The 72,089-nt window shown below is 42.0% G+C and overlaps 1 protein-coding gene across 1 annotated transcript; it reads right to left on the reverse strand.

Annotated features, from left to right (window-relative positions):
• Window positions 1-18,824: 18,824 nt before the first annotated feature.
• LOC127332132 (chromatin-remodeling ATPase INO80) lies at window positions 18,825-30,417 on the reverse strand. The gene is made up of 22 exons (XM_051358385.2): window positions 30,125-30,417; window positions 29,125-29,209; window positions 28,281-29,047; window positions 28,007-28,204; window positions 27,778-27,888; window positions 27,214-27,593; window positions 27,000-27,108; window positions 26,832-26,912; window positions 26,538-26,704; window positions 26,318-26,443; window positions 26,018-26,179; window positions 25,881-25,938; window positions 25,367-25,597; window positions 25,099-25,245; window positions 24,435-24,986; window positions 23,978-24,235; window positions 23,651-23,758; window positions 22,984-23,078; window positions 22,738-22,894; window positions 21,358-21,558; window positions 20,251-20,415; window positions 18,825-19,589 (listed from the first exon to the last, which is right to left on the reverse strand). The coding sequence occupies exons 1-22, from the start codon at window positions 30,200-30,202 to the stop codon at window positions 19,311-19,313; spliced, it is 4,515 nt and encodes a 1,504-aa protein (XP_051214345.1). The 5' UTR covers window positions 30,203-30,417; the 3' UTR covers window positions 18,825-19,310.
• Between the last annotated feature and the right edge of the window lie 41,672 nt (window positions 30,418-72,089).

The raw sequence follows: 72,089 nt of genomic DNA on the forward strand, positions 1-72,089 counted from the left end.
TGTGACACACAGCTTGTGTCCTCTAAGTATAGACCCGTGAAGCTTAAGTGCAGAGCGGAAGGCTATCAGCGATGCAAATCTTACATAAGCTTTCCTGCGCAATTTTGTTTTTTAAAAGAACAATGACTACTAAGCCAGAGGATAACCAACCGGATCCAAGCAATTATTAGTTTACATGTAAGCACAGCCTTGACATACCCTGTGCTTGTGTTGTCTGAATTCACGGGAGTGTTAAGTGTTTTTAGCCGTCCATGGCATTCAAAATGCTCTTTTAGTATGGATCGAATCTGCAAGGACAATTACTCAAATGGCAATATGGATGGACGAGAGGGAAATAGTAAGACACACAAGACTTACCGTTTCAACATCGAGGGATGAATCAAAGGCCTTGACGCAAATGGTCATCCTTAGATGAACAGGCAGATTCTTCCCGGGAGAAGGCAAATCTCTATCCAATTAGTGAAATTAGCCAATGTACATATAAAAAATTAAAAATGACACATTAATTGATGAATATCATGGTGAGCAAAACAATTGACTGACAGAAACCTGCCAAGAGCTTGGATGTTCAAGCTAAGCCATTGAAGTTTCAGGGGCCGCCCCATCAGATCAAGTCCAGTAAGACGGTAAATTGCCTACGAAGTCAATGTAAATAGCAATGCTGTAACCAAATGTCAAAACAAGTATCAGGAACCAGCTACAAGTTACTCGATGCACAGTCGTAAAAATCGTGTGATTAAGATAGTGTATGAGTGTGTCTGTAATAACTAGGGCTTCATGGTCCCAGCAAACATACTTCTTGATTTCAAAATGCACAAAGTCATGGCAATTTTGAGTATAACTCTTACAGATTCGTGTTTAGGGTCGAAAGGCTACTCAAAATATTATTGATGCCTATGCTAGCTGCACCGCGATAGAAGTTCACTACCACAAGTCGCAGCGCATTCCTCAGGAAATAAAGACTACTCAAACAAAATGCATGCCTTTGAGTAAAAGGCACTCAGACTAAAAAAATGGGAGTGTATTAGGATCGCATACCCTGAAATAATTTAGGTGATGTAAATATAATTTGGTAGAATTTTTAAGATGTTTATTTCCTTTGAATGGTCATAAGTGCAATTCATTAGTTAGAGTGGTTGTAATCGAACATATAGCCCAAAACTGAAATTTTCCAAAAACTTACCCAATTAGTACGTGAATTCATGTATTTATTGACTCAATTCAGACATATGTGCAAATATGCATGTATAAACCTATGTACAGTATCAACATGAAAATAAGTAATACCAGAGAAACAAGTTTGTTACGTTCAGAGCTTCTTCTTCTGTAGAATACTCTACAACTGCAAGATGTCTCGTACTGTAGAAATCAAAACTAATAACCTCGCCAGCCTCCGTGAAAACTTTCTTCCTACAAACAAAGATTCAAAATTTAGAATTTGGAAAGCTACGAGTTTCCGTGAGGAGTACTAGGTATAATTCTGAAAACATACACTTGATCGTGCTCAACATCGTGGGCCATGTCAAAACTTGCGACTCTGGTTCTTTTTGGTAATTTCTCTTGGACTTGTATTTCAGGAGAAACTTTGCGCTGCACAGAATATAATGAGGATTACATGATAGTATATTTCTCTTGGATTTGTTTTTCTGAAGATTTAGGCTGCACAGAATATCATGAGGATTACATGATAGTATACTCGCACCTGTATATATATATATATATATATAGCGAGAGAGAACCAAAATAACAAGCATGGGGAATTCTTTGAAAAAAGAACATGGTCAGCAGGGATGAACAACAACATATTTAACTGTGAGATAGAATCAATTGACATGTTTCACCGGATACCCTATGTTGTGGCCTCTGGGCTAGCTGGAGTACCAAGCAAGTTTAGAATAGTACAAAATTTACATGATACTGATTAATTGGTTTCGTTCACTTCTTGTCTTGCCCCGATGCATTGCTGTATACTACCACTGATGCCAAAGGTTTCATATAGTTAAGCGGCGACTCGCGATTAGAGCCCCACTGAGCACTTACGGTTTTAATTCTTGTCAACAAACTCTGGTCAAAAAAATCCAAACATAGAGTAAGTTTGTATAGTTTTGCTGTCACCTTTTTTCGCCGAGATTCGACAAATGTACGACCGTTCATGGTAGAGACGAGACGAGGGTTAAGAAAGGATCCCTGGCGATGGTTCGCCAGTTGGATGAATCCCTTATGGTTCTTCCACCATGGCATCTCCAAGTCCTTCCTCGTCAGCATTTGTCGCGCTCGAAGGGACATTGCCAACGATCCGCCGGGAGCCATAAAGAATGAAATCCAGTCCGCGCCTCCCAAATCCCGGTGTGTGTCTCGATCCCCGCTTTCCTATATGAAACCCTAGACTCCGTTGGGTTTTTTGGGGGACCTCGCGAATTTGCGATCTACTGATGTGTTGAACATGGACACATCAACCTTGGATGTCAGAGTTGAACCTCCGATCGTATCATGTCAAACCCCTCCTGGGCAGCTGCCACTTTGACACGGCAAAACCTATACACCGACCAGGTCGGTGGCTACCGGCCACCGCACACCCCCTGATCGGGTATGGGGCAGGCCCATTTGTGTCTGTTTAGCCTGTAGCAGTTCGTTTTTCTTTTTTCTTTTTTCTTTTCTGTTTTCTTTTTCTTTTTTCTATTTTTGGTTTTGTTTATATTTTTTGAGATTCGAAAATTTCAATTTTAAAAAATTGTTCAAATTGAAAAATGTTTAAATTCAAAAATGTTCAAAATTGAAAACCGTTCAAATCCGAAAACCGTTCAAATTTGAAATTTGTTCAAATTAGAAAATTGTTCTAATATGAAAATCGTTCAGATTTGAAAATTGTTCAAATATAAATTTTGTTCAAATTCCGAAATGTTCAAATTCGGAAATTGTTCATAGAGTAAAATACATTTTGTTCAAATTTAAAAATGTTCAAATCTGAAAAATGTTCAGATTGTTAAAAAGTTATTTCTTTTTAATTTGAATTTTTTAATTTTGACAAATGTTCAGATTTTAAAAAATTCTTTTAAAAAAGAAAACAAACAACAGAAAACAAAAAGAAACGAAAAGGAAAAAACGCATTACCTGATGTTGGGCCGCAGCCCAGCTAGCTACCCGGGACGCACAAGGGTGTGCGGCATCCTCCCAGCGCCGACCAGGTCGGTGTCGAGGAGCTCCCCTTTGACACGCGGACCAGAAGATAAGCTCCTGCCGAACCTGAGATTAATTGAGCCAATTCCGCGTACAGGCCCAGTGCGGGCCCAATTCTGACCAGAAGTTTTTCTTCTCTTGGAATGGGATAGTTTGATTCTCTGATGGAGCAGAAGTGGAAGTCCAATGTTTGCTCTTCCATGAAGGGCCTCTTGGGCTCGCTCTCTACTTGGGGACGGGAGACATTTGGCCACGTCCGCAAGGAACTACGCTCTCTGAAGTCAGAACTCGCTACCCTTCGAAGCCTACCGAATAGGGTTGGGCCTGGACACCGCGAGCTGAAGATAGTCGAGCGGATAACTGAACTTGGTCATAGGGAGGAAACTATGTGGAGGCAGAGATCCCGCATCCAGTGGCACTCAGAGGGTGACCGCAATACAAAAAAATTCCACTTGCGTGCTAGTAAGAGGAAGAAGAAGAATCGGATTGCTAGGCTTCGGCGTGCTGATGGCATTATTACCGAGGATCAGAGTGAGCTTAATCGCATGGCAAGGGATTTCTACAAGGATCTCTATACCTCGGAAGCAACCTCTGGTTTGGAGGAAGTGTTGGCTCCAGTTCCAGTGACGGTGACACCAGCCATGAACGTCTTGCTGGCTACTCCCTTTGCGGACGCTGAGGTAAAGGAGGCATTGTTTCAGATGTTTCCACTAAAGGCTCCAGGGCCGGACGGCTACCCAGCACATTTCTTCCAGAAACACTGGGATTTGTGTGGGGGAGAAGTTACCAACGCGGTGCTTCGAATCATGAGAGGGGAGGATAGCCCTGAGGGGATAAATAAGTGTAAGGGTATATTGCCCCTATGTGTGGTTTTGGTAATTAATGACAACCCCTATGGACTAATGTTTTCATTGAGTTTATATGAAGGAATATTCCATAGGTACTACTTGCTCTCCATGTGTTGGATTCAAGAATGGATGCCATGAAGATAAAGATGTACCTTGTGTATTGGCATCAAGATCATCGATTTGAAGATACATATGTGATATGATCAAGAAGAAGAAATGAAGATGGAGTTCTTATGTGGAACTCAATATTAGCCATGCTCTATCTTAAGTGAGTATGAGAAGATACAAGTTTGAGTTGGGCAAGTTCAAGATGAGCATCTTGAGTGGATCACATGTTTGAAGCTTGTCATCCATTCGGTGATAATGGACATGTGAAGATGTGCATCAATGGAGCTTTCCCATCATAGTCTATGGGGGAGCATTTGTGAGTCTTCACAAAACAACATTGATCAAGTGAGGCATTCCGGCTTGAGTGAAGCTTGAAGAGTTGTCATAAAGATCAAGAGGGATGCGCAAGGCAAAGGTATGGCCTTGCTAGGTTTTCCTTTTACCGGTCTCAAGGTGGATGTTGGGAGACCGGATTATAGGATAGATAGCCGCACTATTAAGAGGGGCTTTCGGTTCGGAAACTTGATCACATCGTCTTAGGGAGCTCAACCCTTTGCATACTTTGCATATCCGTATTGCTTCTTGGTGTTTCTATGTGTGAGGCTCTTGAGCTTGTTGCTAGCTTTACAACAAGCCCAAGTTCATCGAAAACGGAGTTCGCATGCATCTTCTATTGCGTTTTCGAGGTTGGGTGATTTTACCGATTCATGATATAAGGTTCTACATTTTATATTCATGATAAAATCCCCTCCTACAGTTTCTTGAGTTTTTCACTTTCTATTAGATAGCATTTGTTGTTATCTTCCAAACAAAATTGGTTTCATTCGAATCGGAGTTCGGGAGAATTAGTTATTAAAGAAAAAGGGAAAAGAGTAAAAGAAGAAAAAGAAAAGAAAAAGAAAAAAGGGGGGAGGCTGCCGGCCGGGCGCCCGGCCTGCCGGGCCAAGCGCCGGCCCACCCGGTCGAAACCGGCCCAGGCGCTTAACGCAGATCGGGCGGCATTCTGGGCCTCTCCCGTCCTCATCCGGCCCAGGGTCCGGTCGCCTATCGGGCCGCCCGGCCGGCCCCGGCCAGGCCGGCCTCCCCGCCGCCGTGGGCTTCCTTCGCCCGCGCGGCCCACCCAGCCTAGCCCCGCGCGCCGGGCCTTATCCGCCGCACAAGACGTCTGCCGTCGGCTGCTGGGCCGGCTCGACTGGGCTGCCGACCGGGCTCCCCAGTGCCTGGTCCGGTCAGCCGGCTGGGCCGCCGGCTGGGCATTTTTTTCTGCCTGTTTTTCTTGCCTTTCTCTTGTCTTTTTCCTCCCAACGGTTTTATTTGCTCCTAGCTATAAATAGACCTTTCTTCCACCTTGAGCTAGTCACTTCTTCCCTTTCTCTCACCTCCATTGTTGCATTTGAAGAAGTTGCTCTCTCTCTTGTTCCCCCCCATGATTCTTGCTCATTCTTGAGGGATCTAAGAGAGGAGATCTAGATCTACACTTCCACCAAACTATTTCTTGTCTAAGTGAGGGGAACTCTTGGGATCTAGATCATGGAGTCTTTTGTTGACTTTCCCCATTGTTCTCCCTCTCCAATCTCATCCTAGCATTTGTTGTTTGGGTGGGATTTGAGTGTGAAGGATTTGAACACCTCTAGTGTTCTTGCTTTGCATCATTGCATAGTGTTGAGCTCTCCACCACGATTAGTTCGAGTGAGAGACCGTGAGCTTGTTACTCTTGGAGGGAGACCTCCTAGTTTGTTTGGTGATTGGTGCTCCGGTGATCTCTTCAAGAAGATTGTGAAGAGGCCCGGGCTTCTCCTTCGTGGAGCTTGTGAAGTGGTTGTGGAGCTTGCCATCTCCGGAGCGGAGGAAAAGCTAACCATAAGGAAAGGGCCATTATCCTTCGTGGGTGTGGTTCGGAGAATAGGGTGAGCCTTCGTGGCGCGGGGAATCCTTCGTGGACCTCCACTCCTCCAAACGTGACGTACCTTCTTGCAAAGGAAGGGAACACGGGAATACATCCTCGTCTCCGCGTGCCTCGGTTATTTCTATACCCGAGCTCTCTTTCCTTGTGATAGCCATCGTGCTTGAAGTACATATATCTTGCTATCACTTGTGCTACATATATCTTGTGCCTATCTTGCTTAGCTCCAGTTGCCATTTTTACACTTAGTTGAGCTTAGCATATTTAGGGTTTGTGCTTGTAAACTAAACGTTAGTTTAATTCCGCATTCTTACAAGACAAATCCGCAAGAGTTTGTAATTGCCTATTCACCCCCCCCCCCCCTCTAGGCGACATCTCGATCTTTCAATAAGACCTTCGTAGTTCTGATTCCAAAAGTGGCTTCACCGAAGGAGCTGGGCCAATTTCGCCCCATTAGCCTTTGCAATGTAATCTACAAAATTGCTTCTAAGGTGTTGGCGAACAGACTTAAGGTAATTCTTCCTGAGATCATCTCTGAGGAACAGTCTGCCTTTGTTCCTGGTAGACAAATTACGGATAATACCATCACGGCATATGAATGCCTTCACTTCATGAAGCCTAATGGAGCCAAGAAACATCAGCATTGTGCTCTGAAACTCGACATGGGAAAGGCCTATGATCGGGTTGAGTGGTCGTACTTGAGAGCAATCATGCTCAAGATGGGTTTCCACCGCCGTTGGGTGGAGTTGATTATGAGGATGGTCTCTTCGGTATCCTTTTCGGTGTTGTTTAATGGTACACCATTGGAGGATTTTCGCCCTACTCGTGGTCTCCGTCAAGGGGATCCAATATCACCTTATATCTTTTTGCTTACAGCAGAGGGCCTCTCCGGCCTCCTAAAACAAAGTCACCGATCGTCACACCTGGAAGGGATCAAGGTGGCCTCCTCGGCTCCAGCCATGAACCACCTCCTTTTTGCTGATGATAGCCTGCTGTTTATGAAAGCCACGGCTGAGGGAGCAACGGAAGTGAATGTTATCTTGGAGAAATATTGCAATGCTTCGGGACAATGTGTTAACTTCGATAAATCTTCTGTTTTCTTCAGTAAGGGTTGCACTGAGGTTCGAAGACAAGCCGTGAAGAACATTCTGAATGTTCCGAATGAAACTCTGAATGAAAAGTACCTTGGAATGCCTTCTGATGTTGGGAGATCCAAGCATGGTGCATTTAAATACTTGAAGGATCGAATTTGGAAAAGAATACAGGGGTGGCTGGAACAACTTTTGGCTTCAGGTGGGAAAGAGGTGTTGATCAAGTCAGTGGCTATGGTGGAAAAGAATACAGGGGTTGCAAAGGAAGGGAACACGGGAATACATCCTCGTCTCCGCGTGCCTCGGTTATTTCTATACCCGAGCTCTCTTTCCTTGTGATAGCCATCGTGCTTGAAGTACATATATCTTGCTATCACTTGTGCTACATATATCTTGTGCCTATCTTGCTTAGCTCCAGTTGCCATTTTTACACTTAGTTGAGCTTAGCATATTTAGGGTTTGTGCTTGTAAACTAAACGTTAGTTTAATTCCGCATTCTTACAAGACAAATCCGCAAGAGTTGTAATTGCCTATTCACCCCCCCCCCCCCCTTCTAGGCGACATCTCGATCTTTCAATTTGTATCAGAGCAAGGTCTCTCCTTATTTAAGGCTTCACCGCCTTGAGAGTAAAGATGTCGGCTAGTAATTTAGTGCACAATGACACAATTATCTTTGTTGGCACAAATTATCTTTTCTGGCGAAATTGCTTGCTTTGCAATCTTCGGACCTTGTGTCCAAACATTGAGCAATTTCTAGATGTAGGTTTTTCTCCTCCGATGGATCCTCAAAATCTATCTTTAGAGGATGAGAAAAACTTACATCTTGAAGCTCTAGTATCTAATGAGCTTTTATTCTCCTTGAGACCCGATTTTCGTAGGTTCTTGATATATATAAAGCGAAAGTCGTCTCATGACATGTGGATCAAGCTTAAAGAAATGTTTGGTGGATCCATTTCTCATTTGGTCGGTGGTGTCTCCGAGGAGCTCTCTTCCCCTTCACATCATGAAGAGCTCCAAGTTGCTTCCACCTCCGGCCGTGATGATATATCATCTACTTCCACTTCACCAACGTGTTGCAAGACACAAGGTAATTATATGGTGAGTGGTGAGGGAAATTGCAATGTTGATATTGTGCTCAATAGTGATGATCCTTCATCTCTATCCCATTGCAATGCTTCCTCTTTGGACTTAGACACATCTAGCATTGAAAATATTCTACATGCTTGTGTTGATAGTCCTTGCATATCATGTGTAAATTGCTTACATAAATCCCATGATGATATGCTTTCCTTGTCTTGCTCCCATAATCAAAATGCTTCTATTTCCTCTAGTTGTTTGTTGACTAACAATGTAGAGGAAACCGAACACTCTATGGATCAAGACATGTTTTCAAATGAGGATTCAAGAATTTCTTCATCTTCATCCTCCGGTATGTACATGTGCCTTATGGCAAATGGATCAAAGGTATCTCCTACTTTGACTCCTAACACTTCCTCTAATGATGAGAGTGATGATGATGATAATGATGAAGAATATAATATCTTGGTGCATAATATGGCAATGGTATATGCTTCTCTTCATGGTAATAAAGAAGCTCGTGCTAATCTCGAACACTCTATGGATACCTTGAGTAAATATAGGGAAACCATAGTGGAGTTGGAGTCCCATGTTGAAAATGGGGAAATGAGATTCACTCTCCTCAAGCATGAGCTAAAAGATGAGAAGCATACTAATTTTATGCTTACACAAAAAATTGAATCATATATGCATGAAAATGAGAAAAATGTTGTTGATGCTTGTGCTACTAACTCTACTTCTTGTGAAGCATCTATCTTAAAGGAGAATGTTGAGTTAAGGGCTCAACTTGAGTTGCTAACTAGCAATTATAGGGAATTGGAAGAAAGTCATAAAAAGCTCTCGGGCTCTCATGATGACCTTCTGATTTCCTATGCTGGGTTAAAGTTAGCTCATGAGGCTAGTATCACTAAGGTAACATCTTGTGAGCCTCATGTGGACATTAGCACAATCTCTACTACAAATGCTATATTGACATGTGCTAGTCCTAGTAGTCCATCTAGTCAAACTAGTGATACACCTTGTGTTGGATTACTTGCTTTGCCTTGTTGCTCTAACAATGAAGCTTCTACTTCCTCTAGTACTTGTATTTCTACTAACCATGTAGAGGAAATCAAAGAGCTCGAGGCCCAAGTCCTTTTTTTAAAGAAAGACTTGGAAAAGCATCATGAAGGGAAATCCGCACTTGACAAGATGTTGAGTATGCAACAATCTCCCAATGACAAGAGTGGACTTGGATTCAATTCCAATAACAAGAACAAGTCCAAGAGGAAGAGCAACAAGAAGAAGGGCCAAGACAAAGTCAAGGATCCGGCCAAGTTGGTTTGCTTCAAGTGCAAGGTTGAAGGGCATCATGTTAAATCATGCCCATTGAATAAGAAGAAGCACTCGAGTGAGAAACGACAAGGGAAACGGCCACAAGGTCAAGGTCAAGCTCATGCTCGACCTCAAGTTGAAGATAGGCCACTTCCCAAGAAGAATCAAGATTTTGTTCCCCAAGAGATGAAATCAATAAAGAAGAGAAAGGGGAACACTTGCTACTTATGTCGTGAGAAGGGGCACTTTGCTTCTTCTTGCTTAGGTGGTACCTTGTCTAACCCTATAATTGTTGATGATGATTATTCTCTAGGGAAGGATAAGGATGGCAATGTGTTTGCCAAGTTTGTTGGAACTCAAAGTGGTTTCAAGAAAAGAACCATTTGGGTTGCCAAGCCTATTGTGACTAACCTCTTAGGACCCAACTTGGTTGGGGACCAACAAGCTCAAACTTGATCAATAGTTACATGTGGAGGTCATTGGAGACTTGGCTAATTCATGAAGAATTAAGGGATCTTCATATGTTATATTTTGACCAAGCCAAGTCGTATGGATCATCATCTATATCTTATATCCAATGTTCCTCCTTACGGTAACTTATACTTCAACTCTTCATATTTATTGTAAGTTACTTGCCCCTTTGCATGTTTGGTTTTGTATCAAATATGTGTTTGTATGTGTTGAGTCTTACTTGCCTATCTTGTGTATTCAAGTATGTTTGTTTGACTCATCATATACTTGTGTATTGTTTTGAGCCTAATGCATCTTGATGATATCTTATTTGGCTCTCTTTGAGTGATTAATGAAACATCCCATTTTGGGGGAGTGATATGCATTGTGCATCTCTCTTTCTCTAAAATATGTGTACATGGGTATCACCACTTAGTATTGATATTGCAAGATTATCTAGTCACTATGTGATATGCCATACTCATGAGAAATTCAAATTCTAAATGTCCATTAATCATCTCTAGTTGAATTTTAGTTGCCTCTTGATTAGAAGAAATGCTTTATCACATTATGGGGGAGTAATATGTTTTGTACATATCACAAGCCTAGAAAATGTGAACATATGAGGTTATGCCACTTAGAGTTGATGCTCTTAATTATCTTGTTCCTAGGTGGCATGTTTGCTCAAACAAGCTTCACTTCTATTGAAAAATTTCTATTGGCTCATCTTATGGATTCTTGTTTGAATAAGAAATTCTTGGTACGGTTTTTCCTCAAATACATATCTCTATATCTTATTTGGGACACCGTTTGCTTCAAGTTATTCTAATCATTGTCGTGCGTGATTGATTGACTAGTTGAAGCTATCAAGAATCTTCATCCGTGCATAGTGCTTAATTCTATATACTTATCCTATGCCTTTTATTGTGAAGTTGATCCTTACTATCATTGTCAATTCACCACCGGAAATTATTTCCAATATACTCATTGTCATTGACAATTCATAACCTTGTATGTGGTTGAATTCATGGATCATCTTCACCTTGGATTGCTTCTTATTTACTTATTTTATTTCCAAGAAATCTTTGTTGCTCCCATGTGTCTTCTTTGTCCCTTTGAAAAATCTTTTGATTCATATCAAGTGTTTGTTTTGGAAGACAAACCTTTTCCTCACCGTACATTGTGCCATTGTGAAAAGTGTAGAGGGTTTGGTTTATTTGTTCGAACCTTGCTCTTTTGGGAGTTTTGCTATCTCATTCCTTCTTACATGTTTTATTTGCTTGGATGAGATAAATCTTTGAGCATGTTTGCTTTATTTTATCCTTTATGCTCAATGGTTTCTTCTTAGTTCATTTGTTGAACTTTGTTGAACAAATCTTTTGTGATTTGCGTCTTTGATATAATTTGGACAACAAATTTGTTTGGTCACACCTTTATACCTTTTTCAATTCATTTGGTGTTTTGTCCAAAGTATATCTTTCTTGGATCTTTAAAAGTCTTTGTGCGTGCTTATATGTAATTTAGTTATATGTATAGCATGCTTTCTCTCTTCGATCCATTATATAGGGTATACTCCATCAAATCCTAAACGGCTAAGATGTGCATGAAATTCAAATTTCATCTATAAATATGCACATATTTATATGGAGTGTGTCCTATGTATTGTGGTTAGTCTAACCATTTTGGACCCAATAAGTTTGGGGACCAAGATGTACTTGAATGTTGCTTTAGGTACATTGGAGATGCAATGGAGGCTTATATCATCTATAAGGAAGGTGTTATCACCATATGATAATTGGAGTCAAGCTAGGATGATGAATGAACTCTTATCTACTACATCATGTCATTGCTATCTCGGTAACAAGTATCTTATTCATGCATTCTCCTATAGCATCCAACCTCTTGTAGGTTGCATCTTGGCATGAAATTATTTATTTCAAAAATATTGTGATTCTTGAAAAATCCTTTTAAAGAAAACTTCTTATTGTACATTTGAGTAATTTGAGAAGATGCATATGATAGGAATATATATATATATATATCATGTTTATGATTCACCTATCTCAAATATGCCCTCTAGCAATTTATTGCATATCAATTCCTCAAAGAGCTCTTATGTGCAATATTGATGAAATTGCGAAATAAATCCATATTTATGATACTTGTTGCCTTTCTCAAAACATTCCAACTAGTTTTACTTCCCTTATTGTTGGTTGTGATGTTTTTGAGATTTTCTTAGTTGAAGCTCATTCATATACCACTAGTGAAAATTGGAGCCATAGGCTATATATGTTTTTTTAAGCAAATATCCTTTGGTATATTTTATGACTTCATCTTGGATATCTTGTCTTATCTATTTTGTTAACCTCTTGTGTGTGCATGTTTCTTTATGGATCACTTTGTCCACTATAGAAACTCATATACATAAGAGCGTTAATCCATCACCTTGATACCCTTGTTCTTTGCCAACCATCTTCTTATCCTTTTGATTTTAGTGGTGTTGGTAAAGAAGATTTATGAGTGCTTGGTTTATTTGTTTTTCTTCATACACTCATATCTTGTAATTGTTGGACTCAAGTTGGTCTTGATAAGCTATTCTCTTTATCCTAGTTGTGTTCTAAATGATATATAAGGAGTGAGGATTCCATGTTTGTGCATATTTTATTCAAATGCAAACATTATAAATTGTGCACGAACCTTGGGGAGCTTTCTTACTTTATTTAGAGCACTATATCTCTCTTATCTTGATATATTTGTTTGTCCAATTGGATCTTTGATTGCTTGCTTTATTTGTTGAAGCTCACTTCACCATGTTATCTTTATGCAATCTTTTGATCCTCAATATAGTTTGACTTCCTTCAAGTATTCGTCATTGGATATGTGCACTTGATTCCACTCAAATTATGAAAAGTGCACACTTTGGGGAGGAACTCACATTATATTGGCCTTCTAAATTTTTCACCCATTTTGACAATCGATGCCAATGGGGGAGAAGTTTAGAGGGTTTAAGGGAATGGTTTTATACTTAAGTTTGGTTTGTGCTTAAGTGTTTTGCCTCTCATGCATTCCATATTTATATGTCTTGCATGGTTGTATATATATAGTGGAAACTATCCCAAAGGTTAATCTTGACAATGTATGCAATGAATTCATGTTCATCACACGTGCATATATTGTGGGGGAGTTTTCTCTATATATATTGGTTCTACTCACATCCCTTGCATTTGTTGTAGTTGTGTGAGTAGAGCCGGTTTTGATATGGCCTAGTAGCTTTGTGTTACTTGACCATATCAAATACAACCTCCTGTATACAACTTATTCTCGGATAAGTTGCGTACTTGTTTCTAATATTCATTACATAAACCCTCTTATTGTGGTTGTCATCAATTACCAAAATGGGGGAGATTGTAAGGGTATATTGCCCCTATGTGTGGTTTTGGTAATTAATGACAACCCCTATGGACTAATGTTTTCACTGAGTTTATATGAAGGAATATTCCATAGGTACTACTTGCTCTCCATGTGTTGGATTCAAGAATGGATGCCATGAAGATAAAGATATACCTTGTGTATTGGCATCAAGATCATCGATTTGAAGATACATATGTGATATGATCAAGAAGAAGAAATGAAGATGGAGTTCTTATGTGGAACTCAATATTAGCCATGCTCTATCTTAAGTGAGTATGAGAAGATACAAGGTTGAGTTGGGCAAGTTCAAGATGAGCATCTTGAGTGGATCACATGCTTGAAGCTTGTCGTCCATTCGGTGATAATGGACATGTGAAGATGTGCATCAATGGAGCTTTCCCATCATAGTCTATGGGGGAGCATTTGTGAGTCTTCACAAAACAACATTGATCAAGTGAGGCATTCCGGCTTGAGTGAAGCTTGAAGAGTTGTCATCAAGATCAAGCGGGATGCGCAAGGCAAAGGTATGGCCTTGCTAGGTTTTCCTTTTACCGGTCTCAAGGTGGATGTTGGGAGACCGGATTATAGGATAGATAGCCGCACTATTAAGAGGGGCTTTCGGTTCGGAAACTTGATCACATCGTCTTAGGGAGCTCAACCCTTTGCATACTTTGCATATCCGTATTGCTTCTTGGTTTTTCTATGTGTGAGGCTCTTGAGCTTGTTGCTAGCTTTACAACAAGCCCAAGTTCATCGAAAACGGAGTTCGCATGCATCTTCTATTGCGTTTTCGAGGTTGGGTGATTTTACCGATTCATGATATAAGGTTCTACATTTTATATTCATGATAAAATCACCTCCTACAGTTTCTTGAGTTTTTCACTTTCTATTAGATAGCATTTGTTGTTATCTTCCAAACAAAATTGGTTTCATTCGAATCGGAGTTCGGGAGAATTAGTTATTAAAGAAAAAGGGAAAAGAGTAAAAGAAGAAAAAGAAAAGAAAAAGAAAAAAGGGGGGAGGCTGCCGGCCGGGCGCCCGGCCTGCCGGGCGCCCGGCTGCGGGCTAAGCGCCGGCCCACCCGGTCGAAACCGGCCCAGCGCTTAACGCCGATCGGGCGGCATTCTGGGCCTCTCCGTCCTCATCCGGCCCAGGGTCCGGTCGCCTACCGGCCGCCCGGCGCTGGCCCGGCCAGGCCGGCCTCCCCGCCGGCTAGGGCTTCCTTCGCTCGCGCGCCCACCCAGCTCACCCCGCGCGCCCGGGCCTTATCCGCCGCACGCCGCGCGTCAGTTGCCGCCGGCTGCTGGGCCGGCTCGACCGGGCTGCCGACCGGGCTCCCCAGTGCCTGGTCCGGTCAGCCGACTGGGCCGCCGGCTGGGCATTTTTTTTGCCCGGTTTTCTTGCCTTTCTCTTGTCTTTTTCCTCCCAATGGTTTTATTTGCTCCTAGCTATAAATAGACCTTTCTTCCACCTTGAGCTAGTCACTTCTTCCCTTTCTCTCACCTCCATTGTTGCATTTGAAGAAGTTGATCTCTCTCTTGTCCCCCCCCCCCCCATGATTCTTGCTCATTCTTGAGGGATCTAAGAGAGGAGATCTAGATCTACACTTCCACCAAACCATTTCTTCTCTAAGTGAGGGGAACTCTTGGGATCTAGATCTTGGAGTCTTTTGTTGACTTTCCCCATTGTTCTTCCTCTCCAATCTCATCCTAGCATTTGTTGTTTGGGTGGGATTTGAGTGTGGAGGATTTGAACACCTCTAGTGTTCTTGCTTTGCATCATTGCATAGTGTTGAGCTCTCCACCACGATTAGTTCGCGTGAGAGACCGTGAGCTTGTTACTCTTGGAGGGAGACCTCCTAGTTGGTTTGGTGATTGGTGCTCCGGTGATCTCTTCAAGAAGATTGTGAAGAGGCCCGGGCTTCTCCTTCGTGGAGCTTGTGAAGTGGTTGTGGAGCTTGCCATCTCCGGAGCGGAGGAAAAGCTAACCATAAGGAAAGGGCCATTATCCTTCGTGGGTGTGGTTCGGAGAATAGGGTGAGCCTTCGTGGCGCGGGGAATCCTTCGTGGACCTCCACTCCTCCAAACGTGACGTACCTTCTTGCAAAGGAAGGGAACACGAGAATACATCCTCGTCTCCACGTGCCTCGGTTATTTCTATACCCGAGCTCTCTTTCCTTGTGATAGCCATCGTGCTTGAAGTACATATATCTTGCTATCACTTGTGCTACATATATCTTGTGCCTATCTTGCTTAGCTCCAGTTGCCATTTTTACACTTAGTTGAGCTTAGCATATTTAGGGTTTGTGCTTGTAAACTAAACGTTAGTTTAATTCCGCATTCTTACAAGACAAATCCGCAAGAGTTTGTAATTGCCTATTCACCCCCCCCCCCCCTCTAGGCAACATCTCGATCTTTCAATAAGACCTTCGTAGTTCTGATTCCAAAAGTGGCTTCACCGAAGGAGCTGGGCCAATTTCGCCCCATTAGCCTTTGCAATGTAATCTACAAAATTGCTTCTAAGGTGTTGGCGAACAGACTTAAGGTAATTCTTCCTGAGATCATCTCTGAGGAACAGTCTGCCTTTGTTCCTGGTAGACAAATTACGGATAATACCATCACGGCATATGAATGCCTTCACTTCATGAAGCCTAATGGAGCCAAGAAACATCAGCATTGTGCTCTGAAACTCGACATGGGAAAGGCCTATGATCGGGTAGAGTGGTCATACTTGAGAGCAATCATGCTCAAGATGGGTTTCCACCGCCGTTGGGTGGAGTTGATTATGAGGATGGTCTCTTCGGTATCCTTTTCGGTGTTGTTTAATGGTACACCATTGGAGGATTTTCGCCCTACTCGTGGTCTCCGTCAACGGGATCCAATATCACCTTATATCTTTTTGCTTGCAGCAGAGGGCCTCTCCGGCCTCCTAAAACAAAGTCACCGATCATCACACCTGGAAGGGATCAAGGTGGCCTCCTCGGCTCCAGCCATGAACCACCTCCTTTTTGCTGATGATAGCCTGCTGTTTATGAAAGCCACGGCTGAGGGAGCAACGGAAGTGAATGTTATCTTGGAGAAATATTGCAATGCTTCGGGACAACGTGTTAACTTCGATAAATCTTCTGTTTTCTTCAGTAAGGGTTGCACTGAGGTTCGAAGACAAGCCGTGAAGAACATTCTGAATGTTCCGAATGAAACTCTGAATGAAAAGTACCTTGGAATGCCTTCTGATGTTGGGAGATCCAAGCATGGTGCATTTAAATACTTGAAGGATCGAATTTGGAAAAGAATACAGGGGTGGCTGGAACAACTTTTGGCTTCAGGTGGGAAAGAGGTGTTGATCAAGTCAGTGGCTATGGCGATTCCAACCTTTTCCATGTCATGTTTCAAGTTACCGCGAGGTCTTTGTGTAGCGATCAATGCCATGCTACGAAGCTTCTGGTGGGGAAGTAAGGAAGGAAAGCGCAAGACGTGTTAGGTTTTTTGGGAATCTATGTGCTCCCCAAAATTTGCCGGGGGCATGGGTTTCAGAGATATAGAGTTATTCAACATTGCCATGCTCGCCAAACAAGCATGGCGCATACTCCAGAACCCTGAAGCTCTAAGCTCCCGAATTCTGAAGGCAGTATATTTCCCTAACTCGGAGTTCCTTGATGCCTCTCTAGGTAGTGCTCCATCTAAGGTTTGGAGGGCTACCTTCGAAGGAAAAGAGGCTCTGAAGCTGGGTCTTATCAGAAGGATCGGGTCAGGAGAGGATACACACGCCTGGAACCAGAATTGGCTACCTCGCAACCATATGCTTCGACCGATTGTTTGTCTGAAGGAGAATCCGCTGATGGTAGTTTCGGAGTTCATCGAGACCACGTCTGCCTCCTGGAAGACGGAATTGCTGGAGGAATTTTTCCTCCCGATGGACTGTGAGTTTATTAAGTCTATACCGCTGAGCACTAGACGCCTGGACGCTTGCTGGGCTTGGCATTATGAGAAGACCGGGGTCATGATCGTAAGGTCTGCGTACCGACTGCTGGTCGAAACAAAGAGAAGAAGGGAAGGCTGGCTCGAGGGCCGAGCCGAGGGCTCAAATCCAGCAAGCAAATGCAAGGCATGGCAACGACTGTGGAAAACCGATGTGCCCTCCAAGCTTCGTGTGTTCTTATGGCGATTGGCTAGACACTCGCTACCGACCGCCGATGTGAGGTACCATGGCTGTTAACAGTCTTTGCTCCATTTGTGGCACCGTCAGATGGTTGTTAACAGTCTTTGCTCCATTTGTGGCACACGAGATTCGTGGCGTCATTCCCTGCTAGACTGCTCAGTAGCGAGGTGTAGCAAGGTGTGTCTGGGCCTTGGCAGATGAAGAAATCATGGAACACCTCTGCATGAATGAGGATCACAATGATAAACAATGGTTGTTTGCAATGATGGAGTCGTTATCTCCTGATGATTTCGCAAGAGTGGCAGTTACTTTGTGGGCGATCTGGTTTGCTCGTCGCAAGATCATCCATGAAGAGGAGTTCCAAAGCCCCCTATCGACGCATATGTTCATAGAGAGCTACCTCCGCTACCTGGCCATTTCCGCTAAGGCAAGCGCTGGCTCTATATCGGATGCGCCTAAGTGGATTCCTCCGAGCGCCGGCTGTGCAAAGTTAAACATCGACGCGGCCATGTCCAAGACCAGTCGAGCGGCGCTGTAGGCGTTGTGTGTAGAAGCGGCAATGGTGATTTCATGTGCGCTTCTACCCTTACTTGAAGGGCATCAATGATCCAGCAACCATTGAAGCTATTGCTTGCAGGGAAGCAATGGCCCCGACGAAGGACTTGCAGCTCCAACGAGTTACAATCCCCTCTGACTGCTTATCGGTGATCAATCAATTCCGAGGGCTTCAAGGGAAGCTACAGCATGATTCTTGACGAGGTGAAATCCGATGCGAGCCTTCTTCAAGAATCCTCTTTTAGGCATGAAAGTAGACTTTCAAATTTTGAATCTTATAGTCTGGCAGCCTCCCGACGGTCTTTGTATCTTAAACAATGCTTTAGTTCAATAAAGTGCCATGATTTTTCAAAAAAAAAAAAAGCTCAGCGGACCGGGTGGAAGCGTGGAAGGGACAAGTGGGCAGGGAAACCCCATGCCAGGGACAAGTGGGCAGGGAAACCCCATGCCAGATATTCATGCGTCTGTTTCCAAAAGAAATATTTAAAAACACAATTCTCAAGGGACTGTCCACAAAATCTTGGAATTATTTTAGTAGTATCGTGTATAGTTGGCGTCTTGGCGACCGTCTCCATTGATTTGAGACCTTGGCTTACAAGATTTTGCTGGTACAGGTAGACAAGCAAAGTTGACCGTAGTGTCGATGATCTGGACGATCCTGTTCATTTGCACAAGTTCAGCAAAGGTTTCAGATAGACATACCATCTATTGGACTTTGGACTGAAGAAGCACAGTCATAAAAGATACGTTTCCAGCTCGAAGCCACGCCCGGTGTTAAAGTTAATTTTTAGCCTAAATCATTACAAAACTTATGACTAATATATCAGCTACCCTCTTTACACTGCAAAAAAATATTTCTATATGTGATGGAACATTGCTAATACTTATTTACACAATGGCTACCATGAGCAGGCTAACATCCAAGGCAACAGTAACATCTGGAGGAGTGGCAGCCATAATTGGCTTATTACAACTACTCTGAAGCCTTGTCCTCCAAATAATCAAGGATACGCGTTTTAGTCGCGCAGTTCCCAGGCTTCTGAAAAGAAGCTGTATGATACATACTTATTGAACTGGGCAAACACCTTCAGCAGATCCAGAGAAGCCTCCTCTGGTGAATATAACTGTGCCATTTCTGATGCTCATACTCCCACAATAAATTAACGAGTCTTGCCATTTTGAATATTCTATTCTCATCTGGTCAGTTCAGTCAATCAACTAGGCTGTAGGAATCTGATCTTGCGACTCTTGTGCATCATGGTAGTCATGAAACATGCTGGTCTCAGCTGCATCTACAGCTTTCTCAACATCAGATGCAGCGACGGGTTCGTTATCTTCACCCGTGCTTCTTGCCAGCCTCTTTGATCTTTTAGGCCTCTGAGAAGCAATATCTTCATCTTCGGCAGGACCACTCTCAGGGATATCGTTCTCCGTGAGAGCCTTGACATCACTATCATTGTCCTGTGACTTCAGAGGTTTCTTGTGCGAACTCTTTTTCTGCAAATATATTAGCAGTTAAATGAGTGAAGTTTACAAATACCAAGGCTGAGAACAAACAGAAGAAAAACATGACTAGTTTATCATAATTGATTTGTACACATTTAACTATCCATGAATTCTCAGTTACCTACTACAATTGCTGTAATGACACATGAGTAAATCTCAAATGCAGCAGTCATCTCACATTTCAAGGCTCTTTGAACATGACTCATAAAACCATCAAGTGGGATAAAAACCCATGCAGGCAAGATGCTAAAACTGACGACCAGGATAACTCCTTTGAATTATCTCCTTATGTATACCGTGCACTATTAGTTCACATGTGGACTAAAATGCAAGTCAAACACAGTCAGTTGAGCATAAAATTAAATCATCAAGCTTATATTACAAGAGCTAACGAAGTTCTATATGGATGTTAATCTATTCTGCGAAACTATATAAAGTATAAACACTTGCTCTTTCCACACCCGCTTAAATCGGAATTCAAGCTTGCATACTAAGTAATTTCTCAACTATTTTGTATAGATATGAGTGCTTAAGAAATCACAGACTAATATATAGCAAAAGAACACTTAAGGTCGCTATCCCGAGGGGGTGATTTTCTCCAATCACAGAGAAAGAACAAACTCAGTTATTCAGGTGCATTTTCCATACATACCTTTTTGCTGGTTGTGTTATCTTGTTCTACAGAATCAGCAGTCGGATCATCCAAATCTTCAAGCATCAAAGAAGCAGTCGGATCATCCAAATCTTCAAGCATCAAATCTCCTTCTTTGTCAACCTTGATGGCCTTTGCTCGCCTCTTCTTTAGCCGATCCTTCGCCTAAAAGGGTAAATGCAAATAAGTAGGAATATTCTTGCCAAACTTCGCCACAAGTCAAACAAAATTAGCTGTAAACACTCCACATGAACTCAAACAATTCAGAAAAAATGTTTCAGTCTAAATTGTAAAAACGCAGGGTCTGGCCGATCTGTACCAGTTACCAAATGCTTGCAAGTTAAGATAAGAGTCCCTAAACAAAATTCAGTGTCAAACTAATAAGCCAGAAATCGTCAGTTTTAACTTTTAAGAGCAGGATAAAACCTTGGACTTGTTATGACACTCTTCCTAAGTCCCCCGAATTCGACAATGACAATGGCATATGGTATAATTTCTCAACATAACTCATTTGTAATAAGCAGAATCAGCAATGCAAGACATAAATCAGTAACTCAGACCAAAACAACATGGCAAGCATCATGTTCATGGTGGAACTGTCTTTCCCTGTGAGCTAAAGAAAACGAAAACCAGCCAAAATTTCCAATTTACAACTTGCTTGGGAAAAAGGCTTTGATGTTGTTGTTGTTGTTGTTTTAGCCGATGAAAATGATATAATGTCCCTCTGTTTGTATTTACATGAAATATTAGCTGTGGGCCGTAGGATTAGGGATCTGGTCAAAACAATCAACCATATTAGTTACTTCAAAATTTGCTTGTGTTGAGTAAAATGTGCATCTTTAATGCAATTATTATACCATCAACAAACATCTTTGATGGAAGTAATATACCATCAACTATATAGCATATGCCCATGTAGGTCAAATGATGCATGCATGCACAGCAAACACAACCCACACTATCAATAACTTTTGATAAAGAGAAGAGCAAATTATCAAATGCAACAGAAAAAATACCTGAAGTTGTAAAACGTCGTCTATTTTTTAATAAGAACTAATGTAGCAAAGCCTAAAACGTCCTCTACTTATGAATTGGGGGAGTACTTACCTGCATCGATATTTCTTTCAATTTGTGTGCGATCTGTGTATCGTCAAGAAGTAATGAAACTACATCCTCTTGTCTCATCAGATGATCATCCTGGACTTGTTTCCCTTTCATAACCAACTCTTGCACTGCATTTTTCTGCTTCGCTCTTTGCAATATTTTCTCCTCAATAGTGTCTTTGCATATAAGTCTATACACAGTTACCTACAATTCCAAGTTTGAAATAATATATAAGAAACTGAGCTGCTACAAAATAATTTCACGTGTTGGTGCAATTTGGAAATTAAGACAGTGTGCTAAGAGATGGTGCAAATCAAGCAGTGTGAAAATCGAACAGTTAACTCTTTTTTCTGTTAAAAGAACAGTTAACAGATATGAGCTGAAGGACTGTGCTTTTGAACAAAAACTTAAACTGGTTATCATACAAGGTTTAGCAAAGAAAATAAACACAAGAAAAATATAATGGGCAATACAAGTTAATACTAGTTGGCAAGAAACCATGAAAGAATGGCTTAGTCTCCAGTTTTATCCAGCATAACCGTAAAGTTATATCTATAGTATTAAAAACAGGATTGTGAACCAGTTTGAGTTTGTAACTTCTAGGGAGTTTTCAGTCAACCAAAAAATCCTAGACATCAATGACGGTGAGAATAGCAGCATAACCAATATAACTAGAAACATAGTCACCCCTATGCCAATTCTCAATTAAGCCGTAATGCTTCTTACTATAAAAGCCCATGCAAGATATGAGAACGCTTCTTACTGAAAGAATCCATGCAAGAAATGAAAAGGCTTCGTACTACAAAAGTCCATGCAAGAAATGAAAAGGCTTCGTACTACAAAAGTCCATGCAAGAAATGAAAACGCTCCTGCCTGGCTGTAGAACCTAGTGATGCCCTAATAAAGAATCAGCAGCTACACAGTGATAGCAGATCATCTTCTCTCGCAAATGTTCAGATTCGTTTACAAACAAGTATTCACTTGTCATAGTGCTGAACAGTCACGGACTAAATAAATACAATGAATCTAGACTTGGAAATTGAAGCAAAAATATGGGGATTAAATAATTTATTTCATGTATCTTCATATTTCAGAATGTAGTACCAACATTGGTACCAAAGGAATACCATGGAAACAATCAAAATCATAGGCAGCTTTAGTGTGAACCATGAACAAGATTGGCAGCTCTATCCTGAGAATCTTGTATTTGTATAACAACAAATTCACATATTTACAAATATTATAGTGCTAAAAGTGCAATAGGTCAACCAAGGAAATGGCAAATGAAAACTTACAAAATTCACTAAGTGATACTAAAAACGATGAAATAGTGGTCAAGGAAACCATGGCTAGACAATAGCGTATAACTGAGGTTTCACTTACCTCCTTCGTCTGACCAAGCCTGTGCGTTCTATCCATTGCCTGCTGGTCTTGAGTCGGATTCCAGTCAATTTCATAAAATATAACCGTATCAGCAGCGGTCAAATTAATTCCCAGTCCCCCTGCTCTTGTGCTTAGCAAGAAAACAAATATATCATTCCTGCAGACAACAAAACTCAGCTTAAGTCATGTTCAAAGAGCCTTATCGTCTTATTGTAATTTGTTACATCCTACCAACTAAATGCCTACCTGTTCTGAAAGTTTCGGACCATGTCACGACGATCAGAAATTGCAGAAGAACCATCAAGTCTGGAATACTTGAATTTTCTGAAATTCATGTAGTCCTGAAAAAATGCAGAATTAGAAAACGATTCACACTTCTGTGCACAAACTTAACCCGTTTTAAATGAGCAGTTCACAGATACAACTCATTGAAGTATGGTAGGCCCTTCCGGAATTCATTTCAATCAATACTATTTAGTTCCTTCATAAAGTTCACAGGGCCAGTGAAAAAATAACGGAACCTACAATGCTCCTAAGGTTTCTGAAACCCAACACTGTATACTTTGCATCATGGTATGCAATTACCGCATATTAATGTTTTTAAAAAGGCATCCATAACTGGAAAATATCATCATTTTAGTGGGATCCAAGTATCCAACATAGCATAAACTGAAACTACATTAAAGATAAACAATTGTAGAAAATCAGCACAGATCTATAGAATAAACTAAACTGTGATGGTACAAACACGTTTCAGCAAAATAAATTTCAACAACATTTCCCTGCACATCTATGATCTACATCACAAGACTAAAAATCAATTTTTGGAAAATATTTTTTATTTTCAGTTCTCCTCACAAAGACGTAGGTTTTAACTATCCGAAGCAAAATATGAACTTTTTTCCTAAAGTACCTCAAGGATGTCCAACATTTTAGTCATCTGAGCAAATAGGAGCACACGGTGATTTTCAGCTCGGAGTTGCCGTAGTAGTTTATCTAAGGTGTGGAGCTTTCCAGAATCCTGTCATCAAGCATTTCATGTCAGTAACAAGGAGTCAGCCAAATATGTGAAACAAAACAAAAATAAACAAAATAATCACGGTATAAGTTTCAAAAAAAAAACCCTGCAAGTAGTTAAACAGCTCACAAAGCTAACAATATCCACATTGATTTAAATCATACGTACAAAAAGATGATGAAATTGTGCAGCTGAAGGTACAAGAAAAAGGGGTGGACTTACTGTAAGCATTTTAGCTGGATCAAAATTACTCATAGGTGGAGATGACCCAAATATCCTGTATGGTAGCTGCAGTATCGGCTCAGGGATGGGCGAAACAGAACATACTTCTTGGATCATAGGATTGGGAGCATTCGGTTCTCTAGGACCATTGAACTCAGAAGTGCGAGCAAATCCCAAGAACAGCTTCTTGATCCAGGGATCATGCATCTCATCGGTTAACTTGTAGGCAAAATTTCTATCTGAACACCTGACATTTATCTGGAAGAAGAGGAAAACAGGTTAATCAACATGACAGTAGTTGTGAGTCAACAAATGCATAGACCAAATATACATCTCCGGCACTAAATGAAAGTTCTAGAATTTAAGACCAAAGCAAAGATTGCTGAACACTAAAAGATGCCGTGATGCAGCACACGTGCCAAATCAACATCAACGCGGGCAAAACAAATAAGCTTACCGGCGGTGCTCTAGCTGGTGGAATAAAACCATATGTTGAACGAAGAAGCCGTATGTTCGAGACAAGCCTATCATGATGAGAAAGAACTAGTGCTTCACATGGGTTATCACTCAGGCCTATCTCAACCTTTGTTCTGAGCAAACTGGAGTCTGCCCTTTTAGGTGAAAGCAACAATCTAGTAACAGCACGGACTTTTGTGGCATCATTCTGACTGAGCTGGAGATCAGGACCTTCTGAATCAAGGAACAGATCCACGATTTCATCGACATCCCTCTTGCAATGTGTTGCTGAGAATGCTAGTCTCTCAAATAATGAACACATGGCCAAAAAGGAAGCTTCAACTGGGGACAGATTCGTTAAGCGTGTAAATCCAAATGCACCAGATAGCAGAACAGGCTTGTCTGATGAAGTTGATTCTGGGAATGCCGACTTATGGATATTGCTCGGCAAAAATATATTGAATAGCCTGTTGAAATATCCACTCTGGAAGCCACAGCCATGCATGGGCATTTCCCTGTTACAGATGATTCCTTCGTAAACCAACTTTGGAATCTGTGGAGATTGAGAAAGAAGCCCATTAGTAGAGTGTCTGTGCTCAAGAAAGAGATATTGTAAACCATATGATCAACTAAAACCAAAAACGGCTAAGAACGACAGGTTGTACCTCAAACATTATTGGATTCCTCTTGCCTGCATAATGTATATCTTGCAATTCCCCAAATGGGGGAGGAAGAAGAGAATTTGGGATCTCCGCAAAGTTAAAGTAATAGCTTCCCTCGTTGCGCTCAAACAGCTCAGGGTGATTGCAGACCTAAAAGTTACATGGAGCGCATTACTGAGAAAATCCTATGAGGAAAGAAACTTGCACTACATAATTTTCAGTATGGACCTCAAAGAGATTAAATGAAATTTAAGCAGCAAAAGAACTGTACCTTCCGTAGCTGCATGACAATATTCATCAGGCTAAGCAGCTTCTTATCATTTAGATTGCCACGTCTTCCATCAAGCAACTCATTAAGAGAGATTTTGTTCTTTATAGCTTGATAGAAGACTTGCTGACGAGAACTCAATCTGCAGTGCACAATTTCTTCTTTCTTTTTTGTCATTTCTGCAATGACATCAATCTTAACCCGGCGGAGCATAAACGGCTTCAATATAGCATGCTGTGGATATAAACAACATGTCACAATCTTAAGAAACAGCAACATTGTACAGAACTTTGCCCAAACGAAAATAAAATGCAGAAATACAGAACATGTTTCTTAACATAATAACAGCAACATTGTACGGAACTTTGCCCAAACGAAAATAAAATGCAGAAATACAGAACAACATGTTTCTTAACATAATAACTTCTAATGTCAAGTTTTATGAACAAGCATTAGACTCAGGCAAGCACTTAGATTCACTAAACCGTAGCATTCACTAAATATAGAAGCATCTTACCAGTCGACTAAGCTGATGTTCATTCAAGGTCCCTCCATGTTCAGCATGGCCCTCGATACTGGCAAGGGAAAGAAACATAAGCAATAGAGAAAACTACTAAAAATAAAGAGGCTGTAATTTCTAAAGGAGAACATTACCCTTTTGAGAACCACTCATTGAACTGTTCATGGCTATCAAACAAAGTGGGCATGATAAAATGGAGAAGTGCCCATAACTCAGCCATGTTGTTCTGAATCGGTGTCCCAGTAAGAAGCAAACGATTTCTACAGTTAAAGCTCAGCAAAGTCTTCCAGCGCTGACTGCAGTAGAGAGAAATATGTAACTGCTTGTCAAGCAAGGGCCCACAAAATAAGCCAAAAAAAATGAAGGCAAATCATGTGCTATGAAATTCTGAATTCAAACAAAATACTGCAACATGCAAGGGCACGTGAAATCACCTGCTTGAACTTTTAATAGCCTGGGCCTCATCCAGTACCATGTACTGCCACTTAACACGTCTCAAAAGCTTCTCTTCATTCACAAGTATCTGATAATTTGTAATGAGAATGTGGAAGCTAGCATCTCTATGGATGAAAAGAACAAATGCCACATGATTAGTTACATGACCATATTATATAGAAAAAACAGTGCATGAAGAACCTCAGACTGAGAGTTTACCTCCGATAAAGACGCTTGGGGTTGATGTTCTTCCGAAGAACAATCCTTTCCGGACCCCAATATGGGAGTATCTTAAGATCAGGGCAGAATCTGATCACCTCTTCAGCCCAGTTATTCACAACAGATGCAGGAGCAACCACCAGAAAGGGTCCCCATATGTTCTTGTCCTGGATGAGATGCCAATGTCATAGCAAATGCTTGTCATGCACTATTTATATGACTATATAAATTACATAACATGTGATGTCTACAAAAGGAAGAAACCAAAAACAAGAGATAAATATATTCACAAACCTCAGCCAAGTGGGATAAGAATGCCATAGCCTGAACAGTTTTGCCAAGGCCCATCTCATCAGCAAGAATGCCATTTAACCCCTGCAGAAAATCCAAAATGTGTGTTATGATCCAATAATGGCAGTTCATCACGAGTGACCGAAATACATTAGCTCTATGATAGTTTACCTGTTCATAACAATTGACCAGCCACTGCAAGCCCTTTAACTGATATTCTTTTAATACACCTTTAAACAACTCCGGGGTCTGCACAGATGACTGCTCAGGCATTGTTGAGCTGAAAACAAGATAGGCTCCAAGCAATCAGTTTTAGATAATAATACTCCTTCTGTTCTATCATGCTTGCTTGCAATGAGAAAAACAAATTTTCAAGAGAGCTTACGGGTGTAAGAGATCAATCTTGCTAGGCTCAGCTGAATCGTCAGTTGGAATACCAGGATCTGAAGATTGGCTAAGCTTCACAATTTCACTATCAAAAGCATTTGTCATCCTTTTTTGTTGGGATACGGCATGCTGAGCAGCTCTTAAAGCTTCTCTCTTCAGTTCGGCTTCCTCAGGATCTTCGTCCTCGTCACCCTCAGGGACAGATCCCTCATCAGGCAGTGCTGATTCACCAGCCTTATTTTGCATAAAATGACTATAGAGCTCAGTTTGGGATATCAGAAAGTTGAGCCTCTGCTGCTGTCTTTTTGCTTCGCGTAGTTCCTCTTCTCTCTTCAACGCTTCAGCGGCATCCCTTTCCTCTTTTTTCCTCAACTCATACTATGAAACAGGCACAAAGAATTGATTGTCATAATCTTTTAATAATGGACTTGAGATATTAGTGCTTATGTAGAGTGCAATGACCCAAGGGATGTAAGAAATGGCTGTAGTATAATCAACTCATATAGTTTGAGAATGTGAAATAGATATAGCATTAAAACATTAAAGCTTTTGAGACAAATACCTGCTCCTTGTCTACTCGTTTCCAAAATATCAGCATATCCCTAGCAAGCTTCCTTGTACGGATTGGAGCACTTCTCATCAGTTTCAGTGACCTGCTTACTTTGAGCTTCACCTGGATGTTGAACAGAAATTGACTAAAGCTTCAGAATACATGTGGTTCAGCAAGAATGTAAACTAGAGCACAGTGAAATGATACAATGCTGTAAGGCAACAATAGACAAATGCAATACCTCCCGTTGACAATTCTCAGAGAAGCGTTTAGCATCCATTTGTCGTTTCTTCAGCAAAGCAGCAAAATTTCTGTGATGCTTTGGAATGTTTCTGGCAATAATTTGCCAGCGTTTCATAAAACTTGCCAAGTCTTCTTTTGCAATTTCAGAATGTTCCTTTTTCACTATTTGCTTCTTTGGCAAGCTACGTTCGATAATCTGCATCAACATCGTATAATTGCTAAGTACAGAAATACAACAGCATGAAACCAAAATTTTAATAACTGAAACCAACCTCATATGTATCTCCTTTCTCCAAGACTTTAACATAATGAACCTGCAAACTGCCAGATTCTGAAATAATAGACCTTCGTATCCTGCCTGCTGATCCTTCTGGAATTGCAAAGGGGTCCTCGGTTACTTGAAGAGAAAATTTCTGTATCTTTACCCTTTCCTGGAGTGATTCATGTTGCGGCTGAGGTTCGGCTAATCCACCACGATTGGTAGCCTCAAACTTACTGTCAGTGCCAAGCATTGCTGATAGGGTGCGCAGATCTAGCGGGCCATTCAAGAAATGCTCCTCGACACGTAAATCAGAAAAAACAGGCAGATTCAGGGAAGCTGCCAACTTATCATAACCCTCTGGAATTAAGTAGCTTACATTATCCCCCATATCCAAATAGGAAGAGTCAAGTGAAGCTACAATCTTATTAAAACCACCATATGCACCAATACATCCTGCCCCATTAAACTCAGGTGCGGCAACATCCTTGAAATCACTTCTGTATTTCGCAGGTCTTGTATGGTCACTTTTGTGTTTTATTATTTGGCGGACGTCTGCCCGAGGATCCGAACCAAAAACACCCTCCTTAGCCTTTGACCTTCTGTACTTGTGAACATGTTCACTCAACATTGTACGGTAGTGCTCCTCGGTTACTTGATTGCTGTAGGCCTCTGCTTCCTCATCATCGCTAGCAACACCAAGATGCCTCTTTCGCTTCCGATGCAGCCCATGAGAAGCATCACTGATACCATTGTACTGATCTGACAACGAAGCTTGACCTTAAAAGAAAGTTGGGTAAGCAAAAAGACACAAGTAAGCATAATAAATACAACAGAAGTGCTAAAAATGACCTTACCTTGGCTACTGGTGCTCCCATTTGGGCTACTATTCGCATAGCGATCGAGATCTTCCGGCAAAGGGACCTTAAAGTTTAGCAGTGGCTACAACAGTAGGTCCATTAAAAACCCATATTAGAATTGCAGATAAATAGAACTCAACAAAACCACAACAATGTATGAACAGAAACAAGTCGTCTGATTCGCTATTAGAAAACAAAAGGTACATGATATGACTATTTGTATTTTCCAAACTAAATGCTTACCGAAGGCCAAAACATACACAGTAGCATGGATGCGCATAGATGAAAAAAACAGATAACAAACATACCACTATAGAACTACTGAAGACAACAAACCTGTAAGCTAAAATACAAATGTAAAGTAACAGAACATGATATGATCGTCGGTTGCAATCTCAAAAAAAACTTATAACAGTACCAAATTGCATGAACGTTGAACCATAATAACTGAAACTGCAGCGTAAGCTAACGTTAGTATAGCATGAGACCACGGCTACGGATAATTCGGAGACCCCGGCTACGGATAATTCGGAGACCCCGGCAACTATAAAAAAGTTTAACCGTAGATGTAATATAGCTGAGAGTACGCAATTGTATCGAAACAGTATCCTCCTAGTGTATGAGATACTAGGCAGTTGGCAAGGCATTAGCAGCACAAGCAATAGGTGATAGCAAGACAAGTGGTGAATAGGCAAACAGTAGCAGAAAGCATCAGCCAGTACGCACGATTGCAACAACATCACCAAACGATCTGCATTAGTCCCCCAACTAGCAAGCCTGTGCCGAAACCGGCAAGCCCCGACCAAACTACGGCCGAAGTGCACCTGCAAAACTACGGACAAACGCCCCTCCAGAAGGAATTCCCCGAGCCCAGTGACAATGAGCTCCAGAGCCCGTCCCCAGACCCCATCACGCGGCGCCCCAGGTACAACGCAACGCCTACCACGCGCGCGCAGAATCCTCCAGCGAAGCGAGGAGAGAGAGAGCGAGCAAGTACCTCGAGGTTGAAGAGGTTGGAGTAGGAGAACCCGGTGCCGTTGGCGCCGCCGCGCGGGGCCGGGCGGCGCGGGTCCATGGCGAAACCCTAGCGCCCCCGCGCGCGCGCGGAGGGGCGCTCCGGGGGGCGGCGTGGGAGCCGGCGAGAGCGCGGGGACGGCGGCGCGGACGGCCCGCGACGGCGGAGGAGTGGGCGCGATTAGGGTTAGGGTTTGCGGACGGGGGGAGGCGAGAGGCGGAGGAGGGGAAGGGGAGGCGGTGGGTTGTGATGTGGTGGGGGGACGGGGAGTAGTAGTAGAAGGCATGGCTTGGCCGAAGGGGAAGAGAGAGAAAGAAACAAAGGGTGGGCGAGGAGAAGAGAGGGGGGAGCAAGGAAAGCGAAACGGAGGGAGGTTTTCGGGGTTTCGAGTAGAAAACCGACGCCTGGTTGATCATCGTGCACGGCTACCAGCGCTTCGATTCGGCCACGAGTTTTCTTTTTTTCCTTTAGGTTTTCCACTTTTTTGTCCGTTTGACAACCACATCATATATGTTGCAAATATGTGAAAATATATGCTAATAAAGTACAAAGTTCATGTATGTCATGCAATAGCAACATACATGATGATAATATTATGTTTTACATTAATATATGGGGATGTATCAATGACACATTTTATTTGGGTTATAACTCTGCAGAACAGGAATTCACAGACCTATACAAAGTTAAATTGAACTAGGATTTCTGGAGGATCATTTTTTATTGGAAGAAGCAGCATGGCCTTTTGGATCACACCTGGAGAAGCCTGAGGCCCAAAAGAGAGGTGGTGGCGCGGCCACCCTGCTAGGATGGGCCACCCAACCTCTTTCGACCGTCGACCGTCCAATCCACTTAATTCTTTCACGGACCGGCGTATTTTAACCTAAATATCACTATATATATGACCCCCGAGGGTTCTCTGGAGAAGAGCGCTGTAAAAACACAGAAAAGTAAAACGGAGGCTGCAACGGAGAAGATTGGAGAGGAAAACTCCGCTGAAGCCGTTACTGGAGGGATCTCCACCTTCTCCAACGTCTTCCTCATCATCACCATGATCAAGTGGGAGTAGTCCACCTCTATACTACGGGTTTGTGGCATTAGTTTGAACTATTTCTCTCATGTTCTTCATAGTTCTTAGTGTCATATGAGCTGCCCAACATGATTATGGTCATATATATGTATTACTATGTGGTGGATCTTTATTCTATGATATGACATTTGACTCTATATTGTGTAAGATATATTGATAGATGCATATTATGTACTCTGTTCTTAAATATTCGTTCTGATCCAACTTGTATGCAAGAACGTGTGTGGGATGATATGTGTGTTAGATGGAATAGCATGGTTTTAGTGATTGCATATTGACAACAAATTCATGATCAATTATGGTTTTATTTTTTGTTTTGCTATCTCACTAGGGATAAAGTAAATGCATGTGTTATGTTCGTCGCGTGATAAAAGTGATGATTTTGTTTATTCAAGGTAGCATATTTGATATTCAAACATCATGTCAAAGTACTTATGGCTATACTCTATTAATTCTTAATACAAGATTGCTTGAAGTTTTTCCTGTCTTGTGGAGTATATGAAAGATGTGTTGCATCATCTCTATGTTAGGATGTGATGCCCGTATGAATGTGTATCTTACACATGTTGAAGTTATACACTTTATATCTCATTGATGAATTGTTATTGTCCACTACAACTTAAAAGAGATAATAGTCAAGTGAACCCATGAACCCGGTCCAATTTTAATCATAAGAAACACCTTTCCATTGAATTTATCTTACTTTTTATTTGCAACACTACTTTAATCCGAAAATACAAAAATAATTATCTATCTTATCTGCACACAAAACCTCAAAACAAACCTTTACCGATTTTACTTAGTTTACTTTACTTGTTTAGTTTACTTTGCTCTAGTTACTACTTTATTTTACTTTTACTTACATGAAACCTTGTGCTTGAAAACCATGTGGTGGAGTTGGGAACACAAAGTTTTATTTTATTTTGTAGGATTGCTAGAAGAAGGAAGGGAGAGATAACTCTTTACTCTATTCCCCGAGATTTCGATATAACCCTCGAGTCACCCTTGTGGGGAAAATACTCTGCTGATCCAACACTCTACATTTGGAGTCCCAACGTCTTCACGACTATTTTCTAGCGACGTTACCAGGGACTGGAAAGAGCATCTCACAACTACATCTTCATCAAGCTAGGAGCACAACAATTTCCAAGGTGACTACAAAGGTATTTTCTGGCGCCGTCATCTTCATCATCAACTTAGTGCAAATACGTATGCTTGGGGAGGTGGCACAACTGTGAGCTCTCTTTTCTCTTTTAGATTTTGCAAAGTAGTTTACTTGTCTTGTTTCTAGTATTTACTTCCTAGATCTTTTTCATAAAATACAAAAACGCATAAAAATTAGTAGTAATTATCTTCTAAAAACCATGGGGGAAAGAAATACTAAATTGTGTGATTACACAATGATACGTTGCAAACGTATCTATAATTTTTGATGCTCCGTGATTGTCTTACACCAATTTCCATATGTTTTGTTTACACTTCGTGACACTTTTATGCATTTTTCGGAACTAACCTATTGACAAGATGTCACAGCGTTAGTTCCCTATTTTTTGTTCTTTTGTATTTCAGAAAAGTTGTACATGAAATATTCTCGGAATTGGACGAAACAAAAGCCAAAACTTCCTATTTTTCCCGGAGCGAAGACGGAGTCCAGAGGAGAGACGAGGAGGCGCCACAGGGCGGCCAGACCAGGCCTAGGCACGGCCCAGGCCCTGGCCACGCCTAGACGTGGTATGGGGCCCCTAGCCTCCACCGACCTCTCCCTTCCGCCTATAAGAAGCCTCTCGACGCGTGAACCCTAAATCAATCAGCCTCCGCCCACGAAAAGTTCTGTAGCTCCACCATCGCAGACAAGTTTCGGGGGACAGAAGTCTCTGTTTCGGCACCCTGTCGGGACGGGGAATTGCCCCAGAGCCATCTTCATCGACTCCACCGCCATCTTCATCGCCGTTGATGACTCCCATGATGAGGAGCGAGTAGTTCTCCCCCGAGGCTGAGGGCTTTACCGGTAGCTATGTGGTCTATCTATCTCTCCATGTATGATCTTTATGTGATCATTAGCTTTGTAATCTAGTTGAATAAGTAAATGTTATTCTTCCATTGTTGTGCTACTCAAGTGGTTTATTATGTGATCTCCGGGGATACCTTGTCTAACGGTGTGAAGGTGACAGTGTGCACACCGTGTTTGTTTCTTAAGCTTAATTTACAGAAATACTTATAAATTGTGGTGTCTTATTAGTACCATCTTTGTGTGCTCAAGATGATAGTGTGGGGCTGATACGTCTCCAACGTATCTATAATTTATTATGTTCCATGCTAGTTTTATGACAATACCTACATATTTTATTCATACTTTATATCGTTTTGGTGCATTTTCCGGAACTAACCTATTAACAAGATGCCGAAGCGCCGGTTCCTGTTTTCTGCTATTTTTGATTTCAGAAATCTTACACAGGAAATATTCTCGGAATTGGACAAAACAAAAGGCCACGTTCCTATTTTTCCAGGGGCTTCACGGAGTCCGAAGGAGAGACGAAGGAGGGCCACGAGGAGCCCACACCATAGGGGGGCGCGGGCCACCCCCTGGCCGCGCCACCTGGTGGGGAGCCCACCTCGGGACTCCACCGACATCGCCCCTTCGCCTTTAAAGTCTCCCAGATGCGAAAACCCTAAAGGGATAAGCCACGAGACGAGAAAAGTTACGCAGCCACCGCCATCGCGAAGCCAAGTTCGGGGGACAGAAGTCTCATTTCCGGCACGCCGCCGGGACGGGGAATTGCCCCCGGAAGGCATCTCCATCGACACCACCGCCATCTTCATCGCCATTGCTGTCTCCTATGATGAGGAGGGAGTAGTTCTCCCCCGAGGCTAAGGGCTGTACCGGTAGCTATGTGGTTCATCTCTCTCTCCCATGTGATCTTTATGTGATCATGAGCTTTGTATCACTATTAATCTATGTGCTACTCTAGTGATGTTATTAAAGTAGTCTATTCCTCCTCCATGATGTAATGTTGACAGTGTGTGCATCATGTAGTACTTGGCGTAGGTTATGATTGTGATCTCTTGTAGATTATGAAGTTAACTATTACTATGATAGTATTGATGCGATCTATTCCCCCTTTCATAGCTATTGTTGACAGTGTGTATGCTATGTTAGTACTCGATCTAAATTGCAACGGTCTATTATGCTCTAGAGGTTACTTAAATATGAACTCCGAATGTTGTGGAGCTTGTTAACTCCGGCTTGAGGGAGCTCTTGTAGCCCTACACAATGAATGGTGTTTGTTATCAAACAAGAGAGTGTATGTAGCACAAGTGAGGAGAAGTTATTTATTTGTTATGTGATCAATGTTGAGAGTGTCCACTAGTGAAAGTATGATCCCTAGGCCTTGTTTCCAAATACTGCAAACATCGCTTGTTTACTGTTTTACTGCATCTTTACTTCCTGCAATATTACCACCATCTATACCATATGTGTTTTACTATCTCTTCGCCGAACTAGTGCACATATACATCTGACAAGTGTATCAGTGTTGCGGTCAGAAACCCACCGGCGAGCAGCGACGGGCAACACAGTAGAGCCGGGAACAACTTAGGGCTGCGGCTGGCCCTGGTCCCTCCGAGCGACGGCCCGCAAATATTCGGCACGCACGTCCGATGCTGGTGCAAGGGCGTGCCACCTGACCTATACCTGGTCAGGAAGGTGATGGATGATGCCTCGCTTAGTTTCCTGCATGGCATACACGTAAACGTTAAATACGAGCCTCGATCGGCTCTCAGGTTGTCCCGTGAATCGGCTCAAAGAGCCGATCCACCCATGATTCGCACGAGGTGTACGAATATATGGTGGTCCTGCTTGATCAGAATAAAGCTAAAACGATCTACTACGATTTAGGGTTTTCACCACATAATCGGAACATCCTACTCGTGATTGAGCCTCGCGGCCACGCACGGTGATCGTAAGCCGATCCTAGACAAGGCCTAAAAACCAACACGAAGTTGATCCCCGGAACATCCTGTCTAGGGCTAGCAAATTACACCCTACGCGTCGCTGGATCCTTCAACCCTTTGTAAGGCCTAACCATGCAGATATTAAACTAATCCTTGAAGAACAAGGAGCAACCATAACGGATCGGATCTACTAAATAATGATCAAGCGGGGTGCCGCCCCTACACCTAAGATAGGTGTAAGGGCGGCGAGACGTCTCAGGGTTGCACGACGATAGCATATGATACGATGAACAATGCTAACCCTAACACGTCTAAGATAGCTACGTTGCTCGCCATCAAAAAGGCTTCAGTACGAGCAACGCATGAACAACGAATAAACTTGTACTGCCTAGATCGCAAGATGCGATCTAGGCAGCATGATGCTTACCCGGAAGAAACCCTCGAGACAAGGGAGTTGGCGATGCGCCTAGATTGGTTTGTGGTGAACGTGATTGTTGTTTATTTCATAAACCCTAGATACATATTTATAGTCCGTAGACTTTCTAACGTGGGAATAATCTCAACCGTGCACGAGCCAAACTCTAACTAACCGATACGTATCCTACTATATTATAGATACACGGGCAAACTAGCCCAAACTTTGCATATAAGGCCGATTCACGTATATTCTTCCATGTATATTCTTCAAGCCCATCTTGATCGCGGCCCACCTCTGATTCGGTCAAATTCTGGTGATAACACATGCCCCCCTGGTTTTGGAATTGATAATTCCAAAATCACTCTGCTTTTCTTCGTCGGGTCATGTCGTGGCAGAACCGTCGCAGTATCCTTCATCATGATGCTTTGCCTCTTCCACTTCCGCGTTTCCTGGCAATTTTTTTTTTCGTTGGGCACCACTTCCTCGGAAACTGCTATGGCATTGAATTTCCACTATATCCCCTTTTATTTAACCGCTCCAAACAGTTTGCTTCTTCATCCCCTTCGCATTAGCACTCCCAAAAGCCCTCCTGCGCCACCATGTCTTCTTCCTCCTCTGCCTCATCGGATCTTTCCACCCAATCCTCCTCCTCCCGCGAGCCGACGCCGGAGTGGAACCCAGAGGAGGCCCATGCGGCCAACATCCGCCGCGCCATCGAAGCCGGGGAGGAGTCTAGTCACGACTTCTCCGTCTGGTCCGAGGACGACAAGTCCTCAACCGACGGGGAAAGTGACCTCCGCTTCCTCGCCGACGGGGAATCGGAGGAGGAGAGCGATGACGATCGCTTCTCCTGTGATGACTTCACCTCCCCCGAGGAGGAGGAGGAGAAGGAGGAGGAGGACGACGACACCTCCTCCGACGAGCCGCCGGCCAAACGCTTCTGCCTCTGGCCGGGGAACCTCAGCGACTTCGACAGCGACGACGACGACGCTGACAAGGAGGATGAGGACAACGAGGGCCCGGCCGGCGGCCGCTGGAGCAGCGACGACGAGCCCGCCGGGAGTAGCGCCGACAGCGGCGACGACGGCGACGACGAGGGCAGCGACGACGAGGGCAGTGATGGCCCATAGATAGGACCCTTAGCATAGGATCAGTAGTAGTAGATGGGGCAATGTATCCCCTAGTACTTTCTTTTGAGAGCAATCAGCTCTTTATGTAAGAAATCCTGCTTATCAATGAAGAACTTCCCCCAATTTGATCTTGCTGATTTCCCTTGAGCTAATTTAGCCGATTTCCCCTCATACTGATTTTGCCGATTTGTCCCCTTAGCCAATGCTTAAAGAGCCGATAGCAACCGCATCGGTCCTTCACAATCCATCCTTCAATTCTTCAACTGGTGACTTTGAGATCTAGTGGATAATGTGGAGTCTTCAAGACAGCCCTTAAATTCCTCCCACCAGGTCCAGTGACACTCTTCTGCAAGAATTCACCATTTTTTGAAGAAGGTTGCGACGAAGGATCAGCCGATGACACCCCAATCGGCTCCTAAAACAGAGCATCTACCAGGCCAGCTGCCCCCCGAGCCTTTAGTCAAGGCGAGAATAGCGGTGAGGATGCACAGATCAACCAAAGGGCCTTGAACTCAGGTAATTCTGAGACAGCCACCGTGCCGAGCCAACCCAACTTGCCTCCACCGATCGCCTCTTCCTCCGTTGAAAGCCGATATTGTAGATGGAACACCAACGGCTCAATGAGCAAAAGGCTGCCTTGCGTGCTGACAGTACTGCTGAACTGGCGCAAAGGGTTGGAAGTCCGTCTTGGCGAAAATCCACGTCTTGAACACGCATCTGGTAGATCTTGTAATTTGTACTAGAGTCGATGACTGTGCATCGACTTTGTTTCTTAGCTCTAAAGTCGATGTCCGTGCATCGGCTGTATACCATGAGAAGAATTTTTTTACTGGCGGATTTTCTATCGGCCCCCAATATTTCACTGCACATGTATCGCACATGTCCCTCTGATTAGGTGCCCCCCGAGCCGAATCTGTCAGGTAACTGCAGATATCGGCTCTGTAGTTAGCCAAGGCACTGTATTTGCACGTCGGCTCCGGTAGGACCAATGTTGATTTTTTCCTAGCTCATCAGCCGACGCAAAACCGCTGCCCATTAGATCGATGTTGAACACAGGCAGAACGTGTGGTGAGGATAATTTTGGCCGATTGCTGGAATCGGCCTCCATGTTGATCGAATCGCTCAATGAAGGTTTCGCAATGTTCCTCCATAGATCTTTGGGGCCGATCCCAAGGATCGGCCTCGCCACGTTCGTCCATAGGTTTGTTCTTGCTACACGGTCAGGCCGGTGGATAAGACCAGCCTAACCCCGTTTTTCGTCACGTCGATGCGCTCGCAGTCGTCCAAATTGATGCCTGAGAGTGGCTCTTGGCCTGCTGTTTCCCAAGCGTTCATGCCAGCCGTTGAAATCTCGGCTGAGTCATCGGCCTGGACGACCTCTACCTCATCTCCATCCCACTGTATTACGCATTGGTGCATCGTGGAGGGAATGCAACAGTTGGCGTGGATCCAATCTCTTCCTAGCAGGACAGCATAGGTGCTCTTGCTATCGACAATAAAGAACGTCGTAGGGATGGTTTTCCTTCCTACGGTCAGATCCACGTTCAGAACACCTTGTGCGTCAGACGCCAGGCCATTGAAATCGCTCAATGTCACGTTGGTCTTGATCAGATCCGAGCTAGAGCGTCCCAACCGACGTAGCATGGAGTATGGCATAATGTTGACTGCCGCTCCGGTGTCCACCAGCATCTTGTTAACAGGCCTCCCATCAATATAACCTCGCAAGTACAGGGCCTTCAGATGTCTGTAGCTTCTTTCTCGTGGCTTCTCAAAGATAACTGGCCGTGGGCCGCAGTCGAGTTGTGCCACAGGTGCTTCGTCTAATCCTGGAGCACTAAACTCCGTCGGAAGGATGAACACCATATTCGTGCCAGCCGATGTTTCATCATCGGCTTTCCTTTGCTTGGGGCGCCACTCCATTTTTTGTGGTCGACCCTCTTCATCCAGGGTTCGCTGAATTTTGGCGGCCAGATCAGGCCGCGCCTTCCTCAACGTGTGCAGGTACAACCTTTCGGCTTCCTCCAAACCACGTAGTCGCTGAACCCTGCGCTTTTGGGAACGGCTGAGTCCATCAGGGCACCACCTTGGACGGTGGTACCTGTCTTCTTCTTCTTCATCGTCTTCCAAATCCTCGAGATCTTCCACCCGAGGGGACTCAGCGCGCTTGTTCCGAGGCGGGAGAGGCCCTAGACGTTGGAACACAGACACGTTAGCTGCCTCCTTCTTCTTCTGTTTACATTCTGGGCAATTGCCGATTGTAGGCAATCGGCTCATTCCTGAATCCCAGCAGTGTCTGAAGAAGGGACAGTCCCAGTGCCTATCCTCGTCGTCTTGCTCCCTTGTCTTTTCCTTGGCATGGCGCTCGTACTCCTCCTCATCGCGATCATGCCGACGATGTCTCCTGGCGTCCCTAGCCAGACGATCTCTTTCATCATCATCGTTGGGTCGTCGGCGTTGGTCATATTGACTCACATACTTGCTGAGGAGGTGATCAGAGAGAGGTCGCTGATATCTTACGTTCCTTACTTCTCCCTCTGTGATGTAGCGCTTGCCATCGTGACGGAGCCGATCGCGTGGAGCGGCTTCCTCTGCGTCCTTGCTACGAGAGCAGCTGCCCTCGTCTCCGTCCTTACCAGAGTGGTGTCTAGGTCCTACCATGTTTATGTTGAACGAGAATCCTGGCTGGCACCCTCCAGGGTAAGTGCACTCCACCATGTTAACGGCGGGGAAGGGGTGAGTGTCGACTTTCATGGCGTACTGGTTGAAATTCAGACGTCCTTGTTCTATCGCCATTTGGATCTGCTGACGCCACACCCTGCAGTCGTTGGTGGTATGGGAGAACGAGTTATGCCATTTGCAGTATGGCTTTCCGTTCAGCTCCTTTACCGTGGGGATTTTGAGGCCTTCGGGTAACTTCAACTGCTTCTCCTTCAGTAAGAGGTCAAAAATTTGCTCAGTTTTAGTTACGTCGAAATCAAACCCTCTGGGCGGACCTGGTGGCTTAACCCATTTGCAGGATATGGGGGTTGCCCCCCGAGTCCATTCAGCCACTGCTACCTCTTGATCTCCCGCAGACCCTTCATCTTCTTCTGTTTCAACCAGGACTACCGCACGCTTGAATTTGTCCTGGTACAAGTCTGGGTGGCGCTGTTCATATAACGATAGTTTCTGAACCATGTGCGCCAGTGAAGGGTAGTCTGTTTGGGAGGCCATATCCTTGATTGGTGATGCAAGGCCCACCACTGCCAACTCGACTGCTTCTTTTTCAGTCAAACGAGCCGAATAACATCGGTTCCTAACAGTTCTGAAGCGCTGGATGTATTCTGCCACGGTTTCTCCACGCTTCTAACGTACTTGTGCTAGATCGGCAATGCCAGACTCGGAAGCCTCTGAGTGATACTGCATGTAGAACTGTTCTTCCAACTGCTTCCAAGTCCGGATCGAGTCTGGCGGCAACGAAGTGTACCACCCGAAAGCCGATCATGTGAGGGACTGTGCGAAGAACCTCACGCGTAGCGGATCTGATGCTGAGATCGTGCCCAGCTGTGCCAAATATCGGCTCACATGCTCGATGGAGCTGGAACCATCTGATCCATTAAATTTGGAGAAATCAGGGAGCCGATATTTGGGTGGTAGCGGGATCAACTCGTACTCGTTGGGGTACGGCTTGGAATAGCCGATTGTCCTCCTTTTCGGCACCATGCCGAACTGGTCTCTCAGGATTGTACTGATCTGATCCACGGTGCTGGCTGTAGGAGTCGAACTCTGAAGATTCGCCGGAGTGGCATACTTAGCCAGCCATGCTTGTTTTTCCAGCTCTGAGCCAACTGCAGGAGCTGAGCTCTGGAGGTTTGTCGGAGTGGCATACTTAGCTAGCCACGTCTGCTTCTCAAGATCTGTTCCCAAAGTTCCTCCTGTTGTTCCAGAAGTCCCTGCCATCGCAGTCTGGTTTGTGAGTGCCCAGTTACTGCAGTCTAGCACGTATGTGCACGTGTATCCGTGAGGGATCTCCTTAGGCGCCTCATGCAAGAACTGGTAGTCGCTAGGGTCACCACCGATCTTGTAGACGACGTATGCCGGTGAATTCGGCACTTCTGGTGCTGCCAACGCGAATGGTAGCGGTGGACGGGACTGGAGTGGCATCTCCCCTTGGTAAGTCCCGAGAGCTGGTCCTGACGGAGAGTACTGATGCCTCATGATTTCCTGGATCACCCGAAGAGCGACACGCTCCAAAGTGTTCACCAGGCTCTCAGAATGGCGGTGCAGCGAGTGAGCTACCATGTAGTTAATCTCCTGACGCAGGGACCTGGTGCATTCTTCAGACGGGGCGGACAGGTCCACTCCATCGAGCACGCCTTCAGGTGAGAACCCTTTCCACCTGACGCCATGTGAGCGGGTTCTGTGAAAAGAGCCGATGAGGTCGGCTTCGAGGATTGCTTTGACCTCGTCATACTTCTTCTTGAGCTTTTCGGTCAAATCCTCGTACGTGACCGGAGTGCCTTCCGCCATCTCAGATGTAGATGGCGATGCGGTTGATGTCGACGATTGTCCCACCGGGCGTGCCAGAATGTGTTGCGGTCAGAAACCCACCGGCGAGCAGCGACGGGCAACACAGTAGAGCCGGGAACAACTTAGGGCTGCGGCTGGCCCTGGTCCCTCCGAGCGACGGCCCGCAAAGATTCGCACGCACGTCCGATGCTGGTGCAAGGGCGTGCCACCTGACCTATACCTGGTCAGGAAGGTGATGGATGATGCCTCGCTTAGTTTCCTGCATAGCATACACGTAAACGTTAAATACGAGCCTCGATCGGCTCTCAGGTTGTCCCGTGAATCGGCTCAAAGAGCCGATCCACCCATGATTCGCACGAGGTGTACGAATATATGGTGGTCCTGCTTGATCAGAATAAAGCTAAAACGATCTACTACGATTTAGGGTTTTCACCACATAATCGGAACATCCTACTCGTGATTGAGCCTCGCGGCCACGCACGGTGATCGTAAGCCGATCCTAGACAAGGCCTAAAAACCAACACGAAGTTGATCCCCGGAACATCCTGTCTAGGGCTAGCAAATTACACCCTACGCGCCGCTGGATCCTTCAACCCTTTGTAAGGCCTAACCATGCAGATATTAAACTAATCCTTGAAGAACAAGGAGCAACCATAACGGATCGGATCTACTAAATAATGATCAAGCGGGGTGCCGCCCCTACACCTAAGATAGGTGTAAGGGCGGCGAGACGTCTCAGGGTTGCACGACGATAGCATATGATACGATGAACAATGCTAACCCTAACACGTCTAAGATAACTACGTTGCTCGCCATCAAAAAGGCTTCAGTACGAGCAACGCATGAACAACGAATAAACTTGTACTGCCTAGATCGCAAGATATCTAGGCAGCATGATGCTTACCCGGAAGAAACCCTCGAGACAAGGGAGTTGCCGATGCGCCTAGATTGGTTTGTGGTGAACGTGATTGTTGTTTATTTCATAAACCCTAGATACATATTTATAGTCCGTAGACTTTCTAACGTGGGAATAATCCCAACCGTGCATGAGCCAAACTCTAACTAACCGATACGTATCCTACTATATTACAGATACACGGGCAAACTAGCCCAAACTTTGCATATAAGGCCGATTCACATATATTCTTCCATGTATATTTTTCAAGCCCATCTTGATCGCGGCCCACCTCTGATTCGGTCAAATTCTGGTGATAACAATTAGGTGTGTTGGGGACATAAGAGACTTCTTGTATCGTAATTGCAGGGTTGCTTGAGAGGAATATCTTTGACCTCTACCTCCCTGAGTTCGATAAACCTTGGGTGATTCACTTAAGGGAAACTTGCTGCTGTTCTACAAACTTCTGCTCTTGGAGGCCCAACACTGTCTACAGGAATAGAAGCGTGCGTAGACATCAAGCTATTTTCTGGCGCCGTTGCCGGGGAGGTAAGGTAAAAGCTATTCACATCCTCCGACTACTAAGCTATTTCCTAGCACTGTTGCCGGTGTGTGAGTGCTCGAAGCTATTTCCTTTAGATCCTGGAATTATATCTTTTTGTTTCTTGTTTTCACTAGTTAGGCTTAATGGAAAACAACAATAAAATAAGAGATCTTTATGAACTTTATCTTGAATTAGGACATGATGTGTTTGAAGAGAGAATTAAAAAACCCATGGAACTTTATATGCAAGCTAATGGGAATGTTATTAGTATGAATGCTTTGAACACCATTGTTGCTAATGCTATGGAAAATTCTAAGCTTGGGGAAGCTGGTTTTGATGAGCATGATATTTTTAGTCCCCCAAGTTTTGAGGAGAAAATTTTCTTTGATGATACTTTACCTCCTATTTATGATGATTATAATGATAGTGGTATTTTGGTGCCACCTACTATGGAGGATAAAGGTTATTATGATTATACCATGCCTGCAATTTATGATGATTACAATGATGGTTATGGTAGTTTTACTCCCACTATTACTAATAAAATTGATTATGCTTATGTGGAGAGTAATAATTTTATGCATGTAGCTTTTGATAAGAATGTTTCATGTGATAGTTATATTGTTGAATTTGTTCATGATGCTACTGAAAGTTATTATGAGAGAGGGAAACATGGTTATATGCATCTTAATAATATTAAGTTTCCCCTCTTTATGTTGAGAACCTTGAAGTTGCGCTTGTGTTGCCTTTCTATGCTTGTTGCATTATGCTTACATGACTTGTTTATTTACAAGATTCCTTTTCATAGGAAGTGGGTTAGGCTTAAATGTGTTTTGAATTTGCTTCTTGATGCTCTCTTTTACTTCAACTCTTATTTCTTGCGCGAGCATCATTAAAATTACTGAGCCCATCTTAATGGCTATAAAGAAAGCACTTCTTGGGAGATAACCCATGTTTTATTTTGCTACTGTTTTGTTGTGTCTTGGAAGTTGTTACTGCTGTAGCAACCTCTCCTTATCTTTATTTTATTGCATTGTTGTGCCAAGTAAAGTCTTTGATAGTAAGGTTGATACTAGATTTGGATTACTGCGCAGAAACAGATTTCTTACTGTCACGAAATTGAGCAGCCCTGTCTGTAGGTAACTCAGAAAAATCTGCCAATTTACGTGCGTGATCCTCATATATGTACGCAACTTTCATTCAATTTGAGATTTTTCATCTGAGCAAGTTAGGTGCCCCAGAAAAATTCATCTTTACGGACTGTTCTGTTTTGACAGATTCTACCTTTTATTTCGCATTGCCTGTTTTGCTATGTTTGATGGATTTCTTTGTTCCATTAACTTTCAGTAGCTTTGAGCAATGTCCATAAGTGTTAAGAATGATTATGTCACCTCTGAATATGTGAATTTTTGATTATGCACTAACCCTCTAATGAGTTTGTTTCGAGTTTGGTGTGGAGGAAGTTTTCAAGGGTCAAGAGAGGAGGATGATATACTATGATCAAGAAGAGTGAAAAGTCTAAGCTTGGGGATGCCCCCGTGGTTCATCCCTGCATATTTCAAGAATACCCAAGCATCTAAGCTTGGGGATGCCCAAGGCATCCCCTTCTTCATCGATAACTTATCAGGTCACCTCTAGTGAAACTATATTTTTATTCCGTCACATCTTATGTACTTTACTTGGAGCGTCTGTGTGCTTTTATTTTCATTTTGTTATCTTCATTCTCTGAATAAATTCATGCTTGTGTGGGAGAGAGACACGCTCCGCTTTTTCATATGAACACTAGTGTTCTTCGCTTTTACTTTTAATGTTCATGGCGGAGTTGAAAACCGCTTCGTTAATTGCTATTTGGTTGGAAACAGAAAATGCTTCATATGGTAAATGGTATATGGTCTTGAATTATTTGATACTTGGCAATTTTTGTGCTCAAATAGATCATGTTTAAGCTCTTGCATCATGTACTTTGCACCTATTAATGAAGAACTACCATAGAGCTTGTTGAAATTTGGTTTGCATGATTGGTCTCTCTAAAGTCTAGATATTTTCTGGTGAAGTGTTTGAACAACAAGGAAGACATTGTAGAGTCTTATAATGCTTGCAATATGTTCTTATGTAAGTTTTGCTGTACCGGTTCATACTTGTGTTTGCTTCAAACAACCTTGCTAGCCAAAGCCTTGTACTGAGAGGGAATACTTCTCGTGCATCCAAAACCTTGAGCCAAAAACTATGCCATTTGTGTCCACCATACCTACCTACTATGTGGTATTTCTCTGCCATTCCAAAGTAAATTACTTGAGTGCTACCTTTAAAATTTATTTCTTTGTCTTTGCAATATATAGCTCATGGGAAAATAGCTTAAAAACTATTGTGGTATTGAATATGTTGCTATGTATCTTATTTCTTATAACTTGCTTGTTGAGCGGTAACCATGTTTCTGGGGACGCCATCAACTATTACACTTTTGTTGAATATCATGTGAGTTGCTATGCATGTTCGTCTTGTCTGAAGTAAGGGTGTTTTATCATGATCAAATGGTTTGAGTATGCACATTGTTAGAGAAGAACATTGGGCCGCTAACTAAAGCCACGAATCATGGTGGAAGTTTCAGTTTGGACACTAATCCTCAATCTCTTATGAGAATATTATCTGTTGTTGAATGCTTATGCATTAAAGAGGAGTCCATTATCTGTTTTCTATGTTGTCCCGGTATGGATGTCCTTAGTTGAGATCTATCAAAAACGAGAAATCAAATGCGATCTATCTCCTTGGACCTTTGTACAGGCGGCATAGAGGTACCCCTTTGTGACACTTGGTTGAAACATATGTTATGCAATGATAATCCATGTAAATCCAAGCTAATTAGGACAAGGTGCGAGCACTATTGGTATTCTATGCATGAGGCTTGCAACTTATAGGATGTCTTATGCATAACACATATGAATTATTACTACCGTTGACAAAATTGTTTCTATGTTTTCAAAATAAAAGCTCTAGCACAAAAATAGTAATCCATGCTTCCCTCTGCGAAGGGCCTTTCTTTTACTTTATGTTGAGTCAGTTTACCTACTTCTTTCTATCTTAGAAGCAAACACTTGTGTCAACTGTGCATTGATTCTTACATGTTTACTTATTGCACTTGTTATATTGCTTTATGTTGACAACTATCCATGAGATATACATGTTACAAGTTGAAAGCAATTGTTGAAACTTAATCATCCTTTGTGTTGCTTCAATGCCTTCTACTTTGAATCTATTGCTTTATGAGTTAACTCTTATGCAAGTCTTATTGATGCATGTCTTGAAAGTACTATTCATGAAAAGTCTTTGCTATATGATTCAGTTGTTTAGTCATTATCTTTACCATTGCTTTGAATCACTTCATTCATCTCATATGCTTTACAATAGTATTGATCAAGATCATGTCGGTAGCATGTCACTTAAGAAATTATCCTTGTTATCGTTTACCTACTCGAGGGCGAGTAGGAACTAAGCTTGGGGATGCTTGATACGTCTCCAACGTATCTATAATTTCTTATTTTCCATGTTAGTTTTATGACAATACCTACATGTTTTATTCATACTTTATATCGTTTTGGTGCATTTTCCGGAACTAACCTATTAACAAGATGCCGAAGTGCCAGTTCCTGTTTTCTGCTATTTTTGGTTTCAGAAATCTTACATAGAAAATATTCTCGGAATTGGACGAAACAAAAGGCCACGTTCCTATTTTTCCAGGGGCTTCACGGAGTCCGAAGGAGAGACGAACGAGGGCCACGAGGAGCCCACACCATAGGGGGCGCGGGCCACCCCCTGGCCGCGCCACCTGGTGGGGAGCCCACCTCGGGACTCCATCGACATCGCCCCTTCGCCTATAAAGTCTCCCAGATGCGAAAACCCTAAAGGGATAAGCCACGAGACGAGAAAAGTTACGCAGCCGCCGCCATCGCGAAGCCAAGTTCGGGGGACAGAAGTCTCGTTTCCGGCACGCCGCCGGGACGGGGAATTGCCCCCGGAAGGCATCTCCATCGACACCACCGCCATCTTCATCGCCATTGCTGTCTCCTATGATGAGGAGGGAGTAGTTCTCCCCCGAGGCTAAGGGTTGTACCGGTAGCTATGTGGTTCATCTCTCTCTCCCATGTGATCTTTATGTGATCATGAGCTTTGTATCACTATTAATCTATGTGCTACTCTAGTGATGTTATTAAAGTAGTCTATTCCTCCTCCATGATGTAATGTTGACAGTGTGTGCATCATGTAGTACTTGGCGTAGGTTATGATTGTGATCTCTTGTAGATTATGAAGTTAACTATTACTATGATAGTATTGATGCGATCTATTCCCCCTTTCATAGCTATTGTTGACAGTGTGTATGCTATGTTAGTACTCGATCTAAATTGCAACGGTCTATTATGCTCTAGAGGTTACTTAAATATGAACTCCGAATGTTGTGGAGCTTGTTAACTCCGGCTTGAGGGAGCTCTTGTAGCCCTACACAATGAATGGTGTTTGTTATCAAACAAGAGAGTGTATGTAGCACAAGTGAGGAGAAGTTATTTATTTGTTATCTTTACTTCCTGCAATATTGCCACCATCTATACCACCTGTGTTTTACTATCTCTTTGCCGAACTAGTGCACCTATACATCTGACAAGTGTATTAGGTGTGTTGGGGACACAAGAGACTTCTTGTATCGTAATTGTAGGGTTGCTTGAGAGGAATATCTTTGACCTCTACCTCCCTGAGTTCGATAAACCTTGGGTGATTCACTTAAGGGAAACTTGCTGCTGTTCTACAAACCTCAGCTCTTGGAGGCCCAACATTGTCTACAGGAATAGAAGCATGCGTAGACATCAGGGGCATCCATAGATTGGGAATGCAAACTTTAAGGAATGCTTATGCAGCCCTACGCAGTGAATTTGTGTTTATTATCAAACCGGAGAGTGGTTCAGAGTAGCATAGTGAAGTGATAATATCTATGTATTCAATTATGGTATCATTGTTGAGAGTGTCCACTAGTGAAAGTCTGATCCCTAGGCTTTGTTTCCAAGCATTGAAACACCGTTTACAACCAGTTCTGTTACACAAAGGTTGGGGCACACATCCATAACTTAATTGGAGGCTCCCAACAAATCACCACAAAGGCCTAGAATCCATCTTCTTGCTTTCACTTCCACGAATCACCGTGGAGAACTCAAACCGATGCACCAAATGCAATGGTAAGAACACCACTAAGATGCTCAAGTCCATCTCTCTCAAATTCCAACAAAGCTACAAAATCTATTGGGGAAATAAGAGAGGAAGAACAAATAATAGGAGAAACACCAAATTTCTCCAAGATCTAGATCTATAGGATCCCCCTCACAAAGAGAGGGATTTGATTGGTCAAGATGTAGATCTAGATCTCCTCTCTCTTTTTCCTCAAATAGGTGCAAGAATCATGGAGGGATTAGAGGGAGAGGAAGCTTCTCAAGGTCAAAAATGGAGTAGGGAGAGAGTAGAAGAAGCCACCAGCCCAAGGAGGAAGAAGGGGGTCTTATATACCCCCTCCCAATGGAATATGACCGTTTGGAACCTCTGAAAGTGCATGGAGCCCCCATGTGTGGTTTTGGTAATTAATGACAATCCCTATGGACTAATGTTTGCATTGAGATATATTTGTAGGAGTTGTCCATAGGCAATGCTTGAACCATATGTTGGCTTCAAGATTGCAATAAGAAGCAAATGAAGAAGATCAAGTGTCAAGTATGTCTTGAAGATGAAGATGAAGTGAGCCCTGAAATTTAACTTCAAGAAATCAACGATGAAGAATGAAGAAATAAAGTGCAAGTTCAAGACGAGCCATCTCGAAGAGATCATTTGAAGTGAGCCCTCAAGTTTAACTTCAAGACATCAACGATGAAGAATGAAGAAATGAAGTGCAAGTTCAAGGCGAGCCATCTCGAAGAGATCATTTGCTTGAATCTTGCCATCCATATGGTGATCATGGATATGAGAAGATGCGCCAAAGAAGAAGCTCTCCCATGATGTATTATGGGGGAGAGCAATCCACAAGACTTCGTCAAGCAAGCACTATCAAGAAAGGCGGTCCATATTGTTGCGATCAAGATCGTCATCATCGAGCTCAAGAGGAATGCGCAAGGTTAAGGTTTTCTCTTGATAAGGTTTCTTTCTTACCGGTCTCATGGTGTAGTTGGAGACCGGTTTGTAGTTTAGTAGTCGTACTATCAACAGGGCTCTCGAGTGAGTAACTCGATCGTATCCTTCGGAGAGCTCAAACCTTCGCATCCTTGCATGATCTTTCTTGGTTTTATTTGGATCTTATCCATTTTATGTTTTAGAGCTCTTGCTTATTCTCATGACAAGCTCTAGTTCATCGAGAATGGTTTTTGCATGGGCAACTTGTTGCATTTTCGAGGTTGGAGGTTTTACCGGTATGTCTTTTTTAGATAGGTTAAACCTTTCATCATTTGTTTCTATACTCCCTTGATGACCTATGATGGTTCCTGCATGATCTTGTATAGCTTGTTACTAGCTTCGAAACGAGTCCAAGATCATCAAAATCGGAGTTCAGATGCTCAAGTTATGCTCTTTCTCAATTTGATGTCTTTGCCAGTTTTTAGGGGGCGGATTATCCGGCCCAAGTGAGGGCGGATAATCCGGCCCTCGAAAAACTGCTAAGGACTTTTGGGCGTGAGCCCCTGTATTGGACCCGAATTTTTGGCCGGATATTTCATCCAACGGCCTGGTAACCCCCAACGGCCATATTTCGTTGGGGGCTATAAATAGCCTTCTTCTTCCCCAAAATTTTGTTGGTTCTCTCACTCTCTCTATCCTCCATTGTTAACCTTCAAAGCTTGCCCTAGTTCTTGATTCCTCCCATGATTCTTGCATATTATTGAGGAAAAAGAGAGAGGAGATCTAGATCTACATCTTCACCAATCAAATCCCTCTCTTTGTGAGAGGAACCACCTAGATCTAGATCTTGGAGAATCTTGGAGTTCTTTGTGTTCTTCTTTTTTTTCTTCCCCTCTTATTACCCCAATATATTTTTTTGGCTTTGTTGGAATTTGAGAGAGAAGGACTTGAGCATCTTTGTGGTGTTCTTGTCATTGCATTTGTTGCATCGGTTTGAGTTCTCCACGGTGATTCGTGGAAGTGAAAGCAAGAAAGTTATTACTCTTGGGTTCTTGGAACCCTAGATGGAGCCTCCAATTAAGTTGTGGATGTGTGCCCCAAACTTTGTGTAAGGCCCGGTTTCCGCCTCGAAGGAAATCCCTTAGTGGAACCGTGACCTAGGCCTTTGTGGCGAGGGTCACCGGAGAATAAGGTGAGGTGCCTTCGTGGCGCTCGGTGTGTGGTGTGACTCCCGCATCTTGGGGTGAGGCCTTTGTGGCGTTGGTGTGCATCGAGCAACCACACCTCAAGGTGAGACCATTTTTGGCGTTCAAGAGAGTGATACGTCCCAAACGTATCTATAATTTTTGATGCTCCATGCTTATTTTGTTACAATTCTTATATGTTTTATGTGCACTTTTCCACACTTTTTAGCATTTTCTGGGACTAACCTATTAACACAGTCCTCTCCTTGTTGTGCTTTATGTATAGATCTTGTGAGCTGCCTAACATGATCAAGATCATCTATTTATAATTGCTACATGTTGGTTTGATGTGGATCCGATTTATAGAGAGATTACTTTTGTTGAGATTATGTATTATGTTATTATGATCTTGCATGCTCTCTGTTTCTAGTAGATGCTCTGGCCAAGTAGATGCTAGCGACTCCAAGAGGGAGTATTTATGCTCGATAGTGGGTTCATGCCTCTATTTAACCATGGGAAGTGACTTTGTTCTTTACGGTTGTAGATGTGTTGTTGCTACTAGGGAGTAAATAGCGGTGTTCTATTCAAGGGTAGTTTCATCGTTTACTTTACACACATTGCTTAAAGCGATAGTCCGTTGCTTGCAACTTAATACTTGAGAGTGTCGCGGATGCAATCCTAAAGGTGGATTATTAGTCATAGATGCAGTTGGATTACGGTCTATGTATATTGTTGTAATACCCTCATACTTTCATAGCATGTATTCTGCACCAACCATTAGCGTAGAATCTCTGTTTGTCAATTGCCCATTTGTAATTTGTTTACCCAGCATATTTATTTATTGGGGAGGCGCCTCTAGTGCACTGTGGACCCCGGTCCTTCTTCTTTTAATTGCAATCTTCTACAGCATTTTCCTGTTCCGTTCTCTGTGAATAATTCTTCTTCCACACGGTTCGTTTAATCCTTTGTTTTCAGCAAAACCAGTGAGCTTGACAACCTCGCTGAAAGTTGGGGACAAAGTACTTGGTTGTTTGTGTGCAGGTCTCCACGTTGCTGCTGACGCCGGCAGTGCGCCCTGCCACGAGTTGGTTCGCAACACCTCGGAGAGAGAAAGTTTTTCTCCTACTGGTTGATAAACATTGGTTTCTTACTGAGGGAAAACTTCCTGCTGTGCTCATCATACCTTTCTCTTCGGGTTCCACTCAACGTTGCGCATAAATTCTCTTTCATCAACTCCGCACCCAGCAAGAATTTTTCTAGCGCCGTTGCCGGGGAGAAAAGCATCTCTTCTGCGAGGGGAGTCTCTCAGTCTCAACTCTATTACTTTGTTATTGTGTTGCTTGCATATTTTATTTTTATCTTGTTTGCATTTTATATCAAAAATCCATAAAAATAGTGTAGTTGTTATTTTTATTGCATTTAGTTTACCATGATTATTCCCGAGTTTGAGTTTAGGAACCTATCTATAGGTGATGGATCTATAGTAGGGATAAATAATATTGGAGAGTTCCTTAATCATATTAGTAAGTATGAGAAAATCCCAGAAAAATCTTTAGCTGAACTTGCTCCCGATTATGAAACCGCTATGGCTTGCCTAGTTAAATTGCTAGAGAGTAAATTTATTAGCCTTCACCCATCCTTGCAATACATGTTTCTTAAACTGCATGAAACTGAGGATGGTGAGAAAAATGAATTTATTCTTGAAACCTTGCTTAGAAAATTTAGGTACGAAGCTATAGAAGCAAGGAAAATATTTGATCATTATGGTATGCTAGGATCAAGCATAGATATTCTGAAATTATTTGGTAATATTACCAAAGTTAAACCGGAGGAAATCAATATACCAATACCTCTTAAAATTTCAGAAGTGCATGAAGCTTACGATAGAATTTTGATTGGATTGTTTCTGGGAATTTATTTGATGAAGAAAGTAAACATAAAAGTGCCGAGAGAGGAAATTCAAAAACCACTATAGATAGCATAGAATGCCTGGTTGAAACTACTTTCATTCCCGATCTTAATGATTTCTCTCTTGACAATACTTGATTTGCACCCTTTCTGCGCCTAGCTCACAGGCGTTAAAGAAAAACGCTTATGGGAGACAACCCATGTTTTATTTCTGTTATTTTTCTTTGTTGAGTCTTGGAAGTTATTGCTACTGTAATAACCTCTCCTTATCGTTTTTATTTCGTTTTTGTGCCAAGGGTAGTCTCTAATAGAAAGAAAGCAGTGTTTAGGGTATTTGCAATTCTGAAACAGATTCTGTGCTGGTCACGGAAAAAAATTCTTAAAAATCGCATGAATGTTATTTTGAGCTACAAATGTTTTTACTTATGCCCCAGTATGTTAGCGAACTTTCGTTAGGTTAGCATTTTTCGATTTGAGCAACAGAACTATTTCTTTAATTTCGATCTCTGCCTGCTGGTCTGTTTTGACAGATTTCTGCCATGTTTTGCATTTGCGTCTTATATTTCGTCTTTTGAGTTCTTTTGCGAAAAAAGAGCTTTGGAAAGAAGTAGCTACAATATCATATGTTAAAATGAGTATTTGATATGTGCCATTACTGAAGCCTTGCTGGTTTGATATATTTTTATTTGCACTAATGTTGCTAATCAATTGTGGTGAGTTTTGTGTGAAGGAAGTTTTCAAGTGCAGGGAGAGAAGAATGATGCAATAAGATGAAGCATATACAAGAGCTCAAGCTTGGGATGTCCCTTGGACCCCCCAAGAAATATCCAAGAAGTACAAGCATCAAAGCTTGGGGATGCCCAAGACATCCCCTCTTCATCAACAAAAAGCACTAGGTCATTTTTCAACACGCTATATTTTTATTCATTCATGTGATATGTGTTATCCTTGGAGCGTCTTTAATTTTTACTGTGTGTTTAATTTCAATAAATTTGGATCACATCATTCATGTTTACTTTGGAGTGATACACGCTCCACCGGTTTGCATATTTACTTTTGCATGTTTATTTTAGAGTGAGACACGCTCCACTGTTATGCAGTTTGCGTTGGAGAGAGACACGCTCCACTTTTACATTTATTTAAGTTTCAATATCTCTCTGGACATTTACTTGTCTTTCATATATGAGAGTAGTTTGGTTTCATTTGGTTGGCATTGGAAGCATGAAAAAAAGTTTCTATGTGTATGTGATGCAAATGGAAGCATTTTTAGACTGTGGCATAGTTATTTTTGCATATCTTGCTAGATGTTATTCTCATGATGAGCTTGTTAATTATGTTTTTATTATGATTAGTTTCAAATACTGAGAGTGTTTAGTGTTCCATTGAAGGTTTCATGCATTGTTTTTAGCATACAATAGAAAAGCATAATATCGTGGTATATATTCTCCTGCGAATGTTTTTATTTGGGTCGACTTGGCACATGTTTTGCAACATGTTATGACTACATTCCATCAATTATTGCCTATATGATCATTTAGTTTGCAACTTGTGTATCACTTTATGCTTTGATTAATATATTTGTCGATGTGCATGATTATGGCCATTATGCTCTCTTAGTTGGTCGTACCCGGTCTTTTTCTAGCCTCCATCTGTATGAGTATTTTGTTCATGCATCCAACCACCAAAAACTAAATATGCCAAAGTGTCCACCATATCTACCTATATGTGGTATTTCATTGCCATTCCATAGTAGTTTGCTCATGTGCTACCTTTAAATTTCAAAGTATTATATTTTTGTTGCTCATGGGAAAGTAGTCAAAAATGACTATTGTGCCTAGCGTGTGTTTCTTGTGTAACCGTAGCTCTTTTAAGTTGCTTGTTGTGTGATAACCATTGAAATACTGGGGACACCTCAGCGTGCTTTGCCGATGAATATCATGTGGGTTGCTATGCATGTTCATCCTGTCTTAAATGAAGAAGATTATCCATGCAAAATAGTTTGAGTATACATTTTTGTTATAGAAGAACATTGGGCCGCTAACCGAAGCCATGTATCATGGTAGGAGTTTCAGTTGGACAAATCCTCAATCTCTTATGAGAAATCTTCTAGCAATAAAAAAATTAGAGGAGTCCATTTATCTGTTGCTCGTGTCGTCCTGGTATGGATGTCCCAAGTTGAAGATGCTTTAAAAATGAGAAATCAAAAGCAATGCATCTCCTAGGACCTTTGTACAGGAGGCACGGGGGTATCCCTTTGTGATACTCAGTTAAAACAACTTGTATGTGATGAGAGCTAATGGTGATCCGAGGTGAGTAGGACGAGGTGTGAGCACTAGTAGCAATTATGCACGAGGCTTGCGATTTAGAAGTAGCACTTTTGCACAACCCATATGCTTTGTACTTACCGTTGACATCATCCACCTCTCAAAAGTGCATTTTATACTCTTGTTGTTTCAATAAAAAGCTCTAGCACATGAGTGATCTTACTTGCCTCTCAAAGAGAGATCTTCTTTTCCTTTTATGTTGAGTCTCCACCTTCTAGTTTATGCACCACTTATGAGAGCATAGTTGTCATTCTTAGTTTTATGTGCATGGTCCCAAGATTTTATTGATTGATTCATAATTATGGTATTGCTTGTTCAAACTTTTCGTTTCTAGTCATCCTTATAATCTTTTAAAGGTGTCCAAGCGTTTATGTTTTGCTTCCACTTATGGGACAAGTTGAGTACCACTTTATTATATATCTATGATATGCTCTTGACAATCACTTTGCTTTCCATGCATGTTATACATTTTCTTTTGTTTGATTACTATTCATGTTTTATCATGGTTATTAAGTTCCATTGTTTGATTATATCTATCATGCTTATGTTAGGATTCTATGATTCCATCTATGTTTGCTTTTACACTTAGATTGATCAAAGTAGTGTGACAGCATGTCACCTCAAAAATTATTTATTTGTTATCACTTGCCTACTCGAGGACGAGCAGGAGTTAAGCTTGGGGATGTTGATACGTCCCAAATGTATCTATAATTGTTGATGCTCCATGCTTCTTTTGTTACAATTCTTATATGTTTTATGTGCACTTTTCCAAACTTTTTAGCATTTTCTCGGACTAACCTATTAACGCAGTGCCATTTCCTGTTTTCTGCTGTTTTTGTGTTTCGGAAAAGTTGTACATGAAAGTTTCTCGGAATTGGACGAAACAAAAGCCCAGAGTCTTATTTTTCCAGGACGAAGGCGGAGCCAGAAGGACACGCGCAGGAGAGCTGCCACGTGGCAGTACATAGGGCAGGCGCGACCCCACCCTTGGCTGCGCCTAACCCATGTATTGGCGCCTCGTCGCCTCGTTTGCTCCGCCCTTCCGCCTATTTATTCCTCGTATCGGGAAAACCTTGGGGACGAGAGCCTCCATCCATGCAAAGTTCCGACGCCGCCGTCAACCGAAACCCTAGTTCGAGAGGGTTCTGCAGTACATCCCGGCACCCTATCGGAGAGGGAAATCACCGCTGGAGGCCTCTACATCGCCATGTCTTCATCCGAGGTGATGCGTGAGTAGTCCTCCACGGGACCATGGGTCCATAGCAGTATCTAGATGGTCGTCCTCTCCTTGTTGTGCTTCATGTATAGATCTTGTGAGCTGCCTAACATGATCAAGATCATCTATTTGTAATTGCTACATGTTGGTTTGATGTGGATCCGATTTATAGAGAGATTGCTTTGGTTGAGATTATGTATTATGTTATTATGATCTTGAATGCTCTCCGTTTATAGTAGATGCTCTGGCCAAGTAGATGCTAGCGACTCCAAGAGGGAGTATTTATGCTCGATAGTGGGTTCATGCCTCTATTTAACCATGGGAAGTGACTTTGTTCTCTACGGTTGTAGATGTGTGATACGTCTCAAACGTATCTATAATTTCTTATGTTCCATGCTACTTTTATGATGATACTCACATGTTTTATACACACTTTATGTCATTATTATGCATTTTCCGGCACTAACCTATTGACAAGATGCCGAAGAGCCGATTCTGTCATTTTCTGCTGTTTTTGGTTTCAGAAATCCTACAAAGGAAATATTCTCGGAATTGGACGAAATCAATGCCCAGGGTCTTATTTTTCCACGAAGCTTCCAGAAGACCGAAGGGGATACAAAGTGGGGCCACGAGGTGGCCAGACCATAAGGCGGCGCGGCCAGGGAGGGGCCCGCGCCGCCCTATGGTGTGGGCCCCTCGTCAGCCCTCCGACTCTGACCTTCCGCCTACTTATAGCCTTCGTCGTGAAAACCCTATTACCGAGAGCCACGATACGGAAAACCTTCCAGAGACGCCGCCGCCGCCAATCCCATCTCGGGGGATTCAGGAGATCGCCTCCGGCACCCTGCTGGAGAGGGGAATCATCTCCCGGAGGACTCTTCATCACCATGATCGCCTCCGGATTGATGTGTGAGTAGTTCACCCCTGGACTATGGGTCCATAGCAGTAGCTAGATGGTTGTCTTCTCCTCATTGTGCTATCATGTTAGATCTTGTGAGCTGCCTATCATGATCAAGATCATCTATTTGTAATGCTACATGTTGTGTTTGTTGGGATCCGATGAATATGGAATACTATGTCAAGTTGATTATCAATCTATTATATATGTGTTGTTTATGTTCTTGCATGCTCTCCGTTGCTAGTAGAGGCTTTGGCCAAGTTGATACTTGTAACTCCAAGAGGGAGTATTTATGCTCGATAGTGGGTTCATGCCTCCATTGAATCTGGGACAGTGACAAAAAGTTATAAGGTTGTGGATGTGCTGTTGCCACTAGGGATAAAACATCAATGCTTTGTCTAAGGATATTTGTGTTGATTACATTACGCACCATACTTAATGCAATTGTCTGTTGTTTGCAACTTAATACTGGAGGGGGTGCGGATGCTAACCTGAAGGTGGACTTTTTAGGTATAGATGCATGCTGGATAGCGGTCTATGTACTTTGTCGTAATGACCTGATTAAATCTCATAGTAGTCATCGTGATATGTATGTGCATTGTTATGCCCTCTCTATTTGTCAATTTCCCAACTGTAATTTGTTCACCCAACATGCTATTTATCTTATGGGAGAGACACCACTAGTGAACTGTGGACCCCGGTCCATTCTTTTACATCTGAAATACAATCATCGCAAACTCGTTTCTTTCGTTCTTCGCAAACAAACATCATTTTCCACACCATACGTTTAATCCTTTGTTTACAGCAAGCCGGTGAGATTGACAACCTCACTGTTAAGTTGGGGCAAAGTATTGTGATTGTGTTGTGTAGGTTCCACGTTGGCGCCGGAATCCCTGGTGTTGCGCCGCACTACACTCCGTCACCAACAACCTTCACGTGTTCCTTGACTCCTACTGGTTCGATAACCTTGGTTTCATACTGAGGGAAAACTCGCTGCTGTACGCATCACACCTTCCTCTTGGGGTTCCCAACGGACGTGTGTTAGCTACCACGCCAACAGCAAGGAATTTTCTAGCGCCGTTGCCGGGGAGATCAAGACACGCTGCAAGGGGAGTCTCTCACTTCCAATCTCTTTACTTTGTCTTTGTCTTGCTTTACTTTATTTTATTTACTGCTTTGTTTGTTCTCTATATCAAAAATACAAAAAAATTAGTTACTTGCATTTACTTTATTTAGTTTCTTGTTTGCGTTCTCTATATTAAAAACACAAAAAAATTAGTTACTTGCATTTACTTTATTTAGTTTGCTTTATTTACTACTGCTAAAATGGGTACTCGTGAGAATACTAAGTTGTGTGACTTCACTAGCACAAATAATAATGATTTCCTATGCACACCTATTGCTCCACCTGCTACTACAGCAGATTTTTTTGAAATTAAACCTGCTTTACTAAATCTTGTTATGAGAGAGCAATTTTCTGGTGTTAGTTCTGATGATGCTGCTGCCCATCTTAATAATTTTGTTGAACTTTGTGAAATGCAAAAGTATAAGGATGTAGATGGTGACATTATAAAATTGAAATTGTTTCCTTTCTCCTTAAGAGGAAGAGCTAAATATTGGTTGCTATCTTTGCCTAAGAATAGTATTGATTCATGGATTAAAGTAAGGATGCTTTCATTGGTGGATATTATCCTCCTGCTAAAATTATATCTTTGAGAAGTAGCATAATGAATTTTAAGCAATTGGATAATGAGCATGTTGCCCAAGCATGGGAAAGAATGAAATCTTTGGTGAAGAATTGCCCTACCCATGGACTAACTACTTGGATGATCATCCAAACCTTCTATGCAGGATTGAATTTTTCTTCGCGGAACCTATTGGATTCAGCTGCTGGAGGTACTTTCATGTCCATCACTTTGGGGGCGGCAACAAAGCTCCTTGATAATATGATGATCAACTACTCTGAATGGCACACTGAAAGGGCTCCACAAGGTAAGAAGGTAAATTCTGTTGAAGAAACCTCTTCCTTGAGTGATAAGATTGATGCTATTATGTCTATGCTTGTGAATGGTAGATCTAATGTTGATCCAAATAATGTTCCTTTATCTTCATTGGTTGCCCAAAAAGAACATGTTGATGTGAACTTCATTAAAAATAATAATTTCAACAACAACGCTTATAGGAATAATTCTGGTAACAACTATAGGCCATATCCTTCTAATAATGGTAATGGTTATGGTAATTCTTATGGTAATTCTTACAACAATAATAGGAGTGTACCCTCTGGTCTTGAAGCCATGCTTATAGAATTTATTAGTACACAAACTGCTTTTAACAAATTTGTTGAAGAAAAGCTTGGTAAAATTGATATTCTTGCTTCTAAGGTTGATAGTCTTGCTGCTGATGTTGATCTTTTAAAATTGAAAGTTATGCCTAATGAAGATAAAGATATTAAGTCATTTGCTACAGCAAACGCCATCCAAGTTCGAATTAATGAAAATATTAGATTAATGGCTGAACTGCATGCTAGGTGGGAAAGAGAAGAAAACGAAAAACTTGCTAAAGAGAATAATGTAGCTAAAGTTTGGACTATTACCACCACTAGCAATGTTGATGGTTCACATGTTGCTAAACCTCCTACTATCAATGATAAAGTAATTGGTGTTGGCAACGTTTCTACTCCTAGTGCAAAGCGTGCAAAATTGCCTGAAACTGCTGAAATTGCTGAAACTGCTGAAACTGTTTGTGATAAAACTGCTGAAATTTTTCAAAATATTGGGGACAATGATCCCATTGCTGTAGATCATAATGGTTTAGATTTTGATGATTGTCATATCTCTGAAGTTATTAAGTTCTTACAAAAACTTGCTAGAAGTCCCAATGCTAGTGCTATAAATTTGGCCTTTACAAAACATATTACAAATGCTCTCATAAAAGCTAGAGAGGAGAAACTAAACTTGAAACTTCTATTCCTATGAAGTTAGAAGATGGTTGGGAGCCCATCATTAAGATGAAGGTCAATGATTTTAATTGTAATGCTTTATGTGATCTTGGTGCAAGTATTTCTGTTATGCCTAAGAAAATCTATGATATGCTTGACTTGCCACCATTGAAAAAGTGTTATTTGGATGTTAATCTTGTTGATCATGCTATAAAGAAACCTTTGGGGAGGATTGATAATGTTCGCATTACGGTTAACAAAAACCTTGTCCCCGTTGATTTTGTTGTCTTGGATATTGAATGCAATGCATCTTGTCCCATTATATTGGGAAGACCTTTTCTTCGAACTGTTGGTGTTACTATTGATATGAAGGAAGGTAATATTAAGTATCAATTTCCTCTCAAGAAAGGTATGGAACACTTACCTATAAAGAGAATGAAATTACCTTATGATTCTATTATTAGAACAAATTATGATGTTGATGCTTCATCTCTTGATGTTACTTGATTCACACTTTCTGCGCCTAGCTGAAAGGCGTTAAAGAAAAGCGCTTATGGGAGACAACCCATTATTTTACTACAGCACTTTTGTTTTATATTTGAGTCTTGGAAGTTGTTACTACTGTAGCAACCTATCCTTATCTTTATTTTATTGCATTGTTGTGCCAAGTAAAGTCTTTGATAGTAAGGTTGATACTAGATTTGGATTACTGCGCAGAAACAGATTTCTTACTGCCACAAAATTTAGCAGCCCCGTCTGTAGGTAACTCAGAAAAATCTGCCAATTTACGTGCGTGATCCTCAGATATGTACGCAACTTTCATTCAATTTGAGCTTTTTCATCTGAGCAAGTTAAGTGCCCCAGAAAAATTCATCTTTACGGACTCTTCTGTTTTGACAGATTCTGCCTTTTATTTCGCATTGCCTCTTTTGCTATGTTGAATGGATTTCTTTGTCCATTAACTTTCAGTAGTTTTGGGCAATGTCTAGAAGTGTTAAGAATGATTATGTCACCTCTGAATATGTGAATTTTTGATTATGCACTAACCCTCTAATGCGTTTGTTTTGAGTTCGGTGTGGAGGAAGTTTTCAAGGATCAAGAGAGGAGGAGGATACAATATGATCAAGAAGAGTGAAAAGTCTAAGCTTGGGGATGCCCCCGTGGTTCATCCCTGCATATTTCAAGAAGACTCAACCATCTAAGCTTTGGGATGCCCAAGTCATCCCCTTCTTCATCGACAACTTATCAGGTCACCTCTAGTGAAACTATATTTTTATTCAGTCACATCATATGTGCTTTACTTGAAGCGTCTGTTTGCTTTTATTTTTGTTTTTGTTTGAATAAACTCGGATCCTAGCATTCTTTGTATGGTAGAAATACATGCTCCGCTGTTGCATATGAACACATGTGTTCTTAGCTTTACTTTTAAGGTTCATGGCGAAGGTTGAAACTGCTTTGTTCATCGTTATATGGTTGGAAACAGAAAATGCTTCATGTGGTAATTGGTATAATGTCTTGAATAATTTGATACTTGGCAATTGTTGTGCTCATATAGATCATGTTTAAGCTCTTGCATCATGTACTTTGCACCTATTAATGAAGAACTACATAGAGCTTGTTAAAATTTGGTTTGCATGATTGGTCTCTCTAAAGTCTAGATATTTTCTGGTTAAGGTGTTTGAACAACAAGGAAGACAGTGTAGAGTCTTATAATGCTTGCAATATGTTCTTATGTAAGTTTGGCTGTACCGGTTTATAGTTGAGTTTGCTTCAAACAACCTTGCTAGCCTAAGCCTTGTATTGAGAGGGATTACTTCTCGTGCATCCAAATCCTTGAGCCAAAAACTATGCCATTTGTGTCCACCATACCTACCTACTACATGGTATTTCTCTGCCATTCCAAAGTACATTACTTGAGTGGTACCTTTAAAATTCTATTCTTTGTCTTTGCAATATATAGCTCATGGGAAAATAGCCTTAAAAACTATTGTGGTAAAGAATATGTAGCTTATGTATCTTATTTCTTATAAGTTGCTTGTTGAGCGATAACCATGTTTCTGGGGACACCATCAACTTTTACACCTTTGTTGAATATCATGTGAGTTGCTATGCATGTTCGTCTTGTCTGAAGTAAGGGCGATTTTCATGATCAAATGGCTTTAGTATGCATATTGTTAGAGAAGAACATTGGGCCGCTAACTAAAGCCATGAATCATGGTGGAAGTTTCAGTTTGGACATCAATCCTCAATATCTTATGAGAATTTTATCTGTTTTTGAATGCTTATGCATTAAAGAGGAGTCCATTATCTGTTGTCTATGTTGTCCCGGTATGGATGTCCTAAGTTGAGATCTATCAAAAACGAGAAACCAAATGCGATCTATCTCCTTGGACCTTTGTACAGGCGGCATAGAGGTACCCCTTTGTGACACTTGGTTGAAACATATGTTATGCAATGATAATCCGTGTTAATCCAAGCTAATTAGGATAAGGTGCGAGCACTATTGGTATTCTATGCATGAGGCTTGCAACTTATAGGATGTCTTATACATAACACATATGATTTATTACTACCATTGACAAAATTGTTTCTATGTTTTCAAAATGAAAAGCTCTAGCACAAAAATAGTAATCCATGCTTCCCTCTGCGAAGGGCCATTCTTTTACTTTATGTTGAGTCAGTTTACCTACTTCTTTCTATCTTAGAAGCAAACACTTGTGTCAACTGTGTGCATGGATTCTTACATGTTTACCTATTGCACTTGTTATATTGCTTTATGTTGACAACTATCCATGAGATAAATGATACGTCTCCAACGTATCTATAATTTCTTATGTTCCATGCTAGTTTTATGACATTACCTACATGTTTTGTTCACACTTTATATCGTTTTGATGCATTTTCCGGAACTAACCTATTAACGAGATGCCGAAGTGCCAGTTCCTGTTTTCTGCTGTTTTTGGTTTCAGAAATCCTACAAAGGAAATATTCTCGGAATTGGACGAAATCAACGCGCAGTATCTTATTTTTCCCGGAAGCTTCCAGAGCACCGAAGAGGGGCCAGAGGGGAGCCATGCGGGCCCACCCCACAAGGCGGCGCGGCCAAGGGGGGGCGCGCCCCCCTATGGTCTGGCTCCACTAGGACTCCTCCGAGGCTGCCCTTCCGCCTACTTAAAGCCTCCGTCGCGAAAACCCTAAGTGAATAAGCCACGATACGAGAAAAGTTCCAGAGCCGCCGCCATCGCGAAGCCAAGATTCGGGGGACAGAAGTCTCTGTTCCGGCACGCCGCCGGGACGGGGAATTGCCCCCGGAAGGCATCTCCATCGACACCACCGCCATCTTCATCAACGCAGCTGTCTCCCATGATGAGGAGGGAGTAGTTCTCCCCCGAGGCTAAGGGCTGTACCGGTAGCTATGTGGTTCATCTCTCTCTCCCATGTGATCTTTAGGTGATCATGAGCTTTGTGATCTAGTTGAATATCATCTATGTTCTACTCTAGTGATGTTATTAAAGTAGTCTATTCCTCCTTCATGATGTAATGTGGACAGTGTGTGCATCATGTAGTACTTGGCGTAGGTTATGATTGTGATCTCTTGTAGATTATGAAGTTAGCTATCACTATGATAAATATATTATCTTGGATTTATGATTTGACGTGGATATCCCTATGAGTGGTGTTTGTCAAGTACTTGATGAACTCTGAGCGGAGCTTTTGTAGCCACTACACGATTAGTGATTCCATTAGGAGAGTTATCCAGAGTAGCACTATTATACACTCTAGAGGTTACTTTAATATGAACTTCAGATTCACTCTCCACGGTGTGACGGTGACAGTGTGCGCATCGTGTGTGTTTCCTTTATGAAGTTGTGGAGCTTGTTAACTCCGGCTTAAGGTGTGCTTTTGTAGCCCTGCACAATGAATGGTGTTTGTTATCCAACAAGAGAGTGTAGCATTTATTTATTCAGTTATGTGATCAATGTTGAGAGTGTCCACTAGTGAAAGTATGATCCCTAGGCCTTGTTTCCAAATACTGCAAACATCGCTTTTGTTTACTGTTTTACCGCATCTTTACTTCCTGCAATATTACCACCATCTATACCACCTGTGTTTTACTATCTCTTCGCCAAACTAGTGCACCTATACATCTGACAAGTGTATTAGGTGTGTTGGGGACACAAGAGACTTCTTTGATCGTAATTGCAGGGTTGCTTGAGAGAGATATCTCTGACCTCTACCTCCCTGAGTTCGGTAAACCTTGGGTGATTCACTTAAGGGAAACTTGCTGTTGTTCTACAAACCTCTGCTCTTGGAGGCCCAACACTGTCTACAGGAATAGAAGCGTGCGTAGACATCAAGCTATTTTCTGGCGCCGTTGCCGGGGAGGTAAGGTAAAAGGTATTCACATCCTCCGACTACTAAGCTATTTCCTAGCACTGTTGCTGGTGTGTGAGTGCTCGAAGATATTTCCTTTAGATCCTGCAATTATATCTTTTTGTTTCTTGTTTTCACTAGGTTGGCTTAATGGAAAACAACCAAAAAATGAGAGATCTTTATGAACTTTATCTTGAGTTAGGACATGAGGTGTTTGAAGAGAAAATTAAAAAACCTGTGGAACTTTATATGCATGCTAATGGCATTATTAGTATGAATGCTTTGAACACCATTGTTGCTAATGCTATGGAAAATTCTAAGCTTGGGGAAGCTGGTTTTGATGAGCATGATATTTTTAGTCCCCCAAGCATTGAGGAGAAAATTTACTTTGATGATACTTTGCCTCCTATTTATGATGATTATAACGATAGTGGTATTTTGGTGCCACCTACTATGGAGGATAAAGGTTATACCATGCCTGCAATTTATGATGATTACAATGATGGTTATGGTAGTTTTACTCCCACTATTACTAATAAAATTGATTATGCTTATGTGGAGAGTAACAATTTTATGCATGTAGCTCATGATAAGAATGTTTTATGTGATAGTTATATTGTTGAGTTTGTTCATGATGGTACTGAAAGTTATTATGAGAGAGGGAAACATGGTTATATGCATCTTCATAATATTAAGTTTCCCCTCCTTATGTTGATAATCTTGAAACTGCGCTTGTGTTGCCTTTCTATGCTTGTTGCATTATGCTTACATGACTTGTTTATTTACAAGATTCTTTTTCATAGGAAGTGGGTTAGACTTAAATGTGTTTTGAATTCGCTTCTTGGTGCTCCTTTTGCTTCATTTTCTATTTTCCATGTGAGCATCATTAAAATCTACTGAGCCCATCTTAATGGCTATAAAGAAAGCACTTCTTGGGAGATAACCCATGTGTTTATTTTGTTACTGTTTTGTTGTGTCTTGGAAGTTGTTACTACTGTAGCAACCTCTCTTTATCTTTATTTTATTGCATTGTTGTGCCAAGTAAAGTCTTTGATAGTAGGGTTGATACTAGATTTGGATTGCGGCGCAGAAACATATTTCTTGCTGTCACGAATTTGAGTAGAATTCTCTGTAGGTAACTCAGAAAAATCTGCCAATTTACGTGCGTGATCCTCAGATATGTACGCAACTTTCATTCAATTTGAGCATTTTCATCTGAGCAAGTTAAGTGCCCCAGAAAAATTCGTCTTTACGGACTGTTCTGTTTTGACAGATTCTGCCTTTTATTTTGTATTGCCTGTTTTGCTATGTTTGATGGATTTCTTTGGTCCATTAACTTCCAGTAGCTTTGGGCAATGTCCAAAAGTGTTACGAATGATTGTGTTACCTCTGAACATGTGAATTTTTGATTATGCACTAACCCTCTAATGAGTTTGTTTCGAGTTTGGTGTGGAGGAAGTTTTCAAGGGTCAAGAGAGGAGGATGATATACTATGATCAAGAAGAGTGAAAAGTCTAAGCTTGGGGATGCCCCCGTGGTTCATCCCTGCATATTTCAAGAATACCCAAGCATCTAAGCTTGGGGATGCCCAAGGCATCCCCTTCTTCATCGACAACTTATCAGGTCACCTCTAGTGAAACTATATTTTTATTCCGTCACATCTTATGTACTTTACTTGGAGCGTCTGTGTGCTTTTATTTTCATTTTGTTATTTTCATTCTCTAAATAAATTCATGCTTGTGTGGGAGAGAGACACGCTCCGCTCTTTCATATGAACACTAGTGTTCTTCGCTTTTACTTTTAATGTTCATGGCAGAGTTGAAAACCGCTTCGTTAATTGCTATATGGTTGGAAACAGAAAATGCTTCATGTGGTAAATGGTATATGGTTTAGAATAATTTGATACTTGGCAACTGTTGTGCTCAAATAGATCATGTTTAAGCTCTTGCATCATGTACTTTGCACCTATTAATGAAGAACTACCATAGAGCTTGTTGAAATTTGGTTTGCATGATTGGTCTCTCTAGAGTCTAGATATTTTCTGGTGAAGTGTTTGAACAACAAGGAAGACAGTGTAGAGTCTTATAATGCTTGCAATATGTTCTTATGTAAGTTTTGCTGTACTGGTTTATACTTGAGTTTGCTTCAAACAACCTTGCTAGCCTAAGCCTTGTATTGAGAGGGATTACTTCTCATGCATCCAAATCCTTGAGCCAAAAACTATGCCATTTGTGTCCACCATACCTACCTACTACATGGTATTTCTCTGCCATTCCAAAGTACATTACTTGAGTGCTACCTTTAAAATTCTATTCTTTGTCTTTCCAATATATAGCTCATGGGAAAATAGCCTTAAAAACTATTGTGGTGAAGAATATGTAGCGATGTATCTTATTTCTTATAAGTTGCTTGTTGAGCGGTAACCATGTTTCTGGGGACGCCATCAACTATTACACCTTTGTTGAATATCATGTGAGTTGCTATGCATGTTCGTCTTGTCTGAAGTAAGGGCGATTTTCATGATCAAATGGTTTGAGTATGCATATTGTTAGAGAAGAACATTGGGCCGCTAACTAAAGCCATGAATCATGGTGGAAGTTTCAGTTTGGACACTAATCCTCAATCTCTTATGAGAATATTATCTGTTGTTGAATGCTTAAGCATTAAAAGAAGAGTCCATTATCTGTTGTCTATGTTGTCCCGGTATGGATGTCTAAGTTGAGAATAATCAAAAGCGAGAAATCCAATGCGAACTTTCTCCTTAGACCTTTGTACAGGCGGCATAGAGGTACCCCTTTGTGACACTTGGTTGAAACATATGTTATGCAATGATAATCCGTGTTAATCCAAGCTAATTAGGACAAGGTGCGAGCACTATTGGTATTCTATGCATGAGGCTGCAACTTATAGGATGTCTTATACATAACACATATGATTTATTACTACCGTTGACAAAATTGTTTCTATGTTTTCAAAATAAAAGCTCTAGCACAAAAATAGTAATCCATGCTTCCCTCTACGAAGGGCCATTCTTTTACTTTATGTTGAGTCAGTTTACCTATTTCTTTCTATCTTAGAAGCAAACACTTGTGTCAACTGTGTGCATTGATTCTTACATGTTTACCTATTGCACTTGTTATATTGCTTTATGTTGATAACTATCCATGAGATAAACATGTTGAAGTTGAAAGCAATTGCTGAAACTTAATCATCCTTTGTGTTGCTTCAAAACCTTCTACTAAGAATCTATTGCTTTATGAGTTAACTCTTATGCAAGTCTTATTGATGCTTGTCTTGAAAGTACTATTCATGAAAAGTCTTTGCTATATGATTCAGTTGTTTAATCATTGTCTTTACCATTGCTTCGAATCGCTGCATTCATCCCATATGCTTTACAATAGTATTGATCAAGATTATGATAGCATGTCACTTTAGAAATTATCCTTGTTATCGTTTACCTACTCGAGGGCGAGTAGGAACTAAGCTTGGAGATGCTTGATACGTCTCCAACGTATCTATAATTTCTTATGTTCCATGCTAGTTTTATGACATTACCTACATGTTTTGTTCACACTTTATATCGTTTTGATGCATTTTCCGGAACTAACCTATTAACGAGATGCCGAAGTGCCAGTTCCTGTTTTCTGCTGTTTTTGGTTTCAGAAATCCTACAAAGGAAATATTCTCGGAATTGGGCGAAATCAACGCCCAGTATCTTATTTTTCTCGGAAGCTTCAAGAGCACCGAAGAGGGGCCAGAGGGGAGCCAGGGGGGCCCCACCCCACAAGGCGGCGCGGCCAAGGGGGGGGGCGCCCCCCTATGGTCTGGCTCCACCAGGACTCCTCCGAGGCTGCCCTTCCGCCTACTTAAAGCCTCCGTCACAAAAACCCTAAGAGAATAAGCCACGATACGAGAAAAGTTCCAGAGCCGCCGCCATTGCGAAGCCAAGATTCGGGGGACAGAAGTCTCTGTTCCGGCCCGCCGCCGGGATGGGGAATTACCCCCGGAAGGCATCTCCATCGACACCACCGTCATCTTCATCAACGCTGCTGTCTCCCATGATGAGGAGGGAGTAGTTCTCCCCCGAGGCTAAGGGTTGTACCGGTAGCTATGTGGTTCATCTCTCTCTCCCATGTGATCTTTAGGTGATCATGAGCTTTGTGATCTAGTTGAATATCATCTATGTGCTACTCTAGTGATGTTATTAAAGTAGTCTATTCCTCCTTCATGATGTAATGTGGACAGTGTGTGCATCATGTAGTACTTGGCGTAGGTTATGATTGTGATCTCTTGTAGATTATGAAGTTAACTATCACTATGATAAATATATTATCTTGGATTTATGATTTGACGTGGATATCCCTATGAGTGGTGTTTGTCAAGTACTTGATGAACTCTGAGCGGAGCTTTTGTAGCCACTACACGATTAGTGATTCCATTAGGAGAGTTATCCAGAGTAGCACTATTATACACTCTAGAGGTTACTTTAATATGAACTCCAGATTCACTCTCCACGGTGTGACGGTGACAGTGTGCGCATCGTGTGTGTTTCCTTTATGAAGTTGTGGAGCTTGTTAACTCCGGCATGAGGTGTGCTTTTGTAGCCCTACACAATGAATGGTGTTTGTTATCTAACAAGAGAGTGTAGCATTTATTTATTCAGTTATGTGATCAATGTTGAGAGTGTCCACTAGTGAAAGTATGATCCCTAGGCCTTGTTTCCAAATACTGCAAACATGTTTTACCGCATCTTTACTTCCTGCAATATTACCACCATCTATACCACCTGTGTTTTACTATCTCTTCGCCGAACTAGTGCACCTATACATCTGACAAGTGTATTAGGTGTGTTGGGGACACAAGAGACTTCTTGTATCGTAATTGCAGGGTTGCTTGAGAGGGATATCTCTGACCTCTACCTCCCTGAGTTCGATAAACCTTGGGTGATTCACTTAAGGGAAACTTGCTGCTGTTCTACAAACCTCTGCTCTTGGAGGCCCAACACTGTCTACAGGAATAGAAGCGTGCGTGAACATCAATAAACATGTTGAAGTTGAAAGCAACCGCTGAAACTTATATCTTCCTTTGTGTTGCTTCAAAGCTTTCTACTAAGAATTTATTGCTTTATGAGTTAACTCTTATGCAAGTCTTATTGATGCTTGTCTTGAAAGTACTATTCATGAAAAGTCTTTGCTATATGATTCAGTTATTTATTCATTGTCTTTACCATTGCTTCGAATCACTGCATTCATCTCATATGCTTTACAATAGTATTGATCAAGATTATGATAGCATGTCACTTCAGAAATTATCCTTGTTATCGTTTACCTACTCGAGGGCGAGTAGGAACTAAGCTTGGGGATGCTTGATACGTCTCAAACGTATCTATAATTTCTTATGTTCCATGCTACTTTTATGATGATACTCACATGTCTTATACACACTTTATGTCATTATTATGCATTTTCCGGCACTAACCTATTGACAAGATGCCGAAGAGCCAGTTGCTGTTTTCTGCTGTTTTTGGTTTCAGAAATCCTACAAAGGAACTATTCTCGGAATTGGACGAAATCAACGCCCAGGGTCTTATTTTTCCACGAAGCTTCCAGAAGACCGAAGGGGATACGAAGTGGGGCCACGAGGTGGCCAGACCATAAGGCGGCGCGGCCAGGGAGGGGCCTACGCCGCCCTATGGTGTGGGCCCCTCGTCAGCCCTCCGACTCCGCCCTTCCGCCTACTTATAGCCTTCGTCGCAAAAACCCTATTACCGAGAGCCACAATATGGAAAACCTTCCAGAGACGCCGCCGCTGCCAATCCCATCTCGGGGGATTCAGGAGATCGCCTCCGGCACCCTACTGAAGAGGGGAATCATCTCCCGGAGGACTCTTCATCACCATGATCGCCTCCGGATTGATGTGTGAGTAGTTCACCCCTGGACTATGGGTCCATAGCAGTAGCTAGATGGTTGTCTTCTCCTCATTGTGCTATCATGTTAGATCTTGTGAGCTGCCTATCATGATCAAGATCATCTATTTGTAATGCTACATGTTGTGTTTGTTGGGATCCGATGAATATGGAATAATATGTCAAGTTGATTATCAATCTATTATATATGTGTTGTTTATGTTCTTGCATGCTCTCCGTTGCTAGTAGAGGCTCTGGCCAAGTTGATACTTGTAACTCCAAGAGGGAGTATTTATGCTCGATAGTGGGTTCATGCCTCCATTGAATCTGGGACAGTGACAAAAAGTTATAAGGTTGTGGATGTGCTGTTGCCACTAGGGATAAAGCATCAATGCTTTGTCTAAGGATATTTGTGTTGATTACATTACGCACCATACTTAATGCAATTGTCTGTTGTTTGCAACTTAATACTGGAAGGGGTGCGGATGCTAACCTGAAGGTGGAATTTTTAGGCATAGATGCATGCTGGATAGCGGTCTATGTACTTTGTCGTAATGCCCTAATTAAATCTCATAGTAGTCATCGTGATATGTATGTGCATTGTCATGCCCTCTCTATTTGTCAATTGCCCAACTGTAATTTGTTCACCCAACGTGCTATTTATCTTATGGGTGAGACACCACTAGTGAACTGTGGACCCCGGTCCATTCTTTTACATCTGAAATACAATCTACTGCAAACTCTGTTCTTTACTGTTCTTCGCAAACAAACATCATTTTCCACACCATACGTTTAATCCTTTGTTTACAGCAAGCCGGTGAGATTGACAACCTCACTGTTAAGTTGGGGCAAAGTATTGTGATTGTGTTGTGCAGGTTCCACGTTAGCGCCGGAATCCCTGGTGTTGCGCCGCACTACACTCCGTCACCAACAACCTTCACGTGTTCCTTGACTCCTACTGGTTCGACAACCTTGGTTTCATACTGAGGGAAAACTCGCTGCTGTACGCATCACACCTTCCTCTTGGGGTTCCCAACGGACGTGTGTTAACTACCACGCCAACAACAATGTGTTGTTGCTACTAGGGAGAAAACAAGGGTGTTCTATTCAAGGGTAGTTTCACCGTTTACTTTACACAAATTGTTTAAAGTGATAGTCTGTTGCTTGCAACTTAATACTGGAGGGTGTCGCGGATGCAATCCTGAAGGTGGATTATTAGTCATAGATGCAGTTGGATTACGGTCTATGTATATTGTTGTAATGCCTGCATACTTTCATAGCATGTATTCTGCACCAACCATTAGCGTAGAATCTCTGTTTGTCAATTGCCCATCTGTAATTTTTTTACCTAGCATATTTATTTATTGGGGAGGCGCCTCTAGTGAACTGTGGACCCCAATCCTTCTTCTTTTAATTGAAATCTTCTACAACATTTTCCTGTTATGTTCTCTGCAAACAATTCTTCTTCCACACGGTTCGTTTAATCCTTTGTTTTCAGCAAAACCAGTGAGCTTGACAACCTCGCTTGGTTGTTTGTGTGCAGGTCTCCACGTTGCTGCTGACGCCGGAGTGCGCCCTGCCACAAGTTGGTTCGCAACACCTCGGGAGAGAATGTTTTTCTCCTACTGATCGATAAACCTTGGTTTCTTATTGAGGGAAAACTCCCTGTTGTGCTGATCATACCTTCCTCTTGGGGTTCCACTCAACGTTGCGCATAAATTATCCTTCATCCACTTTGCGCCCAACAGAGAGCTAAGCCACCGCACCTCTCCAACGGAGATTAGCACTTGCAAGAGTGTGAACTTCAGGATAAATCATCGTCTCCCGCGTGCCTCGGTTATCTCTATACCCGAGCTCTTTACTTATGCACTTACTTTGTGATAGCCATCGTGCTTGAAGTTATATATCTTGCTACCACATAGTTGCTTGTATTGCTTAGCATAAGTTGTTGGTGCACATAGGTGAACTATAGTATATAGGCTTTGGGCGTGACAAAGTAAACGCTAGTTTTATTCCGCATTTGTTAAGCCCATTGTAAGGGTATATTGCCCCTATGTGTGGTTTTGGTAATTAGTGACAACCCATATGGACTAATGTTTTCATTTAGTTTGTATGAAGGAATATTCCATAGGTACTACTTGTAGTCCATGTGTTGGATTCAAGTATGGATGCCATGAAGATAAAGATATACCTTGTGTATTGGCATCAAGATCATCGATTTGAAGATATATATGTGATATGATCAAGAAGAATAAATGAAGATGGAGTTCTTATGTGGAACTCAATATTAGCCATGCTATAGCTTATGTTATAAGCAATGAATGATCAAGATCTTGAGTGCTTGATTCCAAGTGAAGAATTCAAGTTATGGCTCTAAGACGGTGTCATGATAGTCTCATAAGTTGAGCTATGATTGACTAAGATTTAGAACATGCAAACAAATGAAGAATTCTTTATGCACCTCAAGATAGTATGTTAGAGCATGAGAAGATACAAGGTTCACCAATACAAAGAGTAAAGAA

The sequence above is a fragment of the Lolium perenne genome, chromosome 4 (assembly GCF_019359855.2).
Source record: "Lolium perenne isolate Kyuss_39 chromosome 4, Kyuss_2.0, whole genome shotgun sequence".
Classification (NCBI taxonomy): Eukaryota; Viridiplantae; Streptophyta; class Magnoliopsida; order Poales; family Poaceae; genus Lolium; species Lolium perenne.

Bases quoted from the DNA above. Each gene is read 5' to 3' on its own strand.
- LOC127332132 (XM_051358385.2), bottom strand. From the start codon at position 30,202: ATGGACCCGCGCCGCCCGGCCCCGCGCGGCGGCGCCAACGGCACCGGG. The intron at 26,444-26,537 runs GTAAACTCTCAG...TTTCATCCATAG, and splicing joins CCCAAGCGTCTTTATCGGAG to AGATGCTAGCTTCCACATTC. The intron at 25,246-25,366 runs GTACAGTTCTTT...TGTAACTTTTAG, and splicing joins TTGTCATGCAGCTACGGAAG to GTCTGCAATCACCCTGAGCT.